Genomic DNA, 72,089 nt, shown 5'->3' on the forward strand with positions numbered 1-72,089 from the left:
GGGGACCCTCTGCACATCTCTGGAGTTCTTCTCCTGTGCAGCTCTCTCCTTTCTGGTACTCTGCCCTGCAAACTTGATCGGTTTCATCTTCTCAGAATCAGCTCTGTTTCCTCAACTCAGTTTGTTGGGCTCCACCTGGGTTCCCTTTTCCACATCACGGCTGGGGAATTCTTTCAGGGCAGTAAGCTGGGTGATCATAACCATACTACAATCAGCAAGCTGGCTCATCTCATCTTTCTCATCTTCAAGTTTCACTGCCTTTCATTGGCCGGTGTCCGGCGGTCTTGAAAACTGTCACTTCATATATTGTGTATCGTTGGTTGTTGGTCATTGGCAGGAAGTGGAAGACAGCAGTCCTGCTCCCCAGTGGTCACTGGCATGTCCCTAGTTGCACGTTAATAGTTTTTAATTTCTGTTCTTCCCCTATGTGCTCTGGGGTTCTATGTTGGCCAGAATTAAGTCAAGGAATGCAGAACTAAAATGGATATTATTATTATTTTTTTCAACGTTTCTTATTTATTTTTGGGACAGAGAGAGACAGAGCATGAACGGGGGAGGGGCAGAGAGAGAGGGAGACACAGAATTGGAAACAGGCTCCAGGCTCCGAGCCATCAGCCCAGAGCCTGACGCGGGGCTCGAACTCACGGACCGCGAGATCGTGACCTGGCTGAAGTCGGATGCTCAACCGACTGCGCCACCCAGGCGCCCCCTAAAATGGATATTATAAAGAGTTTATTATAAGAATTAGATTTTACTCCAGTGTTCTCAAAGTGCAGTCATTGAACCAACAGCATCAAGAAGCAGCATTACCTGAGAGTCTGTTAGAAATGTAAATATCTAGGGGTGCCTGGGTGGCTCAGTTGGTTAAGCATCCGACTCGGGCCCAGGTCATGATCTCGTGGTTCACGACTTTGAGCCCCGTGTCAGGCTCTGTGCTGACACCTCCGAGCCTGGAGCCTGCTTCGGATTCTGCGACTCCCTCTCTTTCTGCCCCTCCTCCATTCGCACTCTGTCCCTCTCTTTCTCAAAAATAAATAAAAACATTTAAAAAAAGAAAAGAAATGTAAATATCGAGGCCCCACCACAGCCTTACTGACCCAGAAGCTCTGAAGGTGAGACTCAGCAAACTAGTGTTAATAAGCCCTCCAGGTGATACAGATGCAGGTTGAAGTCTGAGAGTCACTGCTTCACATATTGGAGGAGAGACTGGAGAAGTAATGGTTCAAATAACAGTGTTGGAAAACCAGGGGCGGGGAATCACTCATAGGCCCTCTTCAACACTAGCCTTGGTGAGCAAGTTAGTGCTTTCAGGGAAATGTGGAAGTGAGGCACATCAGCTGCTGGAATGGGATCACAGAGGGGACTGGAGTAGACGATGGAAGGCTGTTGTCTCTTCATAGCTACACTCTGTGAATTCACAGCAGAGTGGTCTGGTAACGGGTCTGGGATTGCTTCTTTAGCAGAACTAGCAATAAGGAAGGAGAGGTGGACAAGGGAGAAACAAGAAGAAGGATGCACAACAAGGAAAAAGAACAAGGGGAAACTAGAACTTTCTGGCACCTATCACCTCTGACCATGATGACCTTTATATTGTTAATGCAAGCTGCTTCAGTCCCACCTCCCAAATCTTGTGCAAATTTTCTTTGGGCCAACTCTGATCCCTAGCCAAACAGGGAAGGGGATTCTGGGAAAGGCAGGTCCAGATTAGCCCAGCAAACAATTTACAAAACCACAACCCTCCACCCTATGTTAATCTGACATTCAGTCACACTTCTTTTAACCATATTTAACTTCCAAATAAACAGCAAAATCATGTTTCTGGTTAACATATTCCATTGTTCATCAAAAAATCAAAAGCATACTCTTTTCCCAAAAGAGGATACAAATTCTTGTTTTCTATTTTGAGAAAGAGAGAAAGAGAGAGAGAGACAGAGAGAGAGACAGAGAAAATCCGAAGCAGGCTCTGCACTATCAGCACAGAGCACGATGCAGGGCTCAAACCCACGAACTGTGAGAAATAGACCTGAGCCGAACCAAGAGTCAGACACTTAGCTGACTGAGCTACCCCAGGTGCCCCAAGGATACAGATTCTTATGTCACATTATCTTCAGATGATGTTCAAGCCTTTTCTAAAGTAGGTCAAAATTCCCTCTAATCTTTATTGATACATCTTAGATGGTAGAATGAGAAGAGAGAAAAAGAGAATTAGTTAATACATACCTAGTAAGCTTATAGTAAGAAATGTAACTATTATACTCATTTCTACAAGTGGTCATGTGGTCATAAATGGTATCTATAATTTCTTTCTTCCTTCTTCCACCACCCATTCCATATTTTCTTTGCCCTCTGTAAGGACCTTTGATAGTCCTGATCCCTTGCCTGGAGGAATGACCCAGACCTTCATTCCTGAAGGGTCTGGGCTAGTACTAGTCCAGCCTGTACTAAGTTGTGGTTTTCCACTTTTTGTCACATTGTATGGTAAAATTAAGAGTAGCCCCAGAAAATCTGCCGCATTCCATTCATATTCTTCCTTACCTTCTTTGTGTGATCACAACCCAATTTCCCCCTTTCAAATCTGGATCAATCACCACAAAGCAGCCCGTTGGTTTATTAGCATAAGAAGCCCAAAGTAGGCAGAAGCCCATGTGGCAATCTCAGTTTCCAGTTTAACGGAACTTCTGCCAAGTTCTCTGGAGGGGCATTCCTCTCTTGGGAACTAAGACTGTTGGACCAGCAGAACCCAAAATTGCCTGATGGCTTGCAGGCAACATCCAATTCATGATGGGCAATTCAGGTAACTTGGTAATGCTTGGTGGTCAGCATTCAGTCCTTCCTAAGGCCCAATAGCAAGCTAGAAACTGTTTCTCAAAAGGGGGAGTAGTTTTTGTCACAGGATGACATAGCTTTTCTTCAAAATCCAAAAGGAGCCTGCCAAAGGCTCTGTACAAGCATCCCTGCCATAGGTACTTCAAGGTCACTGGATCTGCTCGATCATACAGTCTAAGAGCCATCTGTACTGCAGCTTGGACCTGGTGCAGAGCCTTCTCGTTCTGGGCCACACTTAAAAATGGCGACAATTCGGGGGTACCTGGGTGGCTCAGTCGCTTAAGTGTCCGACTTCAGCTCAGGTCACGATCTCACGGTTTGTGAGTTCAAGCCCCATGTCGGGCTCTGTGCTGACAGCCTGGAGCCTACTTCAGATTCTGGGTCTCCTCCCTTTCTCTGCTTCTCTCAACTCTGTCTCTCAAGGGTAAATAAACGTTAAAAAAAAAAAAAAAAAAGGCAACAATTCAGATTTCTCAGCAAATAAGTTAAAGTGACACACCCGAAGTATATATTACCTTCAAAATCCAAAGAGGCCCACTGGACATTATGTCCCTTTCTTGGCGGTAGGAGAGGCCCGATGTAGCAATTTGTCCTTCACCTAGAAAGGGATATTCAACATACCGTGGTCCTATGGATCCCTAGAATCCCACTGACGCAGGTCCATGATGTTTTGTTAAATCTATTTCCTATCCTCTAGCATGCTGGAGTTTTTATTCAAGTATCTAGGTAGATGCTATATATCCTCATCACATCCATAATATAGTGGGCCAGCATGATACCCCGTAGAATTCAGAGGTGACCAAAGTCTCTGTAGACCAGTAAGAGCAGTCATAGAGCCCCGACGTAGGACAATGAAGTCGTTATTGCTGGTTCTGCCAGTTGTATTGCTGGTCTTTGCTATGTGTGTGTGTGTGTGTGGAGTGGGGGGGGGGACCCGGGAAGTATTCAACACATCAATAACTACATACCAGGCCTTAAGAGGATGTGATTTTCTCCAGAAAAAGAACAAAAAAGCACTTGTGGGATAGCAGTTGAAGTCATCATAATCCACTATCAATCTCTATAATCCATTTGTCTTCTGCATAAACCAAACGCACAGGTGTTGAAAGATATGGTAGGAACAACTAATGTTTCAACTTTCAAGTCTGTTGGAGGCACTTTTACAATTTTATCTTTGCTCTTTAGATGGGAAGGTTGATGTCACGTCCCCCTACATTTCCTCACACACACTGTATTGTAGTGAAAGAAGTAGATTTACAACTTTGCTGTAGCTGAGCTTTCAAACCAGGTAATAAGCCCTTCAATTTTTTCAAAATTGTTATGGCATTCCATGAACACAGCACACCTCAAATTTCTTTCATCAGCATTTTTGCAGCTTTTGGCATTCAATTCTTGCACACTTTTTGTTAGTTATACCTATTTTGTTTGGAAGTTGGGACAAAGCTGTGTGTTCAGCTGTAAGTATCTAAATTTCTCATTTAGGTCTTTGATTTCTTTCATCAGTGTTGTGCGCTTCTAAACCTACGAATTCTGTTCATACTGTTAGATTCACTCCTAAGTAAACTTCATGGGTACGTTTAGCTTTACTGAAACATCTGATACCTCGCTTCCATGTAGCACGGACTAACATCTCTCCAAATGATTACTATCTTGGTTCAGTTTAGGTAACGAGAACTGAAAAACTGAAATGAAGGTGGTAGGACATTTTCTACGCTGAATGAGGGTGCCCACTCCGATTTTATTCAACTGGGCTTACAAAAGTAGTGCTGGGAAGGTCTTAACGCCTCATCATGTGAATTACTTTAGTAAAATGTTCTCAAATGCAAGCATTCCTAAACACACACACACACACACACACACACACACACACACACATTTGGAGTTCCAGTGGGCTTTTATTGAGATAAATTAACAAAAACCAAGATTTTATCAACCATTTTTTTCTGAACCTTCTAAACTCAGCAGAGACTCTGGTCCATATATGTGTACATACAACATAACACATCCCAACAAAAACAGAGTCCCACTGGAACATTTGCCAATTAACAAAAAGCCAATTTTCCCTTTCCCCGAATGTTTTCAAAATTTTGAGTCCCCACTGTTCGCTTCTCAGTGGAACTGGTCCCTTGTGGCTAGGGACATTAGAATTCCATTCCATTTTTACTGAACAAAAAAATATTTTTTCAAGTTTTAGTTTTGTTTCAAAAAAGGGAAGTGACTTTGTTTTCTCCAGGCACCCCTCCCACACAACCACTGGTTAAAATACAGTAGCCTGTATCTTAGTAACCCAGCCCCTACCCCCTCCCTTTCCCTGCCCAGTATTGTCTACTGGAGAATTTAAACACACTTCTGCTGGAATCTGTCAGCTGTGGAGGGGCAGAGTCCAGGTGCCAGGCTAGCTCCCTCTAACCTCATGAACTGTTATAACCTTTGGACACTTAACTCTTTACCCCAAAGATGAGTTTTTTACACCAGAGGTTTTTCTTTGGGAGTTTTAAAAAGCAATTCTTAAGGATATAAAGTAGGATACAAGCTCACCAAAGTCCACTTAAGTTCACCTAAAAGTTGACTGACTTCAGCTCCCATGAAGCCAAAATTTTGCTGGACAAAAGTGTTTTGTCACAAAATGATTCCACAGTAACAATTTTTAACATACACAAAACATTGAAAAAAGTAGCAAATTAAAATAACATGGCTTAGTTCCCCCAAAATTATTTCATTTTTACTCATCTATAAGGTCAGGAGTGTGGCTAAAGGCCATTTCTGATGAGGTTATGAGCTTCCAAAGTGTTTCTAAATCCTTAGTGCAGACACCCTCCCTTTTGGGGCATAGTAACCTCCCTCCCACCCCTATTAAAAAAAAAAAAAAAAAAAAAAAGAAAAGAAAACGAAAAAAAAAAAAAACTAAACAAAGTGATCAGAATGAGATGTTTTGATTCCAACCAATTTACACTCAAGGCTTTGTGCTGAATTGTCTGGTTCTGACCCAAGCATGATGGTATCAAACACAAAGCACACAGCAAAGGAAAGATGCTCCCATCTCATTCTGAAAAAAATAATATTGATAACCAATTGCCTCCCCCCTCCCTCCAGCCACTGGGGCCCGCCCATATGATGATGCTGGGACCAACTTGAAAATAATTAAGAGACATATTTAGATTTCCTTCTCCCTTAACTTCTTCCCATGGAAGATCATTTTAGAATAAGTTTATTCCATTCCCAAAGGAAAGCCAAGAAAGTTTCTCCATCAGAATATATGGGAAGAGAAAAACTAAACAGGCCCAGAGGCATCAAGGTGTGTAACGATCCATAAACCATTACACAACTACTACACCACAGGCAAAACCATGAGTTGGACATAATTTAAGTATTAAAAATAGGGAAGTCTCACTCAAATGAACCACTGGAAAAAAAATACTGCCGTTACTTAAAACAGCCAATATTGGAAAAGAACACAAAAACAATTTCCAGTAACAATACCCCTTAATAGCCGGGGGGGGGGGGGGGTGTTAAAAAAAAAAAAAAAAAAGAAAAGAAAAAAGAGACTAGGCTTTGACCTAGTCTTTAGAGCATCTTTCCATTTAGCAATTCCTATTCAAGAGTCAAGCACCAAAACTGGACAGCTGCCTCTACAGGACTGTGTCCAATAGTGGTGTCCCAGATAGTTTAAGTGCCACTCCTCATCAGAGGCTATATACTTCAGTAATACTTTCAGTTAAGTCTGTGCTTTAAGAGGGACCCACAGGCATGTGGCACCAGGCACAGTCTGAGGATGGCAAAGGAGACTGCGCGGTTTGTTGTCACCCACACACTCTCTAGCGAGATACCAATTTGCATTTACAAGCTTTTCTTCTATAATGAATGATCCCTCTTATCTCGCCAGAGGTGGGGGAGAAAGAGAGAGCTGCATCAGTACAAGGACAAGATTTTTTGGTCAAAAGTTGATGCCTTCTAAATTCCCTCCCCCCACCCCTCCCTGGAAGAAAATGATTCCTTAATTAGGGTTTGTATTTAGTAACCAACATTGGCTGGAAAGAACATAGCTTGGATACCAAATATTTGAGCTTATTCTTTTTGGGGTTTGTACTGTGCAGCTCTTGCTACAGTTTTTTAAGGAGTTAGGGCTATGTCTGATCAGGAGGCATCTGCAGGATTTTGATCCTAAGGAGTTTTGGGTGAGTCACAAATAGTTTTGCTTAGAACTAGGCAAGAGTCAAAAAAAAAAAAAGCAACTTTGAATAATTGATTTCTTTACCCAGATGAGTTAAGCACGAAAGCGTATGCAGGATTTACCTTGTAATAGTTTAGGGTCTGGAAAAAAATGCAGTATGGAAATCAGATATTTTTCATATTATTTTTTTGCTTTTTTTTAAAACCCTAGATGCCTCCTGACTGACCTAGTACACTGGGTTAAAAGGGAATTTAAAACATTAAAAAAAAAAAAGTTCACTGGTTTTGATTCATCTCACTCCTTTTGCCTGGAGATCAGGCCAAACATCAAGCATGTTGGGAGGGGCACAATTTAAAGCAACACTATTAACTGTAAAGCATTTGCCAGCAATTTACAATGCAAAATGACAGATAATTCTTGTCACAAAGCAAGAGGATGGCAAGCAGCTTTCTGTAGCATGAAAGTTAACAGCTCTCAGGAGTTGCCCATTCCTGGAAGTTTATGGATCAAGGTGGGCGGAGGGCAACACACTTACAGAGTACAGGAAGTGATCCACAGAAAGTAAGCTCCAGAACTGCTAACGTTACCAAAGCTGGTACTGGCTAGTATTCTGAAATGCAAATCCATGCTTTGTACATACACTGCTCAGACACTGCCACTCAACTGAATCCCCACACTGCAAGGGAGATTAATCTTTGTCCCCTTTTGCTGAGCTTGAAAAGTTCCTCAAACTTTTTTTAAGGGGGAAGAAGCAAAATCAGAGAGAGCTTCTCAAAACTAGCATCCTGAATCAGAGGTTTCTGAAGTTTCCTTGCTCTCTCTCGCAGGTGTTCTCCAAAGGTATCAGATGATACAGTGTGGCAGCAAACAGTGAATCCCAGACTTCTGGGTCCCTCTTCCAACACAGGGTCCCCACAGAGGTCTGCTCTCTACAGCAAGAGGCCAAAAGTACTTTTTAGAATTTAGTGTTGCGGAAAACTGAGCCCCTCTCATCTTTAGCTGCTCCCATAATCACTCTAATCCCCTTAATCCCAGCAACCTTCATCCAAAAAAAAAATATATATATATGTATATATATATATGAACCCAGAAAAAAACTTATTTACAAAGTTTATACAAGTATACACACCCAATTTTCTATGGGACACGCTCTGCCACGGAGGAAAGAGGGTCAAGGCTCTGACATGTCTACACATCAAGTGCCATAACTGCTAATGGAAGCGTATGTAAACCAGTCTTTAGTGTTCTGCTATAGAGCACAAAGGCGTGTCATATGGCTCCTGCAATGATAGACTGCTCTTTCCTTTGGGAGCGATGATGTTGGAATCTACTCAGCCCAGAAGAAATTTGTACTTGGGATTGTTTTTTTTTTTTTAAATACATGTATTTACAGTGCGGATGAACTGCAGTTGCATATCAACTCCTCCACATAAACGTAAAGAAAATGGTGTTTGACATTACTAATATGTTTCATCTTCCAGCCCTGGGCTTGAGTACTGGGTAAAAAGGGAAGGGAGAGACTTCAACTTGAAACCAAAATGAAAAGACAAAAAATTTTTAAAAGATAGGAAAAAGAAAAAAGAAAAAAAGCAAAGAATTACTATGTTGATTCCTTGGGCTGTGTCTAAAAGATGATACTCTGAATGGTCTCATAGCATAAGGCACTTCGCACAAATAAGTAATAAGCTCTTCAGGCTTAAAAAACGGATGAGTAATTAGGGAGAAGTTGAAATGCACTCAAGAGTCAGCTGTTGGAGAATTTTGAAATTGTAGACAAGCTTGTGTGTTCATCAAGATTCTTCTCTTTTTAGGGTTTCTCCCCTTCTCTTCTTTCTCCTCCTTCCTTGTCCCCCTTCCCCAGAAAACATTTTTTAAAAACCAGCAGTTAGTGCAACTAATGTTCAGTCAGCACACAGTGCAAACAAGTGGAACAAAAAAGGTAAATTCCTTCTTTTCAGCTTTTTCTCTTCACCAGTTAAAAAAAGAAAAAATGTCTGAGCTCTTTTAAGTCTTCATAGTTCCAAAATAAAAGAAGATGAAAAACCCACAAAGAGAAGAGCATCCCCCCCAAACGATGTGTCACAGATCCAAACGAGCCTTCTGTAGTTTGTCAAAGCCTAAAGAAAGAAGGAAGAAACCTAAAATTAACTTTTGTGAAAGCAACGAACTAGGGTACCTACTTTTTCACAATCTCCATCCCAAATGCTCTTAGTAGCTTCTACTGAGTCTATGCCTCCCACAGAATCCATTTAGGATGAAGGAATTTCTGCTAGGCATCCCAGAGATAGAATGAGAGCCTGAAAGTTCTGGTATCCAAAACAAATAAAATCAAGAATTTTTTTTTTTTTTTTTTTTAACCTTCCACGAACTCAACAGCCTACCAATACACCAGCAAACATTGCCTACTTTTAGGTTTGCCTGAGGGCTTTGTGTTTGACATTCCAATTAAGGAGGGGAGGGGAAAGACTAAAGCGAAGAGAGGATCTTAGAAACTTAAAAATAACAGGTAAAAGGTTTATTGCTAATTTGGAAACAATCATCTCTCAAATCAGATTTTCCTTACAAAAAAAACCCTGCAAAATAGCCTATATTCCTTTATGTTGAGCTTTCTTTTGAGCATCAGTATTAGAGCCTGATAGTTGATAGTCATCAAACAATGAAATGAAATGGTGCAGGAAACCAGAGTGGGCAGTTAAAAAAAAAGACAATTATCCTCACAGCCTGATTACACATTTGGCAATGAGGCAGTGTAGGGTAATTTAACCTGATTTATTAAGGAGGTGCCTTGCCCGGGTGGCTCAGTGAGTTAAGCGGCCAACTTAGGGCCAGGTCATGATCTCACTCGGTTCATGAGTTCGAGCCCCATGTCGGGCTCCGTGCTGACAGCCTGGAGCCTGCCTCAGATTCTGGGTCTCCCTCTCTCTCTGCCCCTCCCCTGCTCACATGCACACACTCTCTCTCAAAAATAAACTTAAAAAAAAAAAAATTTTAACCCGATTTATTAAGGTGGCCAGTAGAAATTAAGAGTGATGCTAACAACAGAGAGATGACTGAGTGATAAAGGAAAGACAAGAAATATTTTCATATTCAAACCGCTAAAAAAGATTCTTTGCTTTCATTATTTTGGAAGTATGGATTTGTCTTAAGTACTCCTCATATATCACATTATACAGGAAGACTGCATTTGAGAACAGCATTTACAGATTCTCTAATGAGACCACAACCTCACCCAAGCAACAGGTCCCAGTTCATTTATTTATGCCAACCGGTGTTTTACTCTATCATCGCTTTTATATGTAGCGCCACATGAGATTTTCCCCAGGAAAGAGGATTTTGGTTTCTTTCTTTTCTTTAAACATTACACTCACTTAGCTACTGTTCTGTCAGGTACGCACATGCTTGTTAAGGTTTCTCATCTTCTACGGGCTCGCTATGGTATTCTGCCACATACAGACTCTTGTCAATGTTGCTTGGGATCGGTTTAATTTCTGTTCCCAGCTGCTCCTCAATACTTTTCAGGTTGAAGCGATCATCATATGTGATCAAGTTGATGGCTAAGCCAAGATGACCAAAGCGACCTAAAGAAAAACAGTTTTTAATAAAAATGAGTTAAATATGAGAATCGATGTGTGCACGCAAGTCTATTAGTGGCAAAACCATACAGGACTGTTTTTGTTCACTGCCACTGTGAGTGTACGAAACCACTTATGGTCTCATACACACATTACAACTTTGTTTCACGCCCTAAGTAGTACCCTCATTTACCTTTTTCAAATGACAAAACAGATGCTCATTTATGTCAAAAGTTGCCACAAAACATCAACAGTAGTTTGCACCACCTGAGAAAAGCATGCCTGTCATGCTTTATACACACACACACATATATATATATATATGTGCTTAAATTTTCCCTCACCTTAAGCATATATAAAGTTATTTTAACTTTTCTTAAATGCTCTAGAATAGAAATCAGTTTTAAATATCAAACAACTAAATTAGTTTTAATTCACTGTTCTCACTGCTAGTATACTCTATTTCACAAAAGAACAGAATTTAGTGATTACACTTCTCAAAACACTTCCATGAAGAACATCTTCCTGGGGTGCCTGGGTGGCTCAGTCGGTTGAGCGTCCGACTTCGGCCCAGGTCACGATCTCGCGGTCCGTGGGTTCGAGCCCCGCATTGGGCTCTGTGCTGACAGCTCGGAGCCAGGAGCCTGTTTCGGATTCTGTGTCCCCCTCTCTCTCTGACCCTCCCCTGTTCATACTCTGTCTCTCTCTGTCTCAAAAATAAATAAACATTAAAAAAAGAAGAAGAACATCTTCCTTTTCCTCACCTGATCTTCCAATACGATGGAGATAGGTCTCTGCCAGCTTTGGGAAGTCAAAGTTTATTACCACATTCACAGCTTGTATATCAATACCTCGGGTAAACAAATCTTAAAAAAGAAAGAGAGAATCTCCATTATATCTTTCAATTTAAGCATGTTTCTTGGTACCACAATACTCTTTAAGATGTCTTTCTAGTGCAACCTAAGTTTTAATTCATTAGGTATTTTAAATGTACTTGCAAATTACTAGCATTATCTTTACTGCACATTATCATAAATAATTTTCTGCTAGCCAAGTTACCTTTTCCTAAGTCCCATAAATTTTTTTTTGAAATGGTGTAAAGTAACTGCAAATGCAGGAAGAGATCAGAATGACTGTTAAGCTACAAACTCATTATAAATGAGTCTCAGGAGTAACCAGTAATTTTTAGTATTCAATCCAAGATCAAAATAGATTAACCAAGAATACTGTGAAAAGAAGAGATAAGCCACTACGAGTAATTCCTTACACTTTTAGAATTCATTCATCTCATTCTAAGTGATTTACAAGTCTGAGGTTAGCGCCAAGGCCACACCTTCTCTTTTCTAGTTCCCCAATTACTACGCTAATTTAGGCTATGAAAACTACAAGTAGAAACAATTACAATAGACTAATAACTAGGTTTTAGGGCTTCTATCAGTTCCACACTCCAAAATAATCCACAATGGTGACTACTGTTTCCAAAACACCGCTTTGAATTTGTAACTCATTAATTTGCCTCTGGATAAAATGCAAGATTGACATACAAGGTCCTCCACCCTACACGTGTTGATCCTCATATACTTCTCTAACACGTGTCCTCAAACCCCCTCCATGAAATTCATCCACTTATCTTTCCTTAAATGCATGTTCTTGAAGCCCTCTATGGATCATGTTTTATACCAGTCCCCTAACTGAAAACTCCTTATTCAAGTCTAAAACTTAAACAGTTTACGAAGCCAGTTAAAATTCCAGCTCTTCTCAGATCACCACAGCTAATTAATTTCCTTTCCTGTGAAAATTTAGGACTTTTTTCCTACACACACCTCACATTTGCAAATTACCTTTACCCCCTTGTAGACCCAACCCGAAGGCTGTTTTAATAAAGTTTTACTGGTCGGGCTCTGGGCTGATGGCCTGGAGCCTGCTTCCGATTCTGTGTCTCCCTCTCTCTCTGCCCCTCCCCCATTCATGCTCTGTCTCTGTCTCAAAAATAAATTAAAAAAAAAATAAAAAAATAAAAAAAATAAAGTTTTACTGCCACAGGACCATGCCTGTGTGTTTATGTGCTGTTTAAGGGTGTTTTTAAGCTAGAATGGCAGAGCTGAGTAACTTGTTTCAGAGACCTTATGGTATACGAGGTCTAAAATACCTACTATCTGGCACTTTAAAGAAAAAGGTTGCAGGGCCTGCTTTAGACTCTCAAGGTTGTTTATCTTTTTTATCTCTGATTAAACCATTGGTCCTTGAAATAAAGAGTGATACTTCGCATGTATTTATACACTTTGTACACATACGTTATTCAGTACTCATTTAATGACATTAAACACTCTTCTGTTTTCTGTCTGCACATGCTGAATTTGCTTAACAACTCTCAACATTTCATCAATGAACTAGTTCCTTTTCTACATTATAGGTTCCCCAAGGGCAGGGAGTATGTGTGTATATATCTGAAAATTTTTAATTATGGTAAAATATACATAAAACTGAGGAGTTAATATTTTTCCAGCACCAACTAACTAAATACCTGGCAGAATATTGGTTGAATATCAAAAACTATTTTTGAATAAACAAAACACATATTTGTTCAGAATTGGTTTAAAGCATTCTCATTTTACAGATTAAAAAAAAGGCATAAAAGAAAAGCATGACTTGTCCAAGGTCGTATGATTACAGGTTAAAAAGGGTAGGACTTGAACCCTAATCTTAAAATTCTAAAAGTCTATGCTTCAATTTTGTGTCAGCCTCTCTCTCTGCCCCTCCCCTGCTCACGCTCTCTTTCTCTCTCTCAAAAACAAACCAACATTAAAAAATTTTTTTAAATAAAAATAAAAATTCTGGAAGTCTAATATCCTTTCCATTTATTTCAATATAAAGGTTAGAACTGCTGATAAAGTAAACATACATGTATTAATTCACAGTTGTATTGTTAGATAGAAGACAGAAAAAGGTAAAGTGGAAGCACCAAGGATACCTGATAGTCTTTTTTTGGTTCTTGTAGATTAGCAAATTCAATATTCCGTTAGTAAAAATTTGGAGTTTATTTCTAGAGCAGCATTTTAACAAATTCAAATTGTGAACTACTCTACATTTTGATCTGGATGATAGTTGTATGGGTGTATACATATGCAAAAAGTCACTGAGGGGTGCCTGGATGGCTCAGTCGGTTGAGTGTCTGACTGCGGCTCAGATCATGATTTCGTGGTTCTTGGGTTCAAGCCCCACATCGGGCTCTGTGCTGACAGCTCAGAGCCTGCAGCCTGCTTCCGATTCTGTCTCTGGCTCTCTCTGCCCCTCCCTCACTTGTGCTCTGTCTCTAAAATAAATAAACATTAAAAAAATTTTTTTATATGTAAAAAAAGTCACTGAATGATATCCTTACAATTATTGTATTTCTCTGTGTATGTGTACCTCAATTACAGAAAAAAATCCTTGGGCCGCCTGATTTGTGGGTTCAGGCTCCACATCAGGTTCTGTGCTGATAGCTCGGAGCCTGGAGCCTGCTCCAGATTCTGTGTCTCCCTCTCTGTCTGCCCCTCCCCTGCTGTCTCTCTCTCTCAAAATTAAACACTAAAAACAAATTTTTTTTTAAATCCAGATTCTTCTCTACCCAGAAGCCTAGTTTAGATGATTAATCTCATACCAATGCTAAGATTGTACTTCCAGTGTAGAGATGGAAGGATACTCATTGTCTGTTCTGAATGTCCACCTGGCTCCCGAGTTGAAGTTCAGTACACTAAATACACACCAAAATATAGACTAGTCTGTTTCTGGCAAAAAAATTAAGAGACCACAGTAAATAATTTCCAAAACATAGTTTCTTAATGTTAATTTATTTTGCGTGTACTACATACATCTCATTCCTGTATGCTAAGGTTATTCAGAAAACACACAAATTCCACAGCTGTTTAAAAGACAGAGATGAGGTATGAGCGCCAACAAGTGTTCTGCAGTTTCAGATATGGAAACTAGTTTCAGGAATTAAGCTCATTTCAACTTCAGAAATTCCAGAAATAGTATTAGGGTGAGCTGAACTCTGTCACAGACTCTGATGGAAGATATGGATAGAGAAAGCAGAGCAGAACTAAAGAGAAAACCAAGGGATAAATACGGAAATACTTACCAGTGCAAACAAGATTGCGGCATAAGCCATTTCGGAAATCATGAAATACACGATTTCGATGTTCCTAGGAACAAAGTAATGCACTTAGTTTGTTTAAATCTCATACACATAACCCTAATTTTCCTATCATTAATTTCTCCTATCCAAACAGTTTAGTATACCCGAAATTTACACAAATGAGAGAGGAGCCAATTCAAAACCCATAAGTTAAAAACAAAGGATAAAAAAGTTAACCATACATTAGTTTCCCACGGGAATTAATAAGCGACTAAAACATATTTTAATACGTATCTTCATGTACCATTTATCTTAACTCTTAAGGGTATTTTTTATCTTTTTTTGCTGGGTTTTAAGCAACAATTTTCACCATGTTTTTGTGTTATCTATTTTTTCAATGTTTCAAACAGAAAATGACAGAAGTTTGGCTTGATCTAAACATCTACTACTTGTCTTTTGAGTTACCTGTATGCAAAAACAAAAATTTACTTTTCAATTAAAATACAAAAATGAAAACACATACATAATGACTCTAAAAAAAGTGAAATCTATCATCTGGCAAACTCATCTTTCCTTTCATTCAAAGCAACATTCTTCCAGTTGGAAATATTCTCTACACCTTAATACATTCATTTCCTGTGACAATTTCTAATATTAGGGTCCACATGATGATATCTGATCCATTTTCAAGCTGCTTTGAAAACCGTATGTGTGCTGATTAACTTAAGCTCTTAATCTGTTAGTCTACAGGAACTGCTCTCTTTCACAAAATTTCACAATGTTTAATTAGCACACACACAAAAATCTTATTTTTATAGTTCTGCGTTTCTTAAACTCTTGATTTAGTTCTAAAATTTAGAGATTGTGCCCTTAAGGCAAACAGTGAAGAAAAACATAAGGGCTGAGGTACATAAATTAAAAATCTACAGCAGTGTTATCCAATAGAACCTTCTGCACTGATGGAAGTGTTCTCTATCTGTACTTTCTAAAACTGTAGTTGCTAGTCACATGTAACACGGCACTTAAAATGTGGCTAGTGTGACAGAGGAACTAAATTTTAAACTTTAATTTTAACTCCTTTAATTGCCACATGTGACTAGTGGTTACTGTATTAAACAGTGCAAATCTGCATTACCTGGGAAAGGGAGTAAAATCTCCTATTTGTATCATGCTCAATAGTTTACAATAGTTACTCATTTATAAACTATCTCCATCTTCCTAACAACCTTGTGAGGGAAGAGTGTGTATACCATGTTTTATAGCCAGAAAACTGAACCACGGAGGTCACAATGAAAGGTCCCTTGCTTACTAAGGAATAATTCATTCTTATGTTTAGGACATATGGAGGAGCATTAAAACAAAAAACAGAATCCAAGAAATACTTAGAAAAAGATTTTTAAAATCCGCACACAAGTTCTAGTTTTATACTCACCTGCCTCATTTTAGCATGGATATAGAAGCAAGAATAACCCAGTTGAGAAATCTTCTTGGCTAGCAATTCAACTCGCTGAGAGGAGTTACAGAAAATGATCGACTGGTTTATCTGAAGCTAAAGGGAAAAAAAAAAAAGATACGAGAAAGAAAAACAAAAACCTTCATCTTACTTTGCCAAATCTTGAAGATAGTGACCGATAGATGTTAAAAATACGGTCTAAGACTTAGAATCTCATGACACAAGAGAGATGCAAAATTGTAAAAATCATCAAGACTAAAACACATTCAATTCTCATTATATGCAGTAATTATGTTCTATAAAGTTGCCACAAACACTGGATATGTGAAAAAAAACAAAAAATACTGAACACGTGAATACAAAACCACTGCTCCCAGGAGAGATAAAGGATTAGGTTCCTGTGAGCCTCTAGTCACATCTTTTTCACCAATCCATCAACAGATAATCTTATGTGTGTTGCTATTCAAAGACCCCTTATTTACTCATGGCCAACAGTGTAACTCCTGCCTGGCTGTAAAGAGTTTATCCAATACACATTTTCTCTGCAAGGCACATCAGTCTTCTTGTGCTTAGGAGAGACGGAGAGCACTAAGCTTAGGAGCCATTTAAAACCGTGAAATAGGGGCGCCTGGGTGGCTCAGTCGGTTAAGCGTCCGACTTCGGCTCAGGTCATGATCTCGCGGTTTGTGAGTTCAGGCCCCGCGTCGGGCTCTGTGCTGACAGCTCAGAGCCTGGAGCCTGTTTCAGATTCTGTGTCTCCCTCTCTCTCTGACCCTCCCCCGTTCATGCTCTGTCTCCCTCTGTCTCAAAAATAAATAAATGTTAAAACATAAATTAATAAATAAAACCATGAAATAAACAAAAACCAAAACAAAGCATTAAAATGCAAAAAATGTGGCATTAATGTGGCACAGACTACAAGAAAGACAAGTATGAGAGCTGAAATAAGAAGGCAGTGTGTCACCTTGTTCAATCTCAGTTGGGATTATGCACAACTGCTGTTATTTTCCATTGTACTACTAGTATCCACAAATGACTTCAGTAGCACGTGCGTATTGATCACAAGTTACAAATAAATTTTGGGGAGCAGCCAAATTTGCAAATACAGAATATGCAGATAATGAAGAGCAACTATAAAATCAAGGTCAAATTATTTTAGGATTTAATTAAACGTACCTTCAGATCAACAACCCAAGCTACCTTTTAAGAAAAAGCTGTGGACTGTTTTTTACACTGAAAATGGTAGGAAAAACGGACACAACTGTTTAATTGGGGTTATAATATTCAGTAGCTGAAGCCCATTACTTACCCTGGAGAAAAGTGTGTTGAGGCAGTGTACTTTTTGGCGCTCAGTTACATAGGCATAGTACTGGGTTACTCCCTTCAAAGTTAGTTCCTCCATCAGGTTAATCTCATAGGGTTTCTGCAAATGGGAATTCTGAAAAAAAGAAGAGTCATATAATTCAATGAAAGCAGAGTGTATCTCTGAACTCAAAATATATCCTACAATTTTCTGATAAAACTATCGCTTTAAAGGGATGCAGATCTCTTCTCTTCAAAGTATACATAATCTATGATGGAAACAAGTCACCATATAATGGAAGATCTAACATTCAGATATGTAGCTAAGTTCCTATTTTGTGCTTTGTATATAGGATCACACTATAATCAATTTATCCAGTATCAATGATTATATGTCAGCCTGACACCAAACGCTAAGTGAATAATTTCATCAAATTACTATTACAACTAAAAAAATAAGTTAATTTATGCACAACAAATCTTAACTGATCAGCTGACGAAAAAGCCAACAACTTGAAACAATCAGCATAACGTAGAGACTGATTACAGGATGTAATTATGAATAAAGGTATACTTGTGGGCAACAGAACGGCACTGCTTCCATGTAGATTTATACTCACCATGAACTTCTGTACACTAAGAGGAAAAGTAGCGGAGTATAATAAAATCTGTCTGTTTTTAGGTAGCGTGAGAATAATATCCTCCATTATCTGCACAAAATCCTGTGACAGCAACTTATCTGCCTGCAGTACAAAGAAAAGACAATTTTAAAAACAATTAGTGTTTAAGGTCTTTGGTTAGTAAGGCATCATCCAAGAGCATTCATGTAATACTCCTGGTTGTAAAACAGTAAGTTCTGTAACATCATCCAGTCCGATGGCACCAAGACACAGTCCCAGGGATTCAGAAGGCGGATAATCTATAATACCATATTCTAGATAGGCAAAAAAAAATCCTAGAACAGAATTTTAATTTAGTTTGAGAGACAGTGAGAGAGAAAAATGTGCATGCGTGGGAGGGGCAGCAAGAGAATCCCAAGCGGGCTCCGTGCTCAGTGCAGAGCCCCACTTGGGGCTGTCTGTGAGGTCATGACTTAAGCCAAAATCAAAAGTCAGATGCTGAGCCACCGAAGCGTCCCCCATAACAGAATTTTAATGGGATTTCCATGAGAGACAGTACATGGCTGAGAGTACAATCTGCAGAGTCAAATTACCTGAGTTGAAATCTAGTCTCTCTGACTTTTTAGCTATGTTGGCAGGTTATTTACACCCAATACTTCAGTCCACAACTTTAAAATTAGAAATTTCACTTACTGTTAACTACTTTATAGGATACCTACCTTACAGGGTCGGCGTAAAAAGTAAATGAAGAAACATGTTCAGTACTTATTGCTAGCCAATAGTCATTAATAAACATTCTCTCTCCTTACTCAAAGATAAAAAAAACCTGTCTGATAGACTACAATCACCTGATCTAGTTATCTAAGACACAAATCAAATAGGAAAGCAACTTTATTTCAAAAACATTAACACCCATAGACTTTATATACAAAAACACTGCCAGATCCCACAAATGCAGAGCCAGAGTAAGTTCTTAAAAGGCACTTACAACCTGGTGAGATAACACATATACTGGAGATGAAAAACCAAACAGTACAAAGGACATACTAGGGGCATCTGGGTAGTTCAGTCAGTTAAGCATCTTGACTGATCTCACGGTTCGTGAGATTGAGCCCTGCACGGAGCCTGCTTGGGACTCTCGCTTGCTCTTTCTCAAAATAGATAAACTTGAAAGAAAGAAAGAAAGAAAGAAAGAAAGAAAGAAAGAAAGAAAGAAAGAAAAGAAAGAAAGGGAAGAAAGGAAAGAAAGAAAGAAAGAAAGAAAGAAAAAGAAAGAGAAAGAAAGAAAGAAAGAGAAAGAAAGAAAGAGAAAGAAAAAGAAAGAAAAAAAAGAAGACATACTAAACGAGGGGTGAGAGACATTACATGTCTTTTAAGACGTATTACTGATTGGAAAGAGACTTAGAATGAATTTGGCTTTAAGGTATTCAACAATTACTTTTCTTGAAAAATAAAAACAAAACTTACAAACTATCTGGCATCCCTAAGAAAAACACCCAAGGCTGAACTTTTCCTATAAATACCTATCACCTATTGCCTTTAAAAAGTTAAATGGGTTTTATAAGCAAATTAGTTTGAATTGACAAGAGTCATGCATTTATTAAAGGTTCACAAACACAAAGAGCTTTTGCTTCATTCACTGACAGTTCTAAACAAAGCACAAAATAATACTTTCCAAATAAAGAGACATTACCTCATCCAACACTATCATCTGGACATGATCAACTTTTGCTACTCCTTTCTTGATAAGATCCAGGATTCTTCCAGGGGTAGCTATCACCACATGCACTACACAAAATTAGAAAATATGTATTCTCATTAATTTTAGCTTAGGCAAACAGGATACAATAAAGATTCATCATACATATTTTATCAGAAACACTGTTGTAAAGGTTGGAATAATACAAACAGGCAAAGATGTGTTTTAGGAGATGGATTTTCATTTCATCTTTGGTTGGCCAGAAAATACTTGTTTCACTTCTACGTGGGGTGAGCTAACAGATTCCCAAATCACCTGCTCCAAATAAGGGGCATACTTGTATTAAAACAATCCCCAGTGAATAACAAAGGCATACCAGGCTTTTGATACAGTTGCTTCCCTCTAATCTAGAGGAATGGCCTTCAGAAGATATTACAAAGATGAAATGAGACAATCGTTTTAAGTAATTGTGCAGTATGAAGCACATGGTAAGTAATTTACCAGATGACAACCATATATAAGATTCTGACTCAAACTTTATGTATAATTTTATATAAGTTAATTTCATGCTTGGTGTTTTGTTATCTTTTTTCACGTAATGATGTATCCTGGAGAACTCTTAATGAAAATGAATACAGTTCAGCTTAATTTTTTAACAGCTTTGGGGAATTCCATTCAGACTACACCCCGATGTATTTAGCCAATCTCCACTAACGTTTAGGATGTTCCAATTTTTTTAGTACTACAAACCATACTGCACTAACCTGACCCTGCATCTGCCTATTTCTTCAGGGAAGATTCTTGAATATATAAATATATATACACTCCCAATTTCAAAACATAATGACAAACTGCTCACCATAAACATTGTATCAATTTATACCCCCATGCTACAAGATAGCCTGTTTCTTCTCAAACTTTTATTATTGGTTACTACTATTTCTTAGTCTTGCCAATTGGATAGGCATGGTATCAAATTGCTGTTTTCATTTACATTAAAAAAAATTACCAGGAAGGCTGAATATCCTTCCCATTAATATCAATTTGTCTTTTTTCTCGAATGAAATGGTCATTTCCTTTACTCATTTTTCTACTGCAATGTTTCTGGTCCTTAATTCTCAAAAACAATTTTTAGTAAGTTTAAAAGGAAACACCTGTGTCTGTAATTCCACTTAGAGCCAGGCCACCTTAGAGCCATCATTTCCTACCTGTGTCATCAAGCCTCATTATGTCATCCCGTAAATTGGTTCCTCCTGTGGTTGCCATCACTTTGGCCCCTCCCATGTGTTTGCTGACCTGGATGCAAATTTGACTGACCTGTAGAGCAAGTTCTCTAGTGGGAACAATCACCATTGCTGGAAAACAGAAAAAAAGAAAACATATTTTAAGAGTTTTTAATAAGCTACAGAAATACTGCCCCTTGCAATCTAGATACTCAGGACATTTTAGAAAATTGAATCATAATAGGCCTGATTCTGAAAAGTCAAGTAAGTAAATTTCCTTTACCAAAAAAACAAACAAAAAACAAAACAAAAAAAACCAACCAAAAAAACCCACCTATTACAGTATTGCAGATTCAGACTTTTCCTCAGCAGCACTGCTATATAAACCTGGTACTCCTTAGTTACAAACCTTTAAAGGGTTCTTTGAGTTGGTAAAAACTAGCTCAAAGTTTATTAATTTTTCACCAAAAGATTCACTAAACACCTGAATAGAAAACTCTTGCTGCCCAGGTTCCATTTGAATCACATGAAAGTAGGTAAAGGGAAAATGGGAGAAATGATCATTATAGATCAAGACCAATTGATGAAAATTTAAGATAAAGCTTTAGAGGTCAAAAATTATGGGATGCCTGGGTGGCTCAGTTGGTGGAGTGTCTGACTTCGGCTCGCGTCATCATCTCATGGCTTGTAAATTCGAGTCCTGCATCCAGCTCTGTGCTGACAGCTCAGAGCCTGGAGCCTGGTTTGGATTCTGTGTCTCCATCTCTCTCTGCCCCTCCCCCACTTGCGTTCTGTTTCTCTTAAAAATAAACTTAAAAAAAAAATTAACTCTATTAGCTCGCTCTGCGTACAACTATGGAAATTTCTTTCTTCTCTACTTCCTAAGCTCTTAAAATTCCCAAACCACAAGGCTTTATACAGAAGAAAAAGTTCATGAGCTCTTGCAGACACACAGGTGCCACAAGAAACAACTCAGTTCCATAATTTCTAAGTAGCAATGTCAGATAACTTCTCATGATCTTAGCTTTCCTATCTATAAGGCAATAATGCTTATTTTGCCTATTTCACTGGAATGTTATCAAAACCGTGTAATATGTAAAACTCTTCTGAAAACTAGAACTCTTTCCAAAAGCTGGATATTTTGTAAGACTACTGGGCCCCAAGCTGTGAAAGGATAGGTAAATACTAACTCCAGATTATATAAATTCTGACTAAAAAAAAGATGGTAACATTTTCCACATAGCTCCAAGGTGCAAACTGCAATTTTTAGCTTAAACAAACAACTAACTGGGACACCTGGGTGGCTCAGTCAGTTGAGCCTCCAGCTCTTGATTTCCGCTGTCATGATCTCACACTTCATGAGTTTTGAGCCCCTCATTGGGCTGTGCGCTGGCAGTGCAGAGCCTGCTTGGGATTCGCTCTTTCTCCCTCTCTGTTCCTCCCCAGCTTGTGCTCTCTCTCAAAATAAATAAATAAACTTAAAAAAACAAAACAAAACAAAAAAAAAACTAACCTTGTATATTGTCCTTCTTCAGGTCTAGCCGTTCAAGTAAGGGAATGAGGTAGGCACCGCTCTTGCCTGTTCCATTTTTTGCTCTAGCTAAGATATCCCTACCAGATAAAGCAATGGGAATGCTCTCCTCCTAAGAGACAAGAAAATGAAAATTACTCATGAATAAAAACAATAAATAAGGAAATTATTCTTTAAATGCACTGAAGGTATACCTCTTTGGTACAACTTTAAAGTGTCTCACATTTGCATTTTACAAGAATAGGCAGAGGTAAATTACCAGCCAACGTCATCAACATTGCCAACCAATACTGATCAGAACTGCGTACAGTATAAACTGTATCCCAATGTAATACAAACTGTGTATGTGAATTTGTACGTGCAAGAATGTGTATGCCTAAGGAATCTGGGCATCTAAACAAAGAAAACAACAAATGAAAAGGAGGAACCTGGGCTGACACACAAATAAGACTTGAATAAACAAAAAAAGCAAAGGACATCTCACAATTAAAAACTGGAGAAGAGGTGATACAAAGAATACAAAGGTAAGACTGTACGTTTTGAGACTAGGAAGCCAATTTAAATTTAAACACAATGAAAAATTGTGCCTTGGGCAGCCCATCCTTGCAAAAAATAGTTATCAGCTAGAAAGTGTAACTTTAGTTCCTATTTGATTTTATTACATAAGTTCACAATGTCAATGTCAATGTTTTCACATGCAACTTCTCTGTCCTGAAGCGTGCTCAACTGGAGGCCCAATTCTATTCCAGTTATCTCCATCGATGGTCACATCAGAGACTGACTTTTCACTTTCACATTTAGCTTACTGTGTCAAGTGTATTTTGTAAAGATAACATTTCCTATTTGGACAAATCACCTAAATAGCAAAGGCCTCCCCAAAATTACTGAAAATTAAATATTCATATACAGAGAGAAATTTAAAAATGAGAATAGGTATCAACAGGGAGGAAGCAGAACACTTCCATTTCTAAAACTAAAAATTTTAATTTCTAAAACCAAAAAATTAGGAAAATAAATTAGGAAAGAGATTTATTACCACTTTAACAGTTTCTATGCCTGAGCTAATAACCAAAAGAAGTATCTCTAGCACTTTAAAGTTATTATACAAACATTTAAGTAATAAACATCATTACTTGCATTTTTTTCCACCGTGGTACTCATTCTACCTAGAACCCATCACAGGAGTCAGATGGGTTCCATATTATCAGAAAAAGAAACATAGCTGCCAAAACAACGTAAAAAATGGTCCAATGACAATACTCTGTTACCCTCTCTTCCTACAATCAGCATTAAGCACTCTGCTTATCACAGTAAAGCAGGTCAAAGAAAAATCCTTGGCTTTGACTCTTTGGTCTTAATCTCCTCCTACTTTGAGTCAACTCTGTTAATCTTCAGTTGCTCTGAAGGCCTATTACCTCCACGGTTCATTTTATTTATTTATTTGTTTGTTTGTTTGTTTAATTTATTTATTTAAGTAACCTCTACCCCCAATATGGGGCTCGAACTCACAACCCTGAAATCAAGAGATGCATGCTCTCCAACTGAGCCAGTGAGGTGCCCTATCTTCTACAGTTTTTAAATAGGCTACGTGCACACTACTCAGTTCTAGAGCAGGATAAAAGGGTCTCCCAGTGACATCCTGAGTCAGGTTCTTTATTTTTCTTTATTATTTTATTTGTTTAAGCAGGCTTCACACCCAGCCCTGAGCCCAACACGGAGCTTGAATTCACGACCCTAAGATCAAGACCTGAGCTGAGATCAAGAGTTGGACACTTAACTGACCCAAGCCACCCAAGCAGCCCTGGAGTCAGGTTCTTTAAAAGAATAAAACTTTTAATAAAGTGACGCAGGTCAGCATTAGCTTAGGGGTATCCTAATTCCCATTTTGGGTTCACCTTTTAACTTGGATTAAGGCACAGACTTCTGTTCCCCTGCACTCCCTGATAAGGGCTTATAGTCTACAGGAACTGTTTAAAGTTTTTTTGTTTTTTAAACCAAGTAAACTAGTCTTTAAGATACAGATATATATGCCCCATATGGTAACCATTATGATTAGCAAGCAGGGAATTCAATACATCCACACCGTCTCACCACTGTTTCCTAGGAAGATTAGGTAATATGAAGAAAGAGAATTCAAGTCAGGTTCAGACAGCTTTGAAACCCAAGAGGAAATCATGGGAGCTACCAGGGAGAAAAGAAAGAAGGAACGAAACAAAAAACTTTAAAAACTTACTGTGTGCCCGGCACTCAGATACTTTATATTATTTATATCCTTTCAAGTTAGGTACTTTGTTTTATAATGAAAACCTCTCCACACAAAAACGTGTCCACGAATGTTCACAGTAGCATTATTCAAAATAGCTAACAGCAGAAAAAAACCCTGTCGACTGATAAACCGAATGTAGTATAGCCATACAACAGAATTATTATTCAGCAATACAAAGGCAAGGACTGATAAATGTTACAACATGGATGAACCCTAAAAAATGCTAAGTCAAAGAAGCCACTCACAAAAAACCATATATGCTAGGATTCCATCTAGATGAAATGTAGGGAACAGGCAAATCCATGGAGACACTAAGATTAGTGGCTGGTTAGGGCTAGGGGAAAATGAAGGGAGACTGCTAAAGCAGCTTCTTTTTGAGGTGATGAAAATTTTCTAAAATTGATTGTAGTAACAGTTGCACAACTGTGAATATACTAACCCACTGAATTATATGCTTTAAATGTGTGAATTCTGTGATATGGGATTTGTATCTCAATCAAGTTATCAAAAAACCCATGACAACCCTACAATCTGAGGTCTGATTTTGCCACCTTATCTCCCCAAGTCCATGTTCCACTGTAAGGTCTAGGGACTTATCCACTAAGTATTCATTGTGTTTTGGTTACCCTAGGATTCATTTTCCCTTTCCCAGTAGCACCCTAACTTCCATCTGAGGAACTGCATCTCCCCACCGGACACTCTAGCCAAAGAGGAGACCTCAACTGAAGCCAGGCCAGCTCCATGCTCCCTTCTTAGAATTTAAATTGTTAAAGTACATCCTATAACAATTTGTAGCTTTCTAAGCCCTTCACAGCTGCCTCAGTTCTTGGTCTATTCCAAGTGTGTTTCTCCAGATTTTTCTCACTCTTGTGAACTCCTCTGATACTCTTTCAAGAAATTTCCCTTTGCTTAAGTTAGCCCAAGCTGGTTTCTGTTGCCTACAACCAAAGCACAGTATACTTTCCAATTTCCTAATACTGAGAGGCATTTGACAAAAGTGTCTTACCTAAAAAAACTGAAAATTGCCCAATTAGCTGCTTTTGGAGTAGCTGCTTCTTTATACCTCCTAGTGCTAGGGAGCCGTAACAATATTAATCTCAGGGGAAAAGATACTATGACTATGGTGGAGAAGATGGCAATGGTTCTCCCATCCAAGTACTAACCAGGCCCAAACCTGCTTAGCTTCTGAAATCAGATGAGATCAGGCATGTTCAGGGTGGTATGGTCATAGACATAGGTGGTATGGCAATGGTTCTCATAGGTATCTAGTGCTACCCAAAAAAAAAGATATGGAAGATAATAATTTCAAAAATATCTCTAACTTAGGAACACACTCCAATTTTGCCACAGTAACCAATGAGGAAATACTTTTAAACACTTTTCTGCAAAGTTAGGAAAACAATTCCTAGAGTCATAAGAAATCTACATTAGCAAAAGGAATGATTTGCAAAGGATTAAGGATGCTATAATTCCTAGCTATCAACAATAAACTATCAATTTTTATTAGACCTGGTTGACAAAATAATTTCTCAAAAGAGTTGAGAAATTTTGTTGCCAACAACAAGGAACTTCCATGTTTCCCTCAATAATGGACTACTTGCCATTTCGTCATTATCTAAAAAGTCTTCAAAGGTTGTACGTAGGGTCTGGAAGCAGTAAGAGCTGTCATTTTCAACCATCTCGAAGTAAATAGTTGACCCTTGAACGAGGGAATTACAGGCACTGTTATCCTCCCTCCCGTTCCACCCCTCTGCATCGCGGCAGACTCAAAAATCCATGTATAAATAACTTTTGACTCCTCTACAACTACAAACAGCCTACCGTTGACTGGAAGCTGATATTGGTAAGGTAAACAATTAACACATTTTGTATGTTATATGTAAATAAATAAAGTAAGCTAGAGAAAATACTAAGGAAGTTCTAAGGAAAACACATTTACAATACTGAAAAAAAATCTGTGTATAAGTGGATCCATGCAGTTCAAACCCTTGTTGTTCAAGAGTTGACTCTGTAAGGCTTCGCGATGCTAAGCAGAATAAAACAGTAGATTCTTAGGCCTTCCAAAGAAGTCTGGGCTCCTATAAAGCTATGCCTTTAGAAAGGCATAGTTATGCTAGCTCTGGGGGATAGCATTCAGAACTAGAACTAGAGTCACAGATGGTTGCACCAAAGAAAGATGTGTGGAAGCAATCTGTAGTATATATGGTTCCAGACTGTCAGGGTACAATCTTTTTTGAGGATATAATTTTAAGTGCTTCACTGTCCAATAATCTTACAGCCAACAAAGTCACCATCTCTTAAAAAAAGATTCAAATGCAGATGACACCCATCTGATCCAAAAGGCTTTTGTATTTGGGGAAAAAATGTCTGGACAACATTGTAAAACTAAGTGTTATAGAACACCTTAAAAACAACTGGAAAACAAGGAGAGAAAAGTAGGTAAGAACAGAATGAATAGAAGACATCCAGTCACGAGGTTAGATTTTACTAGAGGGTTTCTGAATTTCTTTGTTTCAAAATCTTAATATTTATGGTTTGTTAAACTGAATTAATTCTAAGGACCATCTTGTATTTTCCACAGATTCTCAGGCAAAACAATAGTGAAGAAAAAGACAATGGGAATGGTGGTCCCAGGTATCTAAAATAATACTTTATATCTGTACACTGCTTTGCTATGTCAAAATAGTTTGTTTACAGGGGTACCTGGGTGGCTTAGTTAGTTGAGTGTCTTACTTCGGCCCAGGTCATGATCCCATGCTTTGTGGGTTCGAGTCCCACGTGGGGCTCTGTGCTGACAGCTCAGAGCCTGGAGCCTGCTTCAGATTCTGTGTCTACCTCTCCCTATACCCCTCCCCAACTCTATCTCCCCAAAATAAATAAACATTAAAAAATATATATTTTGTTTAAAAATTGCATTTGATTCTCACAAAAACCCTGTGAGGAAGATTACTTATTTTTATTTTACAGAGAAAGCTAGATGTGAGACTAGTTAAGTGGCTAGAGAGATAACTATCTCTATGTTATATTAATACTCAGACGCGAACAACAATGTCAATTTTAGGGGTGCCTCGGTGGCTCAGTTGGTTTAGTATCCAACTCTTGATTTCCGCTCAGGTCATGATCTCACGGTTTGTGAGATCAAGCCCTGCATTAGGTGGGAAACAGGAGCCAGCAAGGCTCCATTAAGAATTTAGTCTCCTATGGGGCGCCTGGGTGGCGCAGTCGGTTAAGCGTCCGACTTCAGCCAGGTCACGATCTCGCGGTCTGTGAGTTCGAGCCCCGCGTCAGGCTCTGGGCTGATGGCTCGGAGCCTGGAGCCTGTTTCCGATTCGGTGTCTCCCTCTCTCTCTGCCCCTCCCCCGTTCATGCTCTGTCTCTCTCTGTCCCAAAAATAAATAAAAAAACGTTGAAAAAAAAAATTAAAAAAAAAAAAAAAAAAAAGAATTCAGTCTCCTAAATGAACCACTGTCTTTTTTTTTTTCTTTTTGAGGAAGGCAGGGGCATTTATTCCTTCCTGCCTCCCCCCATTTCCTTTGTTCATAAAACAAGTCTATGGAATAACAACCCATACCAATTATAGAGCATTCAACATCTATGAGGCACTATACCAAGCATACTAACATGAATGACCTCACTTAACCTTCACAACAACTCTATAATATATATCATATATACTGTTATATCAATTTTACAGGCCAGGAAACTGATGATTAGAGAGATACCTCAAATAATCAACTTAGAAAGGAGGGGAGTCGGGAATTCAACCTGGACAGTCTGACTGCAAAGCTAGTGCTGTTCAATAGTTCTACAGACCAAGGTTGCATGTGGACATGTCAACCGTAATTTCACAACATTCTAAATAAATACTACTGAGTATCAGAAGGCCCATTTCCTGCCATGCACCTGAATACTGGAGATACAAAGTTGAATGATACAGTCCCTGTAACAGAAGACTCATAAAACTTTCATCCCTGTAGATAAAATGGATTAACATGAACTACATTATATAAAAATAAATTCCGCAGTATTTTTAATGTATGTACTCAAATTGTCTGATGATACATAACTTTATCTTGATACTTTCTCCAACCATAATAAACCTCTTTAGTTCGTCCACAAAGGCACACAAAGTTTAGAATCTCTAGGCAATCGCTATCCCAGTGTCTCTGGCTTAGAATATGGATCACTTCTTCCAGGTCATTCCATCTTCTTTTAATGGCTACACATATACACAATTTCAACTAGAAGAGGGCTCATCACAGCACACTGAAATTATCTGTACAGTTAGTAGTCTCATCCACCTGGCTGTGAGGGCAGGAACCCTATCTGTCTTGTTCATCACAGTATCTCCAGTGTCTAACATTTTCTGGGTCACTCAGTACATGTTTGCTCAATGAAAAAGTGCTCATTGTCACAGGGTTTGTCCTTACTACAGCCCGGAACCAACACTGTCAATTAACATGCATGTTTAGGCCTACATGTATGTGTGTGCACATACACATTTCCACCTAAAGAGCCAAGGAGCAAACGGTGCACTCAGTACTCAGATGTAAGTCTCTAATACTGCTGTCCCAAGACAATGAGGGTTCCCTGGAGAAATGACTGATTCCAAGGCTGGGATAGCAGAGGTGCAGATAAGCTTGACACCATGATATACCAAAAAGGAAGTACTCAAGGAAAAAGAGGGGATAGTGAGGAGGGGACAGGCAGAGCACAGAGGATTTTTAGGGCAGTAAAACTACTACGTGTGATACTACAATGATGGGTACATGTCAGCATACATTTGTACAGCATACTATACAAAGTACACCACCAAGAGTGAACACTAATGCATACTATAAACACACTACAAACTTTAGGTAAGGTTAAGAGAGGTTCCTTAGTTATAATAAATATATCACTCATGTGAGGGATGTTGAAAATGAGAGGTTATGCATGAGTAGGGACCAGGGTTTATGGGAAATACCTTTTCTGCTCAATTGCTATGAACTTAAAATTGCTCCAAAAGATAGTCTATCAGAAAAAAAGCAGGGGGGGAGGGAGTGGGGGGATATTACAAAAACACAGAAACCAGCTTGAAGGAGCTCACCATAGCCAAATATGGGACAATTTGGCCACAAAAATACCACCAGGGGAAAAAAAATTCATGCGTCCACACTGATAACATATAGCTACATGAGAAGATATGGGAAGGCTCTTCTTCACAAGGCCAAACATGCAAGGAGCACGACCACTGGAAATCCATCATTACCCACCAGAGTAAAGATTAAAGTATGCAAGAATCAACAATGGATACTAAGACTAAGGGGAAATTCTGATGGAAGAGTAAGATACCTGCATGGTCTTAAAGGCTCCCCATAGACTGCTTATTAGTTTTAAGGGAAGGGGGGAAAAAAACAGTTAATTAGGGGTGCCTGGGTGGCTCAGTCAGTTAAGCGTCCAACTTGATTTCAGCTCAGGTCATGATCTCACAGTGAGATTGAGCCCTGTATTGGGCTCCACACTCACAGCATGGAGCCTGCTTGGGATTCTCTCTCTCTTCTCTGTGTCCCTTCCCTCCTCACGCATGTGCACACACTCTCTCTCTCAAAATAAAAACTTAAAAAAAAAAATCAGGCACCACCTTGAGAGGGTAACCAAAATTAAATTCACCATTGAGAAACAGACGGACACTGTATATACCTCCCAATGAGGCAGCTTGAGAAGGCTACAACATGACTTCTACAGTATCCTGGCTAAGAATGCATAGCTTGAGTCTCATCACATACAGACAGGAGACAAACCCAAAATGAGGAATGTTATACGTTAAAAAAAAAAAAAAAAAAAAAAAAAAAGACTAGGGAAATGCTCGCAACTGTAAAACGTTAAAGAAATGTAACTAACTCTATGTAATACAGTTTCATAATATGATATACCTGATCCTAGGATGCATCCTGTACAGAAAAGAAAAATAAGTCCTATAAAGGATATTCTGGAGTCAATTAAAAATCAGAATACAAATGACAGATGAGATAAAAATACTGTATTAAACTGACCAAAGGTAAGTACACTACGGTTACTCACAGGCACCTAGGGGCGCCTGGCTGGCACAGTTGGTAAACAGGTTACTCTTCACCTCAGGGTTGTGAGTTTAAGCTGCACGCTGGGCACAGAGCTTATTTAAAAAAAAAAAAAGTCCTATTCTCAGGAAATATACACTGAAATATTTAGAGGCAATGGGCCATGATTTTGTGACTTATCCTTCAAATGTTCAGAAAAAGTGCCTATGTGTACACACACACAAAAGTGTTGGTTAACTGTATCACCCACACATATCAAAAAGTATGGATTGCTTAACTCACAATATTTTATATGGATAAAAACCAGAAACATACCTGAATAGGAGATGGCTTTTCCCAGCCCATTTCAAAAATTCCCATCAGTAACTCCCGTTTCAAACAGTAATCTTCAAACTCATTTCCTTTTGTGGAGGTCACATCCTACTCAGGCAAACAAAAGAAATAAAACAACAACAAAATAATAAAGTACAACTGTGTTCCTTAGGTAGCTAGTATGCTTAAGAAAATTTGTTTCAGGGACTAATTTTTTATCTACCCCATTTAAAATATAAATATATGCAAATTGCTTGTCTCGATCTATATTTCAAGTATTCCTAAAGAATAATTCCTAAAGAATAAATAACTACTCTTTAACATACACACAAATCATTTAAAAATTGTTTTGGGGTGGGGATGCCTGGGTGGCTCAGTTGGTTAAGCGGCTGACTTTGGCTCAGGTCATGATCTCACGGTTCCTCTAGCCCCATGTCACACCCTGTGCAGACAGCTCAGAGCCTGGAGCCTGCTTCAGATTCTGTGTCCTCCTCTCTCTCTGCACCCCCACCCCCCAACTCATGCTCTGTCTCTCTCTCTCAAGAATAAACATTAAATTTAAAGAATAAAATAAAATGAAAATTGTTTTGGTGAGTGGTGCCTGGATAGCTCAGTGGGTTAAGCAGCTGACTCTTGATTTCAGCTCAAGTCATGATCTCACAGGTTCATGAATTCAGCCCCTTTGTCGGGCTCAGCACTGACAGCGCAGAGCCTGCTTGGGATTTTCTCTCTCTCTCTCTCTCTCTCTCTCTCTCTCTCTCTCTCTCTCAAAATAAAGACATAACCATTTAAAGAATAAAATAAATTGTTTTGGGGAAAGGCCACCCTACGGTCATATTCTTCTGAGGACTGGTAGAATACCGTTATTTTTACAAATCACAAGATGTGAAGTCAAACCCTAACTCCCACTCACTGCCTACAAATATCCTATCCTAAATAAAGGTTTCTCACACTTAGCACTATTGACATTTGGGCCAGAAAATTCTCTGTTGTAAGGGGATGTCCTGTAGCATCCCCCCAGTTGAGTTTAACCAGCTGAGTTAACCAAAAATGTCTCTAGCTACTGCTAAATGACCCCTAAGGGACAAAAATCACCCCTAGCTGGGAACACTGTGCTAAGAGAACTAACCTTTCAACCTTCCTTTTCTCATCCACTAAACAGGGTTAATACCTAACCTGAATCTTACTATGTCGGTGGGAGCAAAAGAGAATTTTGAGAAAATGCCTTGCAAATCCTGAAAGTACTCTGTAAGTTAGATAAAATACACACGTGTAAACACAGTATTTAATATACAGACACACATTACCGTATTAATAGAATTCCTCCAAACAGTGAAAAATTTCGGCAATTCATCATATATAATCTATATAATTTCAACCATTTCAACCTATTTCAGAGTAAATACACAATGCCTATTGTTAAGTAACTACCTCATTTTTAGAGTTTCCACACCACTTTTCCACTTGAATTTTACAACCAACTTACCGAAGTTTTGATTCTTAGATCCTTTGGAGGGAGTTTTAAAGTCTTTTTCCAGTCATCACCAGGTCTACAGAGAATACAGTAAAATTGAAGCATGAGAATTCACAGGATCACTCTTTTCTTTTTTAATTTTTTTTTTTTTAACGTTTATTCATTTTTGAGAGACAGAGCATGAGCGGGGAAGGGGCAGAGGGAGGGAGACACAGAATCTGAAGCAGGCTCCAGGCTCTGAGCTGTCAGCACAGAGCCCAACGTGGGGCTCGAACTCACGAACTGGGAGATCATCACCTGAGGCGAAGTCGGACACTCAACTGACTGAGCCACCCAGGCGCCCCCACAGCATCACTCTTCTAATAATACAAAGATGATTCACCATAATTATAATACAGTAAGTTTAATGTATTGCTATTTACTTCAGAATACGGTTAACAGACATAAACAGCTTTAGAAAAACCGCTCTTCTTACAAAAGAACAACAATCTAGGGAGGATTTTAAAAAAATCAAAAATAGAAGGGAACAGGCAGGGGCACCGTGGGTGGCTCAGTTAGAAGGACATGTGACTCTTTGATCTCAGGGTCATAAGTCTGAGCCCCAAGTTGGGTATAGAGATTACTTAAATGAATAAAACCTAAAAAATAAATAAATAAATAAATAAATAAAAAGAAGGGAATAAGGCACTTAACCCCCCCCCCACCCCCACTTTTTTTGGACAGAGAGTACCCGGGCCAGGGAGATGGACAGAGGGAGGGAAAGAGAGAATCCTGAGCAGGCTCCACACTGAGCGCAAAGCCCAACACAGGGCTCAATTCCATGATTCCAGAATCATGACCTGGGCCGAAATCAAGAGTCAGATGCTTAATATACTGAGCCACCCAGGCACCCCTGGGCATCCATCCTCTTAAGAGCAGCAGTGTAATATACAGTACAACTGTTCTCAAAACTGGTAACCCATGTGTTTTGTTTGATGTACATAGTGTGTTTTCATTTAAATTAGTTGCCAACATTTAAACATTAAAAGATTTCATATAAAAGTCCACATTCTGACTTTTCTTGAAAAAACTGGAAGCTTCATCAACACTAGTTCCAAACTTCTGCATGTCAACAGTTTGAAAGAGCTTAATAACTGGGAGTTTAAATCAAGCAGCAGACTCCTTTAGTCAGAACAAGTAAGTACCCTCTCATTTGGCACAGTCTCCTGTAAGTAAGCATCTGAGTTTCTAACTTCTGATGACTAGTTAAAACTAAGGGCTCTAAAGTTTCAAAACTTTAGGTTTCAAACCAGGTCAAGCCCTGACTCTACTATTTATTATTTCTGTGATTTGCAGCAGTTACTTTTCTAAGCCTCTAATTCTCTCCTATATAAAGTGGGTTAAGAATTACATCAAATAGGGGATGCCTGGGTGGCTCAGTCGGGTAAGTGTCAGACTCTTGATTTCAGCTCAGGTCATGATCTCACGGCTCCTCAGATCAAGCCCTGTGTCTGGCTTGCGCTGACAGTGCAGAGCCTGCTTGGGATTCTCTCTCTCCCTCTCTCTCTGCCCTTCCCCACTCCTACATGCGCTCTCAAAATAAATAACCATCAAAAAAAAAAAAAAAAAAAAAAAGAATTATGGAGCGCCTGAGTGGCTCAGTTGGCTGAGCGCCCGGCTTTAGCTCAGGTCACAACCTCACGGTTTGTGAGTTCAAGCCCCACGTTGGGCTCTGTGCTGATAGCTCAGAGCCTAGAGGCTGTTTCAGATTCTGTGTTTCCCTCTCTCTCTCTGCTCCTCTCCTGCTCATGTTCTGTCTCTCTCTCTCTCTCTCTCAAAAATAAACATTAAAAATAATAATTATAGCAAATAATTTATATAAAGCACTCAGCACAGTGCCTGGCAAAATAAGAAGTCAGCATTAGCTGTTAATGAACACCTCCCGATCTATTTTACTGAGAATGTTTGAAATCATGAAAGAGAAACATGTAAAACAAATTTCCCTTTTGCTCAGGTGAAAACTTCAAATTACACCCAAAGCATCTAATAGGGAAAAAAAAATGTCAATAAAGCAGACAATGCTTTCCACTGTGTCATCTTTATAAAATAAACAAAAGTTTTCACTGGTTTCATTATAGCAATTCTTATATAATCAGAGCCCTCAAAACATCTCAAGAGTCTTGATTTAGAAAGATGAGCCATTTTCCTTAAAGCTAGGTCCCATGTAATTTAAGATACTGTAACACAGGTAACTATTTGCTACTAATTCCAAGGGTACCAAAGTCTTTCACCTCTGCCTACAAAACACACCAAGGTTTTTGAACAAAAAATTTAGTTGTACATCCTAGTAGGCTAACTTGCCGCTGTCAAATTCAATATATAAAGTGAATAAAAATGCAGAAATACAATGGAAAATCTTACCACATGGAACTTATAATCCTAGGAGAGAAAAAACCCAAACTATTTAAAATGAGAAAATAAGTGATAAAGATAAGTATTAGAAGATTTCTGAAGACAGTGATGGGATCTAGAAAGCTTCAAAGAGGACAAACTGAGATTTAAGGAACCCAAAGAATTAGGGGCACCTGGGTGGCTAGCTGGTTAAGCATCCAACTTCGGCTCAGGTCATCATCTCATAGTTCTTGAGTTTGAGCCCCATACTGGGCTCTCTATTGTCACAGGAGCCTGCTTCAGATCCTCTAGATCCTCTGTCTCCCTTCCTCTCTGCCCCTCTCCTGCTCACTCACTCTCAAAAACAAACATTAGGGGCGCCTGGGTGGCTCAGTCGATTAAGCTTTCTACTTCAGGTCAGGTCATGAACTTGTGGTTCTTGAGTTTGAGCTCCGTGTCAGGCTCTGTGCTGACAGTTCAGAGCCTGGGGCCTGTTTCGGATTCTGTGTCTCCCTCTCTCTCTTCCCCTCCCCCGGCTCTCTCTCTCTCTCTTAAAAATAAACATTAAAAAAAAAAAATTAAAAAAAAAAAAAAAAGAACCCAGAATTAAAAAGAAACCATTAATCCCAGGATGAGCAAAAGAGAGAAAGCAAAATCTACTGTTGTCTCAAGCCAGAATTTAGGTAGAAAATAATGAAATAACACAGCTTTATGTTTAAAAATAGCCTAGGAGCTCCTGGGTGGCTCAGCTGGTTAAGCGCCTGACTTCAGCTCAGGTCACGAAAGTTCGTGAGTTTGAGCCCCACGTCGGGCTCTGTGCTGACAGCTCAGAACCTGGAACCTGCTTCAGATGCTGTGTCTCCCTCTCTGCTCCTCCACAACTCATGCTCTGTCGCCCTCTCTCTCAAAAATAAACATTAAAAAAAATTTTTTTAAAGATGTCCTAAATTTTGCTAACCTATTCATATTTTGTCAAGAGAAACTACAATTTAGAAAATATTTTTGATTTCTATACTAAAGCATTCACCTTAAAAATCATAAAATATGCACAAGAAATAACAACATGTATTGATGCCAATTCTCTCAATGACCAAATCAATTCCATTGGAAGTTAATTTCTACAGGTCACTAGCAAATCACATAGCAGTAACCATCTCTATGATATTCAAGGGCTACTTTTCTTTAGAAGTGCTTCTTAGGTACGCAGAAGATCTAGGTTGTAGTAATACATACACTTTGGTTCAGTGAAGCCGTTTCATCATATGAAGATTTCAAGAGTAAATCAATCTCTACGACTAGAATCTTAATAAAGCCAAACATGAAGTGGGGTCAAGAGTCGAACTAACTGAATCTCTAGTCTATTAACTGAATCTCTAGAGTGATAGTTATCATTCAAATAATTTAAAGTGTACACTTAGATGACAAATAGCAGATTTAAAAGAAAAAATTATTCTGTGGTAAGATGAGGCTCCTAAGTTTTTAAGAGTCAACAAAGGGAATTGGGACTATTCAGAGATGTACATTTCCCTGAGTTCAAAATCTTGAGTTCCCTATGATACATAACAGCTTGTAATACTGTATATGTGTAAAACGAGAAAGCTTATAAAACAAAACTAAACTACAGGTAACATAATCTTAAAAAAAAATAAAGTAACATTATCTTAAAAAAAAAAAGTTATGGATAAATTTCCTCTCAGTTAAGTATGACTCAGAAGGCTGGATAAGTCTTTAAATTTAAAACTTGAAATTGGCTCTAACTGCCACTTCATCTAGGGTAAGGTACAGTTACAACACTAGGGAAAAAGCCATACTGGCAAAAACAAGATGAATCTGAGCTAATTATGAAAGCCAGAAATGTTTCAAAAAGTAATGTATACAAAATTAATATATATCATCTGTGTCTGTTTGTTATTTAACAAGCCTGTATTAATTACGACAAAAATACATTATGCCATTGCAAATACCCACTGCCCATAATACAAAGCCATCTGTCCTCTATTTGCAATCAAAATGGTTAAATAAGGTATAAAGTAGTCAACAAAGTAACAAAAAGAAATCTCCTTGGTCTCCCAAGTGTGTTGATTTATTCTAACACTTACTTAATAGTGGTGGTCATACTCTGTGCTTGCTGCTGAGTGCCATTATTGATTGTGTTGGTATTTTTCAGCTGGTTCATCTGTTGCTGTGTCTGTGTGCCCCCTCCTCCGGGGCCACCACTGGGCTTCACAGGGCCCCTCAGCTGACCATTTTGACTGGAAAGACCCATTATAACAGGGTTCTCTGTTCTGGCCGTGCTCATGCTGTATTAATTGCAAAGGTGTCTCTTTCAAACTTCAAAACTTTTGAAAGTCAGTAGAGAAACTGTAATAACAGTTTATTAGGCTCTCCAAAACGAAGAGATAAATATAAGTCTTGCTCAATATATGAGTCCTTTATTGCAATGCAGGCAAGCACCTGTAAGTCTCTGAACGGTAAGCAGCAGTAACTTGCTCTCATGCACCGAATCAACTTTTTATTTTTTAAAAAGCCCTCTAACAAGGTTGAGTTATGTATCTGAATTCACTCACTTCAATCTGAAACAAAGAGAAAGTTTAATTAGCAAACACAGGAAAGTTAGAAACTTTCCCTTTTAAACAACCCCTTTAGAGGAAATCACTCTATTAAAGAATTAAAAATATAGATCTACTTAGACCAAAACTAACCATGCTACGAGAGACACACAAAGATTAACTGCCTCAAAAACCGGGCCAAATGAGACCAATCTCAAACATTTTAAAATGTCAGTTCAAAGCAACCCAAAGATGATTAGGTAAAAAGACATTGTGATTAAATTAGCATTAGTTGTCAAATGATAATATCTTCCCTTCAGTTTCCTCCCTCATGAATTCTTTAAAAGTCCCTGACACCTCTAAAAGTCAATGATTCATTACACTTAATTGCATTACAACTCAAAGAAGTATCACACAATTTTGCTAATTGTAAAATTAGTAAAATTTACAATACACATCTTAGAACAAGGCAAGACAATGTATTAATTTTTTTCCCCTACTTCTGACAGCAACTGAGAATTCTTGAAATTGAGCTTTTGACTTAACTTTATGCTTTCAGGAAGAAAACCCCACATTTGTGCCTTTATGAATTTCAACCATAGAAGTTGAACTTCATGAAGAAAAATAAATTTTCTTTTTTCTCTTACGTTTTGCCCTTTAAAACTATAGCTGAAGTAGTCAAGAGATACACGTCTGTATGTCACAATCTTTTGCTTGAGAAAGAGCCAAGAAAATCTTTAGCCACCTTAATAAAATTTGAATACTCAAAAACTATTAGCCACATACATTGCCAATAACACTTTTCAAAAAGTATATCCTAAGTTGAAATATTTGCTTTGTTATCAAATATACTTATCTATAAAAACACAAAAAGGAAATTGCCTGTTGAAAAAAATGTGGTAAAAACTAAAATACACTAGTAACTTTAACCAAACTTTCCAAGAAATCCAGAGTACTAATTAATAGTTGTTTTAAAAAAGAACTGGCCAAACTGCCATTTTTAATTATTTCCCAAATCGAACTCTTATTTTACAATGTAGTAAATAAAACAATTTACAAAGGCCAGAAAATAAAGGACTACTCTCTTCGGTTCTTTTTAAACTCCTTCATATTTCTTACCAAAAATACACCAGCTTATTGATTGGTGTTGATTTTCTGGCCAAACACCAAGGATTCAAAAACAATAGAACTTTTCTAAAAGACAACTGGTTATGTCTTTTTTAAAAATTGTAAATAAAGTTGCTGACAAGCAAATCCTGATTATTACATATACAAAGCTGTCTATTCTAAGTCTCTTAGAATCTGATCCCTGATGCAGGCCGTGGTTAATAGCATTTCAAGGCATTAAACAGTTTCCTGTATTGACAGGTTTATATTATGATCAACAATATCACGGAGTTCACACAAGACTTGTTCGCTTGCAAAGCAGTAAGAGGATGAAGAGGGCAGCCTCTAAAGATTAAAAGATATCATTATTGTCCCTCCAGCACGTAAGAACCTCCTATCTCCCCAGATCCAAAATGTAACTAGTACTCCCTTCTCACTTGAACCAAAACCTGCACTGCAGCTTTATGTCTCAGAGAAGGAAATAATCCTCCTACCCCTTCCCAATTTAGCCTTGCAAGTTACATTCTACATTTTCAAAAATACGAACGAAACGTAGACTAGCTGGGAGGAGCCCCTTGCCGAGTTAATTACAGCACTTCCCAGATTGTAGTTAGCAATTGACAGTTTCACACCCCAAACAGTATCGTCATCTCAGACAAGAGCTTTTGTTTGCAAATGCGGCGCAGTTTCTCTAAGCTTGGTCTGCAAGTTGGAGTGACTGTTCTATTTTGAAGGGAAGAGGGGACCGTGGAACAGAAAAGGGGGTGAGCGCCGAGGGAAAGAAACAAGCCAGTGATTTGAGCCCCGTAATAGTGGGGCAATAATTTCTCTCTCCCCCCGTACGCCTCCCTCCCCCCCCCCCCCAAAAATCCTCACACACTTCAAGTGAGCCCCCTGTGACCATCAACACAAAGGGGTTGGGGCCCTGTAATCGCATCTGCGCCACAAGAGCAGGGAACCAACTCCGCGGACAGAAAACAATAGGGATTCCCCCCGTAAGGCCCCAAAGAGAAACCCTTAAAGTCAGAAAGCCCCTCTTTTCCTCCACGACTCGGGGGCTCCACAATCGGTCTCTTGTTACCGACCTACGAGGCCTTATTCCAACCAAACAGCAGCGGGTCCTCTTCCAAAGCGAGCCCTCCGACACTGCATATCCCTGCCGCCCCCTATAGGGCCGCCTCGTACCCTATAACCTCCACCATCCCCCTAAGTCCTTGCCGCCCCTGTGGTCCCACATCCCCTCGACTTCCATAAAGCTCCTCCGAGTACTCCGCCCGCTCCCTCTCCGGACCCCGCCGCGCACGACATTCCCATATTCGACTCCTCTCAGGCGCCCCCACCCCACACGGCAGCCGTCCGCCGCCCGCCTTCCTCCCCGGGGCCCGGCCAGGCCTCAGGCCTCCGCCTCAGAGCGCCCCCCACGCCAGCCGAGGGGCTTCTCGCGGCCCCGGCCGCACCGCTGACCTCGACCCCACCACCTCACCCCACTCCCCGCGGCTCGGGCCCGAGTCCTACCACCGAGGCCACTCCCGCTCGGCACCCTCGGTCCTTTATTGTTGACTCGAAGCTCCCAAAATGGCGGCGGCTCCTTCCTCCTCGGAAACCTCCGCCCGCCCCCACTCGGCCCCTCGCTGCTGCCTCCTCCTCCTCCCGCCCCCGCCCCCGCCCCCGCCCCGCTCCGGGGGCCGCTCCGCAGGGCCGCCCGCGCCCGCCGGCTCTCCGGCCGCCCAGCCCTACCTCCGCCGCTGCCCGCTCTCATGGCGCCGCCAGAGTCGCCGCCCGGGCTGAGCTAACTCGGCTGCTCTGCCCCTCCCCCGCCCGCCCGCCGCCCCCCTCCCCCTCGCCTCCCCCTCCCCCTGCCTGTCCGCATGGCGGCGGCGGCCGCGGCTCCTCCTACAGACAAGATGGCGAGAGCTCCGCCACCGCCGCGCCAGCCTCGGAGTCGCGGCCTCCCGGCTTCGCGGCCGGAGGGACGCGGGCCGGGGAACCTCCCTGAGGGGAAAATGGACGGCCGTGCTCTCACACAGATGGGGGCCCCGATGACGGAGACTCGAGGGGGCAATACGGGTTCCTTTCTGAGCGGGAAGCGGGGCTGGCTTTTTCCACAGCTGAGGAGAAATGAGGGGGACACGGTGGCCGGGAAGAGTCCACCCTGTCTTCGCCCCTTGGCAGTGGAAATCTGGGGTTGTGACCAGAGGAGGAGCTGCTTGTTCCTGAGCAAGGACTCGTTCCGAGAACGAGCCGTCCGGGCCGCGGCTGGGGGGACAGGAGAGCTGACCTGACGTCCCCCGCGGGCCGCGGAGGCTGCTGCAGGACCGGGGTGTCGCGTCCGAGCCCCTCCGGGCGCGCCTCCACCCAGGAACGCGCGGAACTAGTGGCCCGGAGGTGTCGGCGCGCGCCCGGGAGTGGGGACCGGAAGGGGCACGAGGGATGGGGGCGCGCGGGGGCCCGGGGCTGCGACCTGCCTGGCCCCGGGAGGCCAGGCTGGGAGACGCGGCGGGGGGGGGTGGGGGGTGGGGGGGGTGGGGGGGGGGAGCCGGCCTGTCCCGAGGGGAAGGGAGAGCTGCTGAGGAATCACTTCTGGTGGAAGTAGGAACCAGAAGGCGGAGGGCGATTCTTCCCCAAGGCCTGACTCTCCTAGGAAGCTATTCCAGTATTTGTGCCCATAAATACTTGTCATGTCCTGATGCGTCGGGAGCGCTATTTTGTCCCAGCTAAAACAAAAATTTGAAGCTGGGAAGCTTCCTAGGTCAAAAGAAGAGAAAAACCTGGGTCTCCCTCAGCCGAGAGACAGTACAGGACAATGGCCAGACCGTGTGCGACAACAGAACTCCGACCCTCCACCTCTGCAGCAACCGGCTTGGGAAGCCAGACCACAGCCTCTGCAGTGACGGGCCCAGAACGAGCAGCGCTTGGTCACTGACTGCCAGCTTCCCCGGTTTTTGCCCCTGCTTCCAACCCGGGGCCAATCAGAGAAAGCCAAATATGTTCCCCAAACCAATCACAGAACAGCGCCTCTTCCGGTTAGCCTGCCTCCGGCTTCTCAGGCCAACAACCTCCAATCAGAGCACACCTCAAGCCTCCCCGTTTTCCCTGCCTGCCGTTGAGTACCACCAAACTAAGCGAAGGTGGCCGGCTCCCTCGCTTAGCCAGCAGTGAATAAATAGCCTGTTCTCCTTTGGTCGTCTTTGTTTATTTTCACACAGCCAATGGAAATGTAGTACAGAAGTGTAAAGAGCCTATTCTTGAGATCACGAAGAAAGTTCCCCTTAGAACTTTTTTGTTATAAATTTAAATTTAGAATGTCATCTCCCATCCAGATTTTAAAACATCCACTCATGCAAGGGAATAACCCTGCACCTTGTGCCCGTCCTAGAGAGAGGATGGCTAAGTTGTTCCTTTTTTTTTTTTAATGTTTATTTATTTATTTTGAGAGGGAGTGGCACAATTGGGGGAGGGACAAAGAGAGGGACACAGAGAGAGAGAGAGAGCATCCCAAGCAGGCTCAGCTCGGTCAGCGCAGAGCAGGGGTGTGGGGGCTGGATCTCAGGAACCAGTGAGATCATGATCTGAGCCCAAACCAAGAGACGTCGCTTAACGAACTGAGCCACCCAGGTGCCCCTGTTCCTTAATAAAATATTAAAGCGTGAGGCCTTGTTTGCCTCACTGCCTTTCCAAGTAGCAGGAATGTGAAGGGAAGGAGGGCAAAAATAAGTGGGAGGGAGAGGAGCCTAAGAATTTAAAACAGGCCACTGCTTGCTGGTGGGTCTCTTTGCCCAGGCCACTCAAGAAATGAGACCAGGGGCGCCTGGATGGCTCAGTCATTTAAGCCTCCGACTTCAGGTCAGGTCATGATCTCACCGTTCCTGCGTCTGAGCCCCGCATCAGGCTCTGTGCTGACAGCTCAGAGCCTGAAGCCCACTTCAGATTCTGTCTCCCTCTCTCTCCGACCCTCTCCTGCTTGCACTCTGTGTCTCTCTCAAAACCAAAGAAACATGAAAGAAAGAAAGAAAGAAAGAAAGAAAGAAAGAAAGAAAGAAGGAAAGAAAGAAAGAAAAAGAAATGAGACCAGGCAAAGGAAAGGGTTTTGTGTTCACAAATAAGTGATTACTTTCAAAAGGAGTCTGGTTGAGGTCATGACAAAAAACAAAAGTGAGGAGGGAATATGAAATAGCTGCCCTTTCTCACCTAGGAATCCTGCCAGGGCTAAAACCTTTAATGATTCTGCATAATGTTCTTGTAAGATACTCAGATATCCTTACAACTTACTTATGTCAGCCCTTTGCAGTTTTCTGGTAAGAAGCATAGATGGTGCAGAATTAAGCTACGAATCCTTGGATCTTCTTCTGGGTTCCATTTCAGTGTTTGGTAGGTCCAGTCTCGCTATCTCCATATATATATATATATATATATTTTTTTTTTTTTCTCCCCAGTTCAAACAGATTAGTGAAAATGTGACACTTTAGGAATAGAGATGAATTATATGATAATGTACACAGTATCCTTATATTTATAAATTGTATTTAAGGGGCGCCTGGGTGATTCAACTGGTTAAGCAACTGAAACTCTTGATTTCAGCTCAGGGCATGATCTCACGGTTCATGAGTTCAAGCCCCATGTCAGGCTTTGTGCTGACAGTGTGAAGCCTGCTTGGGATTCTGTCTCTCTCTGTCTCTCTCTCTGTCTCTCTCTCTCTCTCTCTCTCTCTGCTCCTCCCCTGATTGCTCTCTATCTTTCTCTCATAATAAATAAAAATAAACTTAAAAACAATAAAATAAAAATAACACACAAATCCAGTCCTTTGGACTTTTAGTTATTATTGAATATAATAGTTTGGGTGATCTGAGGTAAATATGGCTTCTGGAAGGTAAGTTGTCCCCAGTGAGGTCACTTATTAATTGTAGTAAAGTGCTTCCCAAGATGTCTTGGCCATTTCCATTTTTTTCCCCATACCCTACTTATTGGCTTTTGAACTATGAAACTGTTAGGCTAAAGTGTTAGGTCTGCGTTGTTGGCCGGCTCCTAGAGAACTGGTCTGTAGGAAAGATATTTTTAAAAAGAAAAAGATTCATAAACAAAGTTGAGGTTTTCATCATCTCTGTTTATTTTTTTTATTTTATTTTTTTTTTTATTTATTTATTTTTTTTTTTATTTTATTTTTGGGACAGAGAGAGACAGAGCATGAACAGGGGAGGGGCAGAGAGAGAGGGAGACACAGAATCGGAAACAGGCTCCAGGCTCCGAGCCATCAGCCCAGAGCCTGACGCGGGGCTCGAACTCACGGACCGCGAGATCGTGACCTGGCTGAAGTCGGACGCTTAACCAACTGCGCCACCCAGGCGCCCCACATCATCTCTGTTTAAAACACAGAATTCTTTTTTTTTTTTGTAAGTCATGAGCTGCAACTAGAAAATGGTACTTGGAATTTGATCACCATAATGGGTCCTCCCAGCAAATATTCTTTGCCAGTCTCATGTCCTGTCCTCATTTATTTACCTAAAAATACCTAGAAGGAAAAAAAAATCCCAGGTTAATTTATACATGATTTCATTTTGACTTCAATTTAAAATATTTAGAATCTAGAATTCCAAGTAATTTCAGCCTGGAAGATATACATCTGTGATGCTCTCTTAAAAACCCCAAATGTTTCCTTTTTTTTTTTTTAAGTTTATTTGTTTATTGATTTAAGTAATCTTTACACCCATCTTGGGGCTCAAACTCACTACGTGGAGATCAAGAGTCACACGTGTTCCTCCGACTGGGCCAGCCAGGCACCCCCCCCCCCTTAAAAAAACTCCAAATGTTTTCAACATGCCAAAACAGATTTCATGATTTTAGCTTTCTATAAGTTTTTTTTTTTTTAAGGAAATGTGGCTTCTTTTTTTAACTCAAGCTACTTCATTACTTAGAAGAAAAAATGTTTGCCCATACCATAGTCTCGATAAAATGATTATATCACACCTGCCTAAGCTCTATAGTACAGCATTTTCCCTCTTACGTGGTTTGTGGGCTAATATTTTGATTTTCCAAAAGAAGGTTCAATAGATAAAGTTCTTCTCGAAATATGCTCAAGCAACATCTGGTAGTGGCTAACTAAGACTAAAGACTAATGGGCCCATTTTCTTTGGCCTCATAGCCGGTAAAAATTGCTTCTTCAGTTTATACACCCGAGGAAAATGAAGCAGTATCAGCCTCCTACATGCTTAGCAAAGATACCCTCAGAGAGGTCCAGGCACCGCATAGACATTAATGCAAACTAAGCAGATGTCTTTAATCACTGAGAGACCACACCAGGCACATTTTGTTGGGATAAATGCTTCACTTCCAGGATAAACTTAAGTTGAAAAGTAGGAAAGCAAGATGACAATCAGAGAGGGAAGTGAGTGGATTAAACACATTTCCCCCAAACTGCCAGCTTTAGTTTGCAGAATTCATATTCCCTCTGACAGAAAAAAAATCTCCCCGTTCCCAGGGTACCATAACCAGCTAGCTCAGCTCACCAGGTTTCTTGCGGCCTCATCAGGTCCCAACATTTTTTTTTAATGTTTATTTATTTTTGAGAGAGACAGACAGACAGACAGACAGAGTTTGAACGGGGAAAGGGAAGAGAGAGAGAGAGAGGGAGACACAGAACCCAAAGCCTGCTTGGCTCTGAGCTGTCAGCACAGAGACCGATGTGGGGCTCGAACCCATGAACCACGAGATCATAACCTGAGCTGAAGTCAGACGCTTCAGTGAGCCACCCAGGTGCCCCAGGTCCCAGCATTGTTTTGGTCATCACCCAGAGAATCCTACCTATTTGTTTTGCCTCTTCGGTTCTCCTAAAATTACTGTGCACCAACAATTTGAACTTATTCATTAATTTGAAAATAATGCGCAGCTGGGCAGACACGAAAATCTGAAAATTCGTTCTTTAGGTATACATTTCATTTGGTCTAATCAGATCAAGAAAGAACCTACACCATCCCCATCTATGATGCGTTGGTCCCCTTGGGTACTTTTTGAATTAGTTCAGGGGCGGTGGGTTGTTGACAGGTGACGTTGATGGGGGTCCATGACGAACTTGTGGGATTGTCATGGTATTAGTATGTGTACCATGCCTCCTTTGTACCCAGGACCTTATAACAAAATTATATTTCTGAATAACCTTCTCTTACAGGGGTAGCAACAATTGTGACAAGGGTCCCACCCTGATTTCCTAACACTAGTCAATTTGCAGAGCCTTTTATTGGTCTTTGAAAATAGACTGTGATCTTAGGTATGAGCCCTGGGAAGGTATCTTATAGCTAAAGAGTGGGCAATGTCTTCAGCCCTGAGTGCCAAGTTTGGAGTAAGTAACATCTCTGGCTACCAGGACAAGACAAGGAACACGGGGAGAAAACAATATTTCAGTGCAGAAGTCTCCCCAGTGACCTTCTAGCTCTTCATCTGGTTGGTGAAATTTAAACATTGCTCTTTATCATATCAACCATCCCCTACATAACTCTTTAGTGTCTCCTAGATTCTTTTTACCACCTGGAGATATGCCATTGGCAGATCGAGACTGCCAATGTGCCCATCCAATTTGGTTTCCCATTCTTCCTCCGATACATCAGGGGCCTTGGTCTCTTGATAGGAGACCCATCCCCTCACTTTTCATTGTTGCCCTTGGAAACCCTCTCAGGGTCTAAGTCCCATTCAGAACCCAGTAGATTGTCGCAAGCTCCCGTCCTCCCAAGTTTCCCACTTTGTTGCTCCTGCCCAACCAGAGTTCAGGCTCCAGAGTCAGTCAGATATGGTTTCAAATCCCAATTCTGACACTTACAAACTCTATAAACTTGGGAACGTTTCCTTTTTTTTTTTTTTAAATATCTATTTATTTATGTAATTTCTACACCCAACATGGGTTTGAACTCACAACCCTGAGATCAAGAGTCTCATGCTCTTCTGACTGAGCCAGCCAAGTTCCCCTGGGAAACTTCTATGCTTCACCTTCCCATGTATAAAATGGGGATAATGGGAGCCACAGCTGTATAAGAGTAAATGAGAATTTGTATAAATCCCTTATTTTAGTAGTTGGTAGATGGCACTTAAAAAAATTGCTTGGTATTGCTATTATTATTTTATTAGATTTCGTCTGAATCTATTCTTATTCTATCAGATTAGAGCCTATGGCTGGCCAGTTCAATTCTTTTTCCCCAGTCTCTATCCTCACGCACTTCTTCAGCTTAGCGTCTTACCAACCTCAAACAAGTGCCACGCTCTAATTTCACAGCTTCTGCTCCAGGAATAGTTGGTGCTGGAGAGAGGCGTGTAACCAAGCTGATTGTTGGCTCAACAACAAATTCCTGTTCCCACACCTCAGCTGAGCCCTCTGCAAGCCTCTTACTGGCAGTTCTCAATCACGGCTGTTCATTAGCGTCAACACAGCCACTTTATAAAACACTGGTGCCTGGGCCCCATCCCAGAGGAATTATATCCGAATCCTTGGGGCTGGGCACCCAGCATCATTTTTTAAGTCTCCCAAGAAGATCCTAATATGCAGCCAAGGATGAGAACCAACCACTGTTCTTAAAGGGTATTTTTTTTTCCCCACAGCAGCATTCCAAATCTGTCCTTCTATCCATAAGCCCACCTTCAAATCAAAGCCTTACCATAGAAGTTTCATTAACTTTCCACCTCCCACATGCAGACTTCTATTCGTTCCTACCTAGGACGATGAAGTATCATGCCTCCTATCTAAGGCTAACATGGCCTTGACATCCATCCTTTTTAAATAAAATATCCCATTGGTTACCACCTTTCCTTTGCTTTTTTCTTTTTTTTCTTTATTATTTATTTTTTTTTTTTTAGAGAGAGAGAGAGAGAGTGTGTGTCCACTAGTGGGGGAGAGGGGCAGAGGGAGAGAATCTGAAGCAGGCTCCACACTAAGCGTGGAGCCTACTCAGGGCTTGATCCCAGGACCCGGGACCATGATCCCACCCGAAATCAGGAATCCCAGATGTTCAATAGACTGAGCCTGCCCCTCCTTTACATTTTTAATATCTCCCTCGCTGCCGGTTCTTCCCCATAACCTGGGTTCATGCCCAACATTTTCTCCATTCTAAACAACAAACAAAAACAATCTTCTCTCACTCTCGTTACCTGCTGAGTGGGAGAGGAGGGAGGAACAAGCATTTACTGAGGGCCTCCTAGGAACAGGCATTATGCTAGGTGACATCCATTCTTGCTCTGGGGTATCACTTCCTTCCACTTCTGCTTCTTCATTATTACCAAACCCCATGAGTGGGAGGCTGTTCCTACTGACCTTGAAGATCACTGCTGGGATAAGACTATTCTTGTGACTTGTTTTTCTTTTGTCGTTGAATTTCTTGATCCTTCTTATCATTCAAGTGTCAGCTTAAATGTTACCTCCTCTGAGATGCCTTAGTCCTCCTCTCCACCCCCGCCTCACTGTTTACCCCTTAAGGTACTGGAAATTATTTTGTTTACATGCCTATTGCCTATGCTGTCCCCTGCAGCAAGCCCAGCTCAAATCCACTTCTGTCCCTGGGCTTCCCTGATTAATCCCAACTGCTCCTTTGTCTTCCTACCACTTCAAGCTCTTTCTTTGCTGGCTTTCTTTCTTTCTTTCTTTCTTTCTTTTTTAAACTTTCCTTTAAAAAAAATTTTTTTAACGTTTTTATTTTTGAGAGAGACAGAGACAGAACACGAGCGGGGGAAGGACAGAGAGAGAGAGGGAGACACAGAATCCAAAGCAGACCTTAGGCAGGCTCTGAGCTGGCAGCACAGAGCCCGACATGGGGCTCAAACCCACGAGCTGTGAAACCATGACCTGGGCCAAAGCCGACCGCCCAACCGACTGAGTCACCCAGGCGCCCCTCACTTCAAGCTCTTTCATTCGTAAGGTGATACGACCTGGTTTGTTCAGAACAGTTTGGGTTTATGTTTGGGTTTGTCTTCAGTAATTATTAATATCCTGTTGATTCTCAAAAGTGGCCCGATAAATTATATAATCACTGTATTTATAGCCCTGTATTATAGACATTTGTATTTGTATACATGTCTATTTTCTGAATTCATTGAGGACAGGAACAAAGTCATGTTCATATTTCTTTCACCAATAACACCTAGTAAGGTATTTTGATTTGGGTTTATTTTGTTTATAAAGTTTGTTTGTTTATTTACTTATTTATTTATTTAGAGAGCACATGCAGGAGGGGCAGAGAGAGAGATAGAGAGAGAGAGACAGAGAATCTCAAGCAGCCTCCGTGCTCAGAAGCTGATGTGGGGCTTGAACTTAGGAACCATGAGATCATGACCTAAGGCAAAATCAAGAGTTGGATGTTAACCGAGGAGCTGCCCAGGTGCCCCTGTTTATTTATTGATTTTTGTAGGCTTCATGCCCAGCATGGAGCCCAACGCAGGGCTTGAACTCATGACCCTGAGCTGAGATCATGAGTCAGAACCCTCAACCGACTGAGCCACCCTGGCGCCCCTGGTATTTTGCGTAAATGTAGTAGAAGCTCAGGAAGTGTTTATTGAATAGGATTGGATGATACATTAAAATGAGATCATGTATGTGAAGAATGTAACATAATATCTAACACGTAATGTGTTAGGTTAAAAAAAGACTCAACAGATCTTACTTTTCCTTGCTCCACATGACGCCAAATGTCGTGTCTTCCAAATTCTTTGTTTATAGACACACAATTCAGTCCCCAAGGGCACACTGGCTAGTTGTCTTTGATTGAGTTTTTGTGGTCTTATTTCTGATTTTTGCTAAATTGGAAACTCTCCGAAGGCGAGTGTCATGTCTTATAACTCTCCAGTACACATAGCAGAACTATGAACTAATCATCTGTATAAATTGCTTGATATTGACATGCTCGGTACTCACTGGTGCAATTAATTTTCAGGGAAGAGTGAAATGATGGCAATGGAAAAGCATAGTGTCTTTTAAAAGTAGGGGAAGAATGAAAACTATGCATAGTGTTGAGATCTGACTTTGGAATAATTAGACCTGGGTTTGAATGCGTAAGCCATTAAGCCATTCAGCCTCCCGAAACCTGTTTTCTCATCTGTATAATCAGGATGATACATCTGCCTCTGGGGTGATTGTAAGAAGAGTAAAGGAGAAACATATGTAAAATGTTTAGCATAGGGCCTGACTCATTGCAAGTCTCAATAAACAACAGCTATTTTTATAGTGCGTAATCTAGGCAGCTTCAAAACCTGTTTCAGTGCTAAAGGTAGGGTGGCTAAAAATATAATTGTTTTCAAATTTTCAGTTACATCTTCCTACTGTCAATGATAAACTATAATTCTTGTTCATTCATTTAACCGTTTATTCTTTTGTGCATTCGTTCATTCATTCATTATTCATTCATTTATTCTATGCCAGGTACACAGTAAATGCTTATTAAATGCTGCTGAATGAATACTAGAATAATAAGAAGTAACTTGGGGGAAATTAAGATTGGGGTGGGGGGGGCGGAATATGCCCATGCCCTCAGTGATATCTCTGGATGATGAAATGCCCTGTGACTAGAACCAAGGCATCATGATGGATGCTGAAGCTACAAATCCAGCCACCCCACCTCTAGAGAACACAGCCAAGAATATACAGCAGTTCTTAGGTCTTCCAGTGCCTACGCGTAGCAAAAGACTGGCTCCTTCTTCATGCAAAAAAAATCAAGGTCATAGAGCTTGGGATTCCTTCGTTTCCCTTCCCCACCTCTCCACTCACCTTCCACAGGACCTAGCCTTACCTTCTTCCCTGACGCCTCTTCCCTCCAGTACCCCAGGCAGCGTGAAGCACTCCCACCTCTGTGCCACGACTGTGCAAATTTCTCTTACTGTGCAAATCAGGTGGCATCAGAGTTCGTTTGGTTGTAGGTTTGCCTTTCCACAAGGACTGGCTCTACCCATGCCTTTGTCTTCTCCGCATCTCCAACACCCAGCACATGGCCTGGCATTTGGAAGGCACTCAGTAAATGTTTATTAAATGGGCTCTCGAGTCAACTGCACTTTCCCTTTTGTCTCCTCTTCAAAAATAATCCTTCCAGAAGGCCTGCATATTATCTCAACCTTCCCCTCATCTCCCATATCCAATCCATCCCCAAGGCCTGTGGGTTCAACCTTTGAAATATTTCCTGTATCTGTCTACTCCTTATTACCCCATTGCCTCCACCCTCAGCCACAGGGTCGTCTTTCGTTGACCTGTTGACTGCTGTAAGCATCTAGCCCGGACTCCTTCTCTATTCCCTCTTGCCTGACCCTACTCTGCATCACTACCGTCAATTTTCAGTAGCTTCCCGATGAGCTGAAGGTGCACTCCGAATTCCCTGCCCTGGTCGACAAGGACCTACGTGATCTGAATCCTGCCTACCCCTCCTACATCAGCTCACCTTGCTGCAGCTGCAGTGGCCCTCGGAAGTTCTTGGATCACCCAAACCTCTTTCCCACCTCAAAGCTTTTGTACTTACTATTGTCTCTATCGAAAGCACTCCCCTCACCCCTCCTCACACAGTTGGCTCCTTATTCTTCATAGCTCCAAGCAAATGACATTCCTTAAAGACCTCTGTCCCCTCACACATACCCCGACCTCCATCACGAGACCTGATTTATTTCCCTCCCGATTTTTTTAAATGACCATTTATCTATTTGGGGGGGGGGGGGGGCGGCGCAGAAGGAGAGGGAAGGCAGGCGCCACGCTCAGTGCAGAGCCTGAGTCACGGCTCGATCCCACGATAGCAAGACCACAACCTGAGCCGATGTTAAGAGTCCGCTGCTCAACCAACCGAGCCGGGCAGGCACCCCTTGTAGCTCTAATGATTAGATCTTCATCGGCTGACTTGTTGACTATTTGTTAGTATATAAGCTTCAGGGGCACCTGGGTGGCTCAGTTGGTGAAGTGTCAGACTCACTGAGTGATTTCAGCTCAGGTCATGATCTCGTGGTTCGTGGGGTCCAGCTATCAGCACGGAGCCTGCCTGGGGTTCTCTCTCTGCCTCTTCCCCGCTTGTATGCACATGCTCTCGCTCTCTCTCTCTCTCTCCAAAATAAATAAATAAACTTTTTAAAAAAAGAATATATGCTTCAGGAGAGCAGGGATCACGTGTATTTTGTTCGCCACTGTACCATACGTGACTAATACAGTCCCCGGAGCAAAGGATTCAGCAAACAAATATTTACAAGCGAACACACGAACACGTGTCCTCATTATCTTCAATTGCAAACTGTCTAGTTCTTCTGATTCCTTCCTTTCAACTTGCAAATTGGTGGAAGACTCCCCAGACTAAAGACAGCCTTCCCTCGACTTAGTCTTCTGCCTACAGCTGCTGCCCTCTTCTTCTTCCCCTAGGCTGCCAAAGAGTAGATTGTCTGTCGAGGCTTCATCGACTCCCACTGTATGAAATGGCTCTCACTAGCATCATCAATGACTCCTTTTCATCGTTAAATCCAAGGACGTATGCTCTGGTTCCCAGCCTACTTGACCTTTCCGCGGCCACATTTCCTCAATTTTGTTCTGCGAAACGCGAGTTCCTTGAACTCCCCTGGCAAACACGTGTGTCACATTCGTCCTATTAGACGCTGTGAGTTCTTTATTTTTGTTTTTATTTTGAGAGAGAGAAAGCATGAGCAGGGGAGGGGCAGAGGGAGAGGGAGAGAGAGAATCCCAAGCAAGCTCTATGCTGTCAGCGCCGAACCCGACTGTGGGGCTCAACCTCTCGAACCGTGAGGTCGTGACCTGAGCCGAAATCAAGAGCCGGCAGCTAAACTGACTAAGCCACCCAGGCACCCCAGGAATGTAAGTTCTGGAGGACAGGAATCCTGTCTGTTCTGTTACTGTAGCAGCCCCATAATTCCAGCACATGAAAGATGTTTCATTTTTACCGAAGTGAATAAATGAAAATGTTTCCCTTTGGGAAATTGCAAGGTGGATTCACATATTAAATGTAAAATCCTGAACAGAAGAAATGTATTCAAATTTGTTTAACACGCAGTCTTTCCAACTGGATCGTCCATACCTCTTTTTGTTCTCTCACTCCCAGCAGAATACCACCCAACCTCCTGAGGGATTTTACAAAACACACACTAGCACATGTTGCTTTTTGGCGTTTGATATTGTCGCATACCCACTATTTCTCCATATTTTCCTTTCTTGGCCCCCAGGACTGTACTTTTCCTAATTCTCTTTCTTCCTTTGGAGACCATCTCGCCCATAATCATGAGGCCCCAGGCTGTAGTGTGTTGGCAATCACTCAGATACGTGGCCCCTAGCCTTGTGCCACCGTTTGGTGACTATGTATTATTCTGGTTGTCTCACTAGCCCTTCATTCTGTCTGAACCCTTTTGCCCAAACCCTTTTGCCCCTGTTGTCTCATATATATTTTTTTTTAACGGTATCACCAGTCATCTAAGCCAGAAACTTAGAGGTCTTATCCTTCATTCCTCACATTATCTTACTCCTCTGAATTAAATCGATGACCTTACTTCAGAAATACCATTTATAACTTAGCTCTTTTGTCTATACCCACTGCCATTATCTTGATGTACACATTTATTACCTATTGCCTGCATTACTGCAGTAGCCTTCAGAAAGTCCTCTCATATGCCAGTCCTCCCCCCTTCGCATTGCTCTTAGAAATGGCTTCTTAAGTCCAAATCACTCCCCAGCCTGAAGACCCTGCTGGTTCTGGTTTTCCACAGAGCGAAATCTAAATTTCATAGATTGGCACACAAGGCACTTTCCCCTCCCAACCTCTCCAGACTTAGCTCCCACCTTCCTTCTCTCTTCGTATCCTCTCTCCCTCCTCCTTCATGCCTCACCGATGCAGAATTGCAACTTGGTTTAATAAACATTAACTGGACATCCACCATTTGGCAGTAGTTATACTTGGCTCTGGGGAGTGAATATGAATGAAGGCAGATAGCTGACCTCGAGGAGTTTACGCTCTAGTAGTAGCAAATATAGACATATAGACATATTCTTCATATAGACATATGAAGAGTAATATAATGATGCGTTCTAATGAAAAAATGTACGAAGCTTCTATGAAGAAGAAGAAGAAGAAGAAGAAGGAGGAGGAGGAGGAGGAGGAGGAGGGGGGGGAAGAGGAGGGAGAGGAGGAGAAGAAGAAATGTACTAAGTCTGGAAGGAGTGCTGAGGAGGGAATAATGAACTCTGCAAGCAGGCAGGAGTGCGGTATTTCAGAAAAGGTTTCAAGATGAAATTCAGAGCAGGATTTTGAAGGTTGAGTGGGGATTGGTCAGAGGGGCCAAGATGGAAGAGGGTTACTGGCACCGTCAATAGCAAGGGAACTAGGGTGGGGAGTGGGAAACCCCAAGTAGCCTCGGTGTAAACATGTGTGTGGGGGAAAGACGTGGCAATAGCTGAGGCTGGAGAGCCGGTCGGGAGTCAGTCTATAAACAGTCCTTATATTAGGCATTGAAGTGTTTATATTATCCTATACGTGAAGGGGAGCCATTGAGGATTTTGAAGATGAAGGTGACTTATGGGGAGATTAGGAATATTACTCTGATAACCAAATAGGGATGGATTTTGGAGGGACCAAGAAGATCACTTAGGAAGTTCCACATCGTCTCTCACTTAGATGGTTGAAAACACCTGCTAACTATCTCCTTGGTCCCTCTAACCCATCCTCCACCCAAGCATGAGGGCTTAGGAAGAGAAGGCAGGTTTGGGAGATCAGTAGTAACTTAAGTGACAAAACATGGAGATGGGTTGGATTTGGGAAAGAAGGGTGAACAAAGGAGAAAGAATGATGTCTAGGTTCCTAGGTCTGTGGACTTGATGAGGTTCGAGGCAACGGCCACTGTTGGAATCTAAGAAGCAGATCAAGTTTCATGGTGGAGATGGTAAGTAATACCTTCAGAGATGGTTAAGTTGAGTGCTGAATTTGAGGTACCTCTTGGGCATTGTCTTAATCAGTTCAGGCTGCTATAATACAAAATGCCATAGACTGGGTGACTCATCAGCCACAGAAATTTCTTTCTCACAGTCTGGAGGCCAGAAGTCTGAGATCAGGGTGCCAGCATAGTCAGGTTCTGGTGAGAGGTCTCCTCCTGGCTGTGACAACAGTTGACTTCTCATTGTACCCTCACATGGTGGAAAGAAAGCCAGCTAGCTCCCTAGCATCTTTTTCTAAGGAAGGGCACTAATCCCATTCATGAAGCTCTAACCCCAAGACCTAATGACCTTCCAAAGGTCCCCCCCCCCAAATACCATCACATTGGGAGTTGCAACATATGAATTTGGTGGTGGGGGGGGGGGACACAAATATTCAGCATATTGTAGGCATCCACCTGGAGATGTGGAACTGGAGGTCAGGGGAGAGGTCAGAAGTGGAGATAGGAAAGATATATTCTTCACAGAAATGGCAATTCAACAACAGGATGGACATCACCTCCCAGCAAAGGTGAGTGGAATTGAGGCAGGAGGAGAAAAGATAAACTCAAGGAAGAGCACGCTGGGGGAGTCAGGCAGAGGAAGAGGATGCGGCAAAGAAGGCCTAGAAGAGACAGGTCGGGGACAGCAAGGAGAAAGTGGGGATCCAGCAGCCACAGGGAGAGGGAATGTCAAGGAAGAAGTCGTGTCAAGAGTCACAACAGTCCAGTAAGATGAAGACTGAAAACTACCCTTTGGGTGTGGCAACTTCAAGATCATCGTTAACCTTGGCCAGGGCATTTCCAGTAGCAAACCAGGCAGAATATAGATTTTAGTGGCATAATATGAATGTTTATTGAATGCTTATTATGTGCCAGGCATGTGCAAAGTGTTTCATGCGAATAATCTAATTTAATGCTCACAGCAACCCTCTGAAGTGAGGTAGGCAATTGTCTCTTTTCACAGGAAAGGAAATTGATGCTTAAAGAAATGAAGCACTTTGGGTTACTAATAGTAAGAGTCAGCTTGGATGTAAACCTAGGTGTTCTGACAACAAAATCTGTACTCGTAATCACTAAGCTTTACCCCATCTTTCGAATGAATGGAGTGGAGACAGAAGAATTTTGGCTGAGTAGAGGAGAAAAATAGGGTGATTCAGAGAAGGGAGAGCAGGGTTGACAATTATTTTAAAGGCATGAAAGGCTAGAGTGTGCTTATGTGCTCAGGGTAGTATGCATAAAAAAAGTAGCAAGAGGACTAACAACCTGTAAGGAAGCGATTTCTGTCTTTCCTGTAGGGAATGTGTTGTATCACAGCACATCCCGTAGTCTCTGGCTTTTCGGTATGTGTTGAATGAATGAATCAACAGATGACACTAAGTAGGATGTTTTGAAAGTAGGGGACCTTTCAAAGGAGGTGGAATAGCAGTGGTGCAGGGTTGTCAGATAAAATACATGATACACAACTAAAGTAGACTTTTAGATAAACAAAGAATAATGTTTAGCATAAATATGCCTCAAAATATTGCATTGGGACAATGCAATGTACAAGAAATGTACAAGATTTCTTGTACAATGTACAAGAAAATAATTTGTTGTGTACCTGAAATTCAAGTTTAATGGGCTTCCCTGTATTTTTACTTCCTAAATCTCTTTTTAAATGTTTCTTTAAGAGAAAGAGAGAGAGAGAGCATGAGCAGGGGAGGGGCAGAGAGAAATCCCAAGCAGGCTCCATGCTGACCATCGGGCTCGAACCCACAAACTGTGAGATTATGACTTGGGCTGAAACCAAGAGTTGGACACTTGGGCACCTGGGTGGCCCAGTCGGTTAGGCGTCCGACTTCAGCTCAGGTCGTGATCTCACAGTTCGTGGGTTTGAGCCCCGCGTCGGGCTCTGTGCTGATGGCTCGGAGCCTGGAGCCTGTTTCAGGTTCTGTGTCTCCCTCTGTCTCTGCCCCTCCCCTGTTCATGCTCTGTCTCAAGAACAAATAAACATTTAAAAAAATTTAAAAAAAAAAAGAGTTGGACACTTAACCAACTGAGCCACCCAGGCACCCCTGTTTGCTAAATCTGCCAATCCTACCAAGGAGAAGCTGTGGGGTACCACAAGAATGCTGTCCAGCCTCTGAAACTGTGCACACCTGGGCATTAAAGAATGAATGGTCTTTGGGACACCTGTCTGTCTCAGTTGGTAGAGCACATGACTCTTAATCTCGGGATTGTGAGTTTGAGTCCCATGTTGGGCTTGGAGCCTACTTAAAATGAACAAGAATAAAGAATGAATGGTCTGGCATGGGCACTATGAGAGAACAAGCGCCTGGGGAGGGCCAGGTCTCAGTCCAGAAGGACAGGATGGTTGCTTCCTGAACTAGGTTAAAGTAGAAGTAACCTGAATAATTGGTAGCACAGATTTCAGGGTTAGACAGACCTGTATTTGACCTGGATCATTTAATAATTATATGATTTGGGGCAAGTTGCTTTGTATTTCTTTTTTTTTTTTTTAATTTTTAAAAATTTATTTATTCTTTTTAAGTAGGTTCCATGCCCAACGTGAGGTTCGAACTCACGACCCTAAGAATCGCATGCTCTACCAACTGGGCCAGTCAGGTGCCCCCAGTTTATATTTCTGAGATTTGATTCCTCACATTGACAAGTAGGGTTATGACAACAGGACCTACGTCTAAAGCTGTTGTGAAGACAAGATAATGTATCTATAAAAACTTACCCCAGGGTTAACTCATCCTAAGCCACATTTAAAAAAATGCATTTATTTATTTATTTTTACTTTTTTTAACGTCTATTTATTTTCAGAAAGAGAGGGAGATAGAGCACGAGTGGGGGAGGGGCAGAGAGAGACAGGGAGACACGGAATCCGAAGCAGGCTCCAGGCTCTGAGCTGCCAGCGCAGAGCCGGACACGGGGCTCGAACCCACAAACTGTGAGATCATGACCCGAGCCGAAGTCAGATGCTCAACTGACTGAGCCACCCAGGCACCCCAGATGCACTTATTAATTAGAAAATATTTAAAAGAAATATTTATCGAAGGTCTGTATGTGTCAAATACGTTCTGGGCTTACGACAATAAAACAATAAATAAATAATTATAATAGCGTGTGATAAAGTGCACTTACAGAGGAAACAGATAGAGTCCCCAAGGAGAGCCAGCAGGAGGGGCATAGAACTGGCATGGTTTCCCAAAGGCAATTATGCCTAAGTTGAGACCTGGGTCAGAAATAGCCAGATGAATGGGAGGGGAGAATGAGAAGAGCACACACAAAAAACCCTGAGGTATGATGGAGTTGAATAGGTTGGCTGGAGAATAGAGGACGCAGGGGCCAGATCCTGAAGGGTCTTAAGGGACAGCTAAAGAGTTTGTACTTTCCCCCAGACCAGTGGGAAGTCATTAAAGCAGGGCTTAAAAGCTCCGATGCCTTCAGGGGAGGGCAGGTGCCCTAAACGAATGTGAGACAAGAGGGTGTGGCGGACCTGCAAAGACTTCGAGAGTACTCACTCACCTGAAAGGATTCAATCCAAATTTTAAAACCGTGAACTTGAGAAAGGGTTTTCTGCAGCAAGAGCCATGGTCACATTCATAAAAAGAAACTGGAATATATGGAATGGAGCTGGACTACAGGCAGGACGACCAGAAGGGGATCCGGGTGAGAAGTGAGGGTGTGAGCTGGGGTCAGATGTGGAGGGACAGTGGCAGATTCTAGAGAGTTTCCGGAGGGAGGGTCCATAGGCCTGGGGCATAAATTTGATGTGAGGCCAAGGGAGAAGTCAAGATTTCCTTATTATGATTGTTATTGCTGTTATTGCAAGGAAGATTCCACAGGACACCGTGAAAGACATGGCCCGGAGGTCAATGAATGATAAGAGGAGCCAAAGGGAAGGAAAGGGTGAGGGATTAAAAGAATATGCGACTGAAAAGGATTGCATCTGGGTCTTTGGCCCTGGATGCAGAGAGTCATGGAGGCCATTAGAAGCCTGGAAGTTTGAATGGGAGTTCCTGTAAGTTGCCAGATTAAATGGGCATTTAATTCCCCACCCTTTCAAAGCTCCACTGAAATGACAGAAAAAGGACAAAGGGAACAGGAGAGGGGATGAATGTTAACTGTGTTAGCAGAACCAGGGAATCTGAATCCCAAACTGTCCGAGAGAAAACCAAGAAGCAGCTTGATTTTCACCACAGAACTCCCAAAGGCTCAGGCACTGAGGGCACAGGAACCTTGGGAAGTCATGGGGTGAAGGGACTGCAGACAAGAGATTGGTTCAAAGTCTGCGTACTATGCATGTAGGTGCCCAGAACCTCTCTCCAGACCTGCTCATCCCTCAGCCCAGCAGAAAGCTGGAAGTCTAGTTTCCCGAGCAAGTAAAACAGAGGAGACCTAAAGTTACTGCTTTTAGACATTTCCTCCACAAAACAGCCTAGCCGGATCGGTAAAGTGACCAAACAAAAAGCCAACACCTCCCCTCTGTCTTCCTTCCTCCCTTCACTGAACAGGAAGAAATTTGCCAACATGGAAAAGTAAAAAACTGTAGTGTTGGGCAGAGAAATAGATAGAGATGCAAATGTGTGTATATGCTTGTACGTACTATGTGCCCACGTACACATATTCTCTAGGTTTATCTGCCAAGAGAACTTGGAGACAGCGATACTCCATCGGTGATGAACACCCCTCGTGTCCAAACCTTGGTCTCTAAATACCATTCTCCACAAAAGGAACCAGGGATCCTTGGAGAAATAATTGATTCCAGGACTGAGATGGGGAAAGTGCAAAATAAACCCGGACCATCTTTCTGTGCCAGAAAGTAAAGATGTGCTTAAAGAATGGCGGAGGCATGTCAAAATGATGCAGAAGGGGCTAACCACTAACCAAATCAGAGCATCAAAATAAAGAATGATAGTCAATGCTTATAATCCATTGAACAAAATAGGAAACTGTATGTCCATACTTATATAAATAAATGAATAAACAAATAAATGGGGAGAAAATCGTTTCCTTACAGTAGAATGACAACTAATACAAATCACCATTTGGCAACCATCATGGTAAAAATTCATTCAGTCAAGAAAAACTAAAATTAATGAGTAAAAGTTTGATGAGGAACAGGATATAAGCATAGTCTCAAAGTACCTCCCCGCAAAATTCTTACTAATTACAAAGGGCAAAAAAGTGACCTCACAATGGAAAAACCTAGCAAATACCACTTTAGTCATGTGATCAAAGTTAACATTCTCAATGATGGGGCAAATTGAAATCAGTTACCACTTGAGAGGAGGCCATAAAAAACACACAGCATCACTTCTCTGCTATTCCTAACAAAAAAAATTGCATAACCTGGGGCGCCTGGGTGGCTCAGTACGTTAAGCGGCTGACTCTTGACTTCAGCTCAGATCATGATCTCTTGGTTCGTGGGTTCGAGCCCCGCATCAAGCTCTGCACTGACAATGAGGAGACTGCTTGGGATTCCCTCTCTCTTTCTCTCTGCCCTTCCCCTGCTCGCTCTCTCTCTCTCAAAATACATAAATAAAATTTTAAAAATTGCATAACCTGAATTCAGTCATGAGGAAACTCAAACTGAGGGACATTCTACAAAATAATTGGCCTGTAAAAAAAAGTGTCAAGGTCACGAAAGTTGAAGAAACACAGGTATAATTGTTCCAGATTGAAAGAGGCTAAAGAGACATGACAACATATGCAAAGTATGGTCCTGGACTGGATCCTGTTATTATGAAGGACAGTATTGGGACAATTGGAGAAATGTGACTGGGGTCTGTGGATTAGATGGCAGTCATGTGTCAGTATTAATTTGTCAATTTTAGTGATTTTATTAGGTAGAAGAATGTCCCTTTTTGAGAAAACACGCACTAGTCCTGGAGGTGATGGGTATTGTGTTGGCAATTTACTCTCAAATGATTATGGAAAAAATTTCACTTTTCTTGGAATCATCTGGAAATTTAAACTTCTTTCATAATAAAAAGAAAAATTAAAAATCTATCATTAATGGGACACCTGGGTGGCTCAGTCGGTTGAGGGTTTGACTCTTTATTTTGGTTCAGGCCATGATCCCAGAGTTGTGGAATCGAGCCCTGTGTATCCTTAAGATTCTCTCTCTCTCTCTCTCTCTCTCTCTCTCTGTCCCTCTCACCCAGCCTAGTCACACTCTCTCTCCCTCAAAAAAAAAAAAAAATGTACCACCAATAACCTCAGAGATAAGAGAAACTATCAAATTAATGAAACAAGAACAAGGCACTATAAAAAGAAACATTTGCAAACAAGAAAGAACTCTTACAAACTAGAAACAGGATAGGGGCACCTGGGGGCTCGGTCGGTTAAGTTCCAACTCTTGATTTCGCCTCAAGTCGTGATCTCACTGTTCGTGGGTTCAAGCCCCACATGGAGCTCTGTGCTGACATCATGGAGCCTGCTTGGGATTCTGTCTCCCTCTCTCTATCTGCCCCTCCCCCGCTTGCTCTCTCTGTCTCACAATAAATAAAAATTAGGGGCGCCTGGGTGGCTCAGTCGGTTGAGCATCCGACTTTGGCTCCGGTCATGATCTCACAGTTTGTGAGTTCAAGCCCTGCATCAGGCTCTGTGCTGACCGCTTGCTCAGAGCCTGGAGCCTGCTTCAGATTCTGTGTCTCCTTCTCTCTCTGCCCCTCCCCTGCTCACGCTTTGTCTCACCCTGTTTCTCAAAAATAAATCAATGTAAAAAAAAAATTTTTTTAAATAAATAAAAATTAAAAACAAAAACATGATAAAGATCTCAAAGACTACAGCAGGTAGGCATAAGGGTGATTTGGTGGGGGGGGGGGGGAAGGTAGGAGTGGGGAATAAGGCCATCGGTAACCTGTCCCTCCCTCGACACATGATCCCGCCGGGTAGAAAGCAGGGACCCAAGGCCGACACTGCGCCCGGACAGGGATCTTCAAAAATCCATCTCAATTATTTGGGATGCTGCCCAGGTGGGATCTCTTACTTCCGGGAAGTCAGTTCCACCAAATTCTGAGGCACGCTGAGAATGTTGGGCAGGTTGTCCTCTGTGACATGACTCAGTCTGGAGTGACTCTGAGGACTCAGCATGGATCTGATCTGACGAGTCCCGGATCCTGGTCTGTACCAAGTTGGTGGAGCCCTTCCAAGCCCAGGTACACTCCCCGTACCTTGTCCTTGGGGAGCTCCGGCACCAGAAGGACTATGGCTCTGGGGTGACAGCCGACTTGTGTGGAAGGAATGAACCCACACTTGTTAGAACAAGCCATCCAGGAACAGATGCGGCATCAGCAAGACAGGGACAGCTGCCAGTGGGAAATGGCAGTTACTGGCAACCACCCCTCACCCTCAACCTACTCCAGAGGCCAAGACCACTGGAGATGCTGGAGCCCCTGAGGAAAAATACAGAGCCCTCCCCGGAGTGACAACCTTTGTCCGGAGATGCAGAGAAGTTGGGGGGGGAGGGGGAGGAACTGCTAATTCGGATTGTTCCAGACATCCCCAGTTAAGAGCCCGCGGGAGGCCAAGTGGTGGGGCGCTGGGGGCTGAGGCTCGAGGGGGAATTTAGAGGGATCTGGGAGATCCTCGTGAAGAAAGGCCCCAGTGGGGGAGACCTTGAAAAAAAAAATACTCAAGAGAAAAGTTTGCAGGATAAAGTTGAGGAAATCTTACAGCGAGAAAAGACAAAGATAGAAAATAGAGGGGGGAAAACAAAACAAACTAAGTCCTAAGATAATTAGATTGGACCAGGAGATCCAGCATTGTAAATAAAAGGTACTCAAGAAAAAAAAGGAACAGAAAAATCAGAGGGGAGGAAATCACCAAATGAATAATTAAAGAACATTCCCTACAATTAAAGGATGTGAGTTTTCAGACTGAAACGTCGCATCTAGTATGCCAACAACAGTGAATGAAAACAGACTCACAAGAAGGCACATCATCAAGGAAGAAAACCGGCAGAGAGAAGAGGTCCTGGAAAGGGAAAAACAAAACTAATCTAAAGTAGGCCACAAAGAGAGGCTTAAGAATCAAAATGACTTTTAAAAAAAATTTTTTTTAACGTTTATTTTTGAGAGAGAGAGAGAGAGAGAGAGAGAGAGCGCGTGTGTGAGCAGGGGAGGGGCAGAGAGAGGGAGACACAGAATCCGAAGCAGGCTCTAGGGTCTGAGTTGTCAGCCCAGAGCCCAGTGAGGGGCTTGAACTCACGAGCCATGAGATCATGACCTGAGCTGAAGTCTGACGCCCAATCGACTGAGCCACTCATGGCACCCCGAATCAAAATGACTTTAGATCAGTTAGCAGCCACACTGGAAGCTATAAAAACAATTAAGGGACACCTTTAACCTTTGAGATTCTGATCCTGGGTGGCTCAGTGGGTTAGATGTCTGACTCTTGATCTCGGACTCAGGTCATGATCTCATGGTTTGTGGGTTCGAGCCTCATGTCCGGCTCTGTGTTAGCAGTTCACAGCACAGAACCTGCTTGGGATTCTCTCTCTCTCTCTCTCTCTCTCTCTGCCCCTCCCCCACTTGTGCATGAGCACTCTCTCTCAAAATAAATAAACTAAAAAAAAAAAGATTCTGATGGAAAAGTATTTACAACCTAGAAACCCCAATATAACCAAACTGTCAATAAGATATGAAAGAAAAGACATTTTGGGGGCACCGGGCTGGCTTTAGTTGGTGGAACATGTGACTGTTGATCTTGGGGTCCTAAGTTCGAGCCCCATGTTGGATGTAGAGATTACTTAAAAATAAAGTCTTAAAAAAAAAAAAAAAAAGCAAAGACATTTCCAAGCATGCAAGTTCTGTAAAAACTTATTTTCCAACTATGTTTTATTCAGGAAGCTGCTGAGGGCCATCTTTCACTAGATATGAAGAAGTAGACCAAGGAGAACAACATGGGATGAGACTATGCAACACAGGGAGAGGTGGAGGGAGGGAATCTCCGCGTGACAGTGGATGGAGGTCCCAGGAAGACAGCTGTGCATCGGGGCCAGAGCAGCCAGTCCAGACCAGAGTGGGTCAGATGGCTCCTGGAGAGATGTCTCCAGAATGAAAGCAAGAGGACACCCAAAGTACCTAGTGTTTTGAGTCAGGATTTCATAGTTGGAGGAGAGCTTGGGGCTGAATTAATGAGTACATAGACAACTAAGCATTCAAACAAACTGAGTGTAAACTTTGGGGAAGCTGTCAGTTCTCCAAGAAAGGAAAAGCAATCACAGTGCATTCTAGTTCACCATGACTCAGTTGTGAATAGCGTTTACATGGTCTTAATGACGTAATGACCTTCCTAAGACTAAATAACCAAAATTAGGATATAATTATATTGGGGAATAGGAGATGAGACATACAAATGGGTGGTGGTGATGTGTAGGGAAGAGAAATACATTTTCATCTTCCGTAATGGAGAAGCCAATACATAATATCCAAAACGGAAAAGTTAGTAACAGAAGTGTGTTTTCAAGGTCTGCTGGAAAACATAAAGGAATCAATTAAAAGAGTAGAAAATGAGGCAGTAAAATGCAGAGGAAGCAAGAGACTACTATTTTTGTTTTTTTGTAAGGTCTTGTAGACTTTTTAAACATAGAAAAAAGGGAAGAAAGAATTAAGGAAGGAAGGAAGGAAGGAAGGAAGGAAGGAAGGAAGGAAGGAAAGAAGAAAAGACAAACCTTTACCTGTTGGGGCAAAGATGTTCAAATTGAAACTGTTGAAACTTGTTTTGAAGGTCTTTGTTTTAGAAAATCTTGGGGCGCCTGGGTGGCGCAGTCGGTTAAGCGTCCGACTTCAGCCAGGTCACGATCTCGCGGTCCGTGAGTTCGAGCCCCGCGTCAGGCTCTGGGCTGATGGCTCGGAGCCTGGAGCCTGTTTCCGATTCTGTGTCTCCCTCTCTCTCTGCCCCTCCCCCGTTCATGCTCTGTCTCTCTCTGTCCCAAAAATAAAAAAAATAAATAAATAAAAAAACGTTGAAAAAAAAGAAAATCTGTCCCCCAGTGCACTCTTGGGGCCCCTGCTGGCTGGAATCTTTCATTGAATGTTGAAACTTTCTGGCATGCTGTGGGGTGCAGAGGGCGGAGACCGGCCTCAGCAAATCTGTTCCCCAAATGCTCATGAAGCATTGAATATGTATTTAGACACAATGTCTTACCTGCGGGCCCTTTCTCAGAGCCCTTGCTTTATATGCCATTTTAATACATTTGGTTATTTGAAAAGCAATGAATTATAGACAGGTACCTGGGTGGCTCAGTCGGTTGGGTGTCCAACTTTGGCTCAGGTCATGGTCTCACAGTTCGTGGGGCTGAGCTCTGTGCTGACAGCTCGGAGCCTGGAGCCTGCTTCGGATTCTGTGTCTCCCTCTATCTCTCTCTGCCCCTCCCCTGCTCATGCTCCGTCTCCCTCTGTTTCTAAAAAAAAAAAAAAAAGAAAGAAAGAAAAGAAAAAAGAAAGGAAGAGAAGAAAAGAACGAAAAAGAAAAAAGAAAGAAAAGCAGTAAATTGAAGCCAAAAAAAGCTCTAGATTAAGAAATGTGAGGCCTGAGTTGAAGTTCTTTTTCTGTATATAATGAAGTATACTCGTTTATGGAGTCAGTCATTAGTTTTTCAACCTGTAAAGCCAGTAATAATATTCCTATTACCTCAAAGCGTTGATGTGAAGTTTATATTTGGCAGAGCTCTTTCGGTTACAAATGACAGACATTCAACTGAAACTATTTTAAGATTTTATTTTGTGTGTGTGTTTATTTTGGGAGAAAGACAGAGAGCGTGTGTGCATGTGCACGTGAGTGGGGGAGGGGCAGAGAGAGAGCGCGGGCTGAGAGAGAGAATCCCAAGCAGGCTCCTCGATGTCAGTACAGAGCTCGACAAGGGGCTCGAAGCCATGAACAGTGAGATCATGACCTGAGCCAAAACCAAGAGTCAGCGTTCAACTGACTGAGCCACCTAGGTGCCCCTGGATGAGCACTTTATAATTGGTGAAAAGTAGTGTACATGTAAGTAATACTTATCATCTGCCCAAAGCCAATTAAAAACTGTTGGGGGTGGGGGGGGGGCATCTGGGAGGCTCGGTTGGTTAAGCATTTGAGTTTGGCTCAGGGCATGATCTCGAGGTTCGTGAGTTCAAGCCTGGAGTCAGGCTCTGAGCCGACAGCTGGGAGCCTGGAGCCTGCTTTGGATTCTGTGTCTCCCTCTCTCTCTGCCCCTCTCCAGCTGGTGCTCCATCTCTCTCTCTCTCTCTCTTTTCCTCTCAAAAATAAAATAAACATTAAAAAAAAAGAAGAAAGAAACTGTTAGAAGAGAAGAGGGTCTGTGCTAAGTAAGCTCTATCCTAAGAGCAAAGAGAGTGGGAGCCGGTAACAGGGAAACTAACAGGAAAAACTGGAAAAATCCTACATAAAAAACTTTAGACGTGCAGCATTCTGAGACATTTAGTGCACAAATAGTTAGACACATTTTATTATACCCCGTTTTTGGCCATTTAGAAAAATTTTACGTACTTACAAAAGTTAGTGCTCGCCTCCGTGTTTAGCTTGTCTCTCCAATGTGACTTTTCCCAAAGTTCCCAGATAGCTGGTGATTTAACAGGGACTCTGTCCTAGTGGAAAATCAATCCAGTAGGGAAGATGGCGTAGATTTATTACAAGACAGCATGCAACGAAAACTAAATTAGTCATACATTAGAGCTTTATGTAGAAAGCTCTACATAATAATTAAGTTTTCAGTTCCACTCTCGGAGATGAAATATTACATTGGGTGGGTCTGCTGAAGTAGAGCAATACTCATGTTTTCATGTTCAGCTCATTTGGCCAGAACTTGCTACCCTAAAAATATACTCGCTCTACCTATATATAGGATGTAAACACATCTCACTGCAGATCTGTGCTTAATCTTTTGAGTTCTCGTCTGCCATTTCATCATTCGTAGGGCACCTGTTGGTGGAATTTGCTCCTGGCAGCACAAGGCAGAAGCAGGTGCTCCACACAGGGATTTTCATGCTGATAGGGCTTATCACGGTCGATGAAACGTTTTACCCCTTTTCCCACTTCACAAATGGCTCTGACATTAGATCCACCTGCTGCTTCAGGACATTCCAGGAGCTTCTGCACAGAGAATGAAATCTCTTCCCCAGTTGATCTGTACTGCTGCTGAATACTATTAGGAATGCTGCACTTCATGCAGTGTGTGTGATCACCTATCGTCCCCAAATTATGACTAGCTGAAGAAGAAGAGCGAGGAGGAGAAAGAAAGAAAAGGAATGGTTAATACATAGCTCATTTCTGAGTTTTCCAGACTATGTATGTTCCCCTCAACCTATTTCCTTTGTATTTGGGCTACAGAGTAACCTAATTCTTTTTTTTTTTTTAAGTTTTTAAAATTTATTTATTTTAAGACGGAGAGGAGAGTGGGAGCAGCAGAGGGCAGAGAGAGAAGGAGAGAGAGAGAATCCCAAGCAGGCTCCTTGCTGTCAGCGCAGAGCATGATGCGGGGCTCGAAACCATGAACTGCGAGATGGTGACCTGAGCCAGAACCAAGAGCTGGACGCTTAACCTACAGAGCCACCCGGGTACCCCAAGAGTAGCCCAATTCTTAATTTTACCCAAGTCACTCATTGTTTTGGATCATTATTTTGTACCAACTTGTAAACATCTTACCACTTCCTTGACGCTCTGTGTTATTTATATTCCTACTCATAAAAATTTATTACTATTTCCTTATGCAGCTATTTAATAAGAAACAAAATGTCAATATCCGAGGTGTTCCTAATTCCAGTCAATATACACTGGGCCAATTTAGATCAATATCTATTATATCTATCATTTATCAATATACTTCAGTAAAAACAGTCTTTGCAGGAGTCAATCCCGGTGGCGAGAGGTGAGTTTGCGCACAGAATTTATAAACCGGGAGGGCAAATACCCATAGCTATACACACACTAAAGTGTGCGACTCACCAGGATGGGGAGATTGGGAGAGAAAGTTGGGAGTGGAGGAAGCGGGCAGGTTAGTGGCAAAAGGCAACTGGCTAACCGTGATGTAGGGGGGAATGGTCATGAGGGAAACCAGAGGGGTAGAGCCCAGGGTGGGATTCAGCAGTCCATCTAGAGGAAACTAGCTGTGTTTATGTCTTCATGGCAACCAAAGTATCTTAGAAACAGGAAATAGGCCAGGTGGAGAAATAAAGAGAAGTGCAAATCTCTGAATTATAACACCCTTTACTGGACTTTAGGGGGGCTGGTTACAGAGTTTCTTTGAACTAGCTTTATAGAAATCACTTGTTTTTTTGTGATTTCTTTCTTTCTTTCTTTCTTTCCTTCTTTCTTTCTTTCTTTCTTTTTTCTTTTTTTTTTTTTTTTTTTTTTGAGAGAAAGAAGGTGGAGGAGCAGAGAGAGACTCTTAAGCAGGCTCCATGCCCAGCACAGAGCCGACACGGGGCTCCAACTCACCACCATGAGATCGTGACCTTAGCTGAAATCAACAGTCAACTGAGCCACCCAGGCGCCCCAGGCATCACTTGTAGATTTAATGTTTCAGGGGCGCCTGGGTGGCTCAGTCAGTTAAGCGTCCGACTTTGGCTCAGGTCATGATCTCCCGGTTTGTGGGTTCGAGCGCTGCGTCGGGCTCTGTGCTGACAGCTCAGAGCCTGGAGCCTGCTTCGGATTCTGTGTCTCGCTCTCTCTCTCTGCCCCTCCCCTGCTCACGCTCTGTCTCTCTCTGTCTCAAAAATAAATAAAACATTAAAAAAAAAAAAGAAAAAGAATAATGGTTAATGTTTACTGAGCACTTACTATGCATCAAGTGCTATGAGAAATGTTCTACATTTTAAAAAACTTTTTATTTTGAAATAGTTACAGACTCACAGAAAGCTGAAACAACAGTTCACAGAGTTCTGTTTGCCCTTCATCCAACCTCCCCTAATAGTAACATCTTATCTAATTGTAGTGCAATACGTGGCCAAGAAATTGACATTGGAACAATACTTTTTAAAAACTTTTTTAATGTTTATTTTTGAGAGGGAGAGAGACAGAGTTCGAGCAGGAGAGGGGCAGAGAGAGGGGAGAGACAGAATCTGAAGCAGGTTCCAGGCTTTCAGCTGTCAGCACAGAGCCTGACATGGGGCTGGAACTCCTGAGTTGTGAGATCCTGACCTGAGCCGAAGTCAGACGCTCAACTGACTGAGCTACCCAGGTCTGGAACAATATTTTTAACTAGACTACAGACCTTATTCATTTTTTGCCATTTTTTGCATGCATTCACTTGTGTGTGTGAGGTCCCATGTAATTTTAAATCGTGTACAGATTCGTGGAACCACTACCACAATCAGGACCAAGCACTATTCTATCATAACAGAATTCCCTTGTGCTATCCCTTACATTTGTGAGCAACACATGCACGCGTGCACGCACACACACACACACACACAGAGTCTCTGTCCTCTAACGCCACTTCTCCATCTCTATAGTTTTGTCATTTTGAGAATGTCATGCAAATGGCATCATTCAGTGGTTGACTTTTCTCACGTATTACTTATAAATTCACGATCCATTTTGAATTCCCTTTTGCACACGATGTGAGTTTTAGGTCAAGTTTTTTTTTCTTCTGGTGCTTATGGATGTCTAATTTCTCCAGTGCCATTTGTTAAAAAAAAAAAAATCATTCTTCTTTTTCTTGTAAGTTTCTTTATATTTATTTTGAGAGAGAGTGAGAGCAGATAAGGGACAAAGAGAGAGGAAGAGAGATAGAACCCCCCGAAGCAGGCTCCGCACTGTCAGCTCAGAGCCCGGCAGGGGGCTCAAACTCATGAACCATGAGATCATGACGTGAGCCGAAATCAAGAGTCAGATGCTTAACTGACTGAGCTGCCCAGGTGCCCCATCCGTCATTCCTCTTTTGAATTGCTCTTGTCTCTTTGTGAAAACTCGTATGGCCATATTTGTAGGAGTCTCTTCCTGGGTTCTCTCATCTGTTCCATTGATCTATGTGTCTATCAGTCCACGCTGTGTTGATTACTGTAGCTTTGCAGTAAATCTGTAGCTATAACGTGAGATAGAATGATTCCTCCCACTTTCCTCTTTTTTCAAAATGTTTTAGCGATTCTAACTCCTTTGCCTTTTCATACAATTTTAGAATCAGCCTGTCTGTACCTACAAAACCTCTTTCTGGGATCTCAAATTTTAATAATTTTGTAAGTCTTCTTCATTTAGGGGCACCTGGGTGGCTCAGTCAGTTAAGCAATCTTGATTTCGGCTCAGGTCATGAGTTCATGAGTTCAAGCCCCGTGTCAGGCTCTGTGCTGACATTGCAGAGCCTGCTTGGGATTCTCTCTCTCCCTCTCTCTCTGCCCCTACCCCACTAACACTCTGTTTCTCTCTCTCTCAAGAATAAGTAAACATTTAAAAAATGTCTTCTTCATTTAATGTATTTTGTTTTTCTTAACATCTCTTCTTGTTACTTAATCTATTGTATGTCACAGAAGACTTCAATTTTCCTGTGTAGATAAGACAAGCCCACTGTCGACATACTGTTCACCAAACTGTTCCATATTTATCTTTACATGTGTTCTTTGGACTTCACAGTAACCCTAAGAGGAAGACACTAGCATTATTTCCATTTTACAGGTGAGGAAACTGAGGCATGGCTAGTTTGTTTTTTTTTTTTTAACGTTTATTTATTTTTGAGACAGAGAGAGACAGAGCATGAACGGGGGAGGGTCAGAGAGAGGGAGACACAGAATCTGAAACAGGCTCCAGGCTCCAAGCTGTCAGCACAGAGCCCGATGCAGGGCTCGAACTCACGGACCGCGAGATCATGACCTGAGCTGAAGTCGGCCGCTTAACCGACTGAGCCACCCAGGCGCCCCGAGGCATGGCTAGATTAAATCGTTTGTCCAACACCTCACAGCTAGCAAGTGGCAGAGCTGGAATTTGGACCTAAGCAATCTAATTCTAGAATACACGCTTTTATCCTCTGTGCTATGCTGCTTTTCTTTGAAAATAGTTATTTCATTCAAGAAATATTTATTGAGTGCCTCTTATGTGCCAGGGACTGTTCTGGGTGCTGGGACTACAGCAGCCATGAGTCAAACACAATTAAAGTATGGATAAAACCAAATCCCTGTTCTCATGAAGCTTATTTTCTCAGGGGCGGGTGGGGGTGGGGTGGGGAGGGGAAGAGAACTTACGGAATGAACGCAATCACTATTGTTTTACTAACGTATTATTTCATTATTGGGTTTATGCTGGGGGCAGTGCCTCTCTTAGTTACAGAGGCTGGGGTCTCACCCAAAAGATACGCCTATTCACCAGTCTTACCAATCTTCTGGGCTCTGGACTATCTCTCGGTTGGGACACAGGAACTGGTTGGAAGACCCAGGGAGACAGTAAGCTTAGCCACCAAGAGGAGAAAGCTGTCTAGACATTAGCTCTTGGGTGGTGGAAGATAAGACCACACCTGCTCCCATTATGTGTTCAAAGGCTTGAGAAAACAGGACATATACATGCAAAGTGCTTGGGCACTTGTCCAGTCCAAGAGTGGGCTATAGAGCATTCAAACCAAGCTTGTGAGTAAGTCAGCTATAGGACAATCAGGAGATCAGACCTTTCTATACTATTTTCTAAAAAACATTTTGTTGAAGCATAGTACACGTATAGAAGAGTGCACAAATCCTAAGTGTATACTTTGATGAATTTCCATCCACGCAACCAGCATCCAAATCAAAGAAATGGAATACCACTAGTACCCCAGGAGTCCCCGCGCCCCTTCTAGTCGCTAGCCTCAAAGACAGTTATTATCTCGATTTCAAACACCACTGATTAGTGTCGCCTAATTTGGAACTTTCGATGAGTAGGACCATACAGTATATCCCCTACTGGTTTTCCCTCGCTGAACATTGTGTTGCTGAGATGCACCCATTTGCTGCATGTACTACCCATCTTTGTGCTGTATACTAAGTGTTCCCTCACGTGAAGATACCCTAATTTGTCTATTCTATTGCAAATGGATGTTTAGGTTGTTTCTAATATTTGGCTGCTACAGATACCTCTGCTATTAACACCCTAGCATGTGGTTTTAGTGAACAGATGTATACAAAAAAATGCACATGGGGTGTGTTCCTGGGAACAGCGTTGCTGGGTCATCCCATATATATGTGATTATGATGAGCTTTAGTGGGTACTATCAATTTCCCAAGCCACAGCATTGATTCATACTGCTTTCAACGATGTCTCCCTTATTTTTAGTCAAATCTTTTGTTGAGGACTCCATCCCATTTCATCTACAAACAAACGTTTTAAAAATCTATGTTTTGGCTAGAGGATTGGCGAGGGGACAGCAAAGACAGGAAACCTGAAGACAGGGGAACCTAGGACAGGTGCAGGTGTGTGTGGTCAGCCAGTTCTTCCTCTCTAGATATTCTCCCCCAAGAGCTAAGCTTCAGGGGTCGTGGTTTTGCTTCATAAAATACAATGTTCCTTCGCACAGTTGAATTGAATGGTTTTTCAATGAATGCTAATTAATTGCCTCATTATTGATCGCCCATTAGTGATTAGGTTAAATCA

General features: G+C 41.7%; 1 protein-coding gene across 4 annotated transcripts; it reads right to left on the reverse strand.

Moving 5' to 3' along the window:
• Nucleotides 1-4,701: 4,701 nt before the first annotated feature.
• On the reverse strand, nt 4,702-40,952 carry DDX6 (DEAD-box helicase 6). 4 transcript variants are annotated; one of them, XM_042904087.1, is made up of 14 exons: nt 40,930-40,952; nt 37,095-37,568; nt 32,638-32,701; nt 31,155-31,259; nt 22,497-22,626; nt 20,969-21,115; nt 19,755-19,849; nt 18,062-18,184; nt 17,449-17,577; nt 16,119-16,235; nt 14,690-14,753; nt 11,334-11,435; nt 10,393-10,575; nt 4,702-9,114 (listed from the first exon to the last, which is right to left on the reverse strand). In XM_042904087.1, exons 2-13 carry the CDS (start codon nt 37,292-37,294, stop codon nt 10,400-10,402), a joined length of 1,452 nt encoding a protein of 483 aa, XP_042760021.1. In that variant the 5' UTR covers nt 37,295-37,568; nt 40,930-40,952; the 3' UTR covers nt 4,702-9,114; nt 10,393-10,399. The 4 variants fall into 4 exon arrangements, with proteins under 4 accessions (XP_042760021.1, XP_042760020.1, XP_042760017.1 ...); XM_042904086.1 differs by lacking the exon at nt 40,930-40,952 and adding an exon at nt 40,389-40,459; XM_042904083.1 differs by lacking the exon at nt 40,930-40,952 and adding an exon at nt 40,167-40,255.
• Between the last annotated feature and the right edge of the window lie 31,137 nt (nt 40,953-72,089).

This window comes from Panthera leo, chromosome D1 (assembly GCF_018350215.1).
Source record: "Panthera leo isolate Ple1 chromosome D1, P.leo_Ple1_pat1.1, whole genome shotgun sequence".
NCBI classification, from domain to species: domain Eukaryota; kingdom Metazoa; phylum Chordata; class Mammalia; order Carnivora; family Felidae; genus Panthera; species Panthera leo.

What these genes read in the sequence shown, in the direction of transcription:
- DDX6 (XM_042904087.1), bottom strand. Translation starts at nt 37,294, where the DNA reads ATGAGCACGGCCAGAACAGAGAACCCTGTTATAATGGGTCTTTCCAGT. An exon ending in GAAGAAGGACAATATACAAG is followed by an intron (nt 21,116 to 22,496) that starts GTTAGTTTTTTT and finishes TCTGTTTTCCAG; the next exon opens with CAATGGTGATTGTTCCCACT. An exon ending in CCATCGTATTGGAAGATCAG is followed by an intron (nt 10,576 to 11,333) that starts GTGAGGAAAAGG and finishes GTTTTTCTTTAG; the next exon opens with GTCGCTTTGGTCATCTTGGC.